This window comes from Salvia hispanica, chromosome 6, assembly GCF_023119035.1.
Source record: "Salvia hispanica cultivar TCC Black 2014 chromosome 6, UniMelb_Shisp_WGS_1.0, whole genome shotgun sequence".
Taxonomy (NCBI): domain Eukaryota; kingdom Viridiplantae; phylum Streptophyta; class Magnoliopsida; order Lamiales; family Lamiaceae; genus Salvia; species Salvia hispanica.
The window spans coordinates 33,150,999-33,216,044 of NC_062970.1; the positions used below are offsets into that span (position 1 = coordinate 33,150,999).

General features: G+C 35.4%; 9 protein-coding genes across 11 annotated transcripts; 5 read left to right on the top strand and 4 right to left on the bottom strand.

Moving 5' to 3' along the window:
• The first annotated feature begins 5,600 nt into the window (after positions 1-5,600).
• On the top strand, positions 5,601-7,168 carry LOC125195170. Its single transcript, XM_048093357.1, has 3 exons — positions 5,601-5,674; positions 6,376-6,906; positions 7,028-7,168. The coding sequence occupies exons 2-3, from the start codon at positions 6,376-6,378 to the stop codon at positions 7,166-7,168; spliced, it is 672 nt and encodes a 223-aa protein (XP_047949314.1). The 5' UTR covers positions 5,601-5,674.
• Positions 7,169-14,286: 7,118 nt separating this feature from the next.
• On the top strand, positions 14,287-19,953 carry LOC125196153 (DEAD-box ATP-dependent RNA helicase 32). Its single transcript, XM_048094547.1, has 8 exons — positions 14,287-14,738; positions 15,726-16,001; positions 16,648-16,971; positions 17,345-17,536; positions 17,662-17,817; positions 18,061-18,527; positions 18,817-18,980; positions 19,333-19,953. The coding sequence occupies exons 1-8, from the start codon at positions 14,370-14,372 to the stop codon at positions 19,686-19,688; spliced, it is 2,304 nt and encodes a 767-aa protein (XP_047950504.1). The 5' UTR covers positions 14,287-14,369; the 3' UTR covers positions 19,689-19,953.
• A 617-nt stretch (positions 19,954-20,570) lies between these two features.
• LOC125194339 (polyadenylate-binding protein RBP45-like) lies at positions 20,571-24,743 on the top strand. The gene is made up of 7 exons (XM_048092508.1): positions 20,571-20,864; positions 21,267-21,738; positions 23,551-23,606; positions 23,681-23,811; positions 23,891-23,987; positions 24,064-24,213; positions 24,407-24,743. The coding sequence occupies exons 1-7, from the start codon at positions 20,637-20,639 to the stop codon at positions 24,407-24,409; spliced, it is 1,137 nt and encodes a 378-aa protein (XP_047948465.1). The 5' UTR covers positions 20,571-20,636; the 3' UTR covers positions 24,410-24,743.
• A 6,169-nt stretch (positions 24,744-30,912) lies between these two features.
• On the bottom strand, positions 30,913-35,789 carry LOC125196350 (microtubule-associated protein TORTIFOLIA1-like). Its single transcript, XM_048094843.1, has 6 exons — positions 35,029-35,789; positions 34,476-34,664; positions 33,342-33,444; positions 32,654-33,228; positions 31,691-32,569; positions 30,913-31,391 (listed from the first exon to the last, which is right to left on the bottom strand). The coding sequence occupies exons 1-6, from the start codon at positions 35,707-35,709 to the stop codon at positions 31,194-31,196; spliced, it is 2,625 nt and encodes an 874-aa protein (XP_047950800.1). The 5' UTR covers positions 35,710-35,789; the 3' UTR covers positions 30,913-31,193.
• Positions 35,790-36,872: 1,083 nt separating this feature from the next.
• LOC125196351 lies at positions 36,873-41,220 on the top strand. Its single transcript, XM_048094844.1, has 9 exons — positions 36,873-36,959; positions 37,297-37,440; positions 37,520-37,632; positions 38,274-38,352; positions 38,437-38,465; positions 39,066-39,159; positions 39,579-39,668; positions 39,797-39,989; positions 40,423-41,220. The coding sequence occupies exons 2-9, from the start codon at positions 37,297-37,299 to the stop codon at positions 40,890-40,892; spliced, it is 1,212 nt and encodes a 403-aa protein (XP_047950801.1). The 5' UTR covers positions 36,873-36,959; the 3' UTR covers positions 40,893-41,220.
• A 522-nt stretch (positions 41,221-41,742) lies between these two features.
• LOC125196352 (FHA domain-containing protein DDL-like) lies at positions 41,743-46,223 on the bottom strand. 3 transcript variants are annotated; one of them, XM_048094846.1, is made up of 11 exons: positions 46,116-46,223; positions 45,018-45,682; positions 44,312-44,340; positions 43,988-44,054; positions 43,715-43,775; positions 43,224-43,316; positions 42,789-42,903; positions 42,659-42,706; positions 42,511-42,556; positions 42,299-42,369; positions 41,743-42,119 (listed from the first exon to the last, which is right to left on the bottom strand). In XM_048094846.1, exons 2-11 carry the CDS (start codon positions 45,651-45,653, stop codon positions 42,080-42,082), a joined length of 1,206 nt encoding a protein of 401 aa, XP_047950803.1. In that variant the 5' UTR covers positions 45,654-45,682; positions 46,116-46,223; the 3' UTR covers positions 41,743-42,079. The 3 variants fall into 3 exon arrangements, with proteins under 3 accessions (XP_047950803.1, XP_047950805.1, XP_047950804.1); XM_048094848.1 differs by lacking the exon at positions 46,116-46,223 and adding an exon at positions 45,903-46,033 and having other exon boundaries at positions 43,715-43,772; XM_048094847.1 differs by lacking the exon at positions 46,116-46,223 and having other exon boundaries at positions 45,018-45,700.
• Positions 46,224-47,288: 1,065 nt separating this feature from the next.
• LOC125196588 (protein translation factor SUI1 homolog 2) lies at positions 47,289-49,460 on the bottom strand. The gene is made up of 5 exons (XM_048095171.1): positions 49,345-49,460; positions 48,205-48,310; positions 47,792-47,997; positions 47,667-47,720; positions 47,289-47,517 (listed from the first exon to the last, which is right to left on the bottom strand). The coding sequence occupies exons 2-5, from the start codon at positions 48,239-48,241 to the stop codon at positions 47,473-47,475; spliced, it is 342 nt and encodes a 113-aa protein (XP_047951128.1). The 5' UTR covers positions 48,242-48,310; positions 49,345-49,460; the 3' UTR covers positions 47,289-47,472.
• A 4,017-nt stretch (positions 49,461-53,477) lies between these two features.
• Positions 53,478-56,444, top strand: LOC125195784 (tryptophan synthase beta chain 1). The gene is made up of 5 exons (XM_048094014.1): positions 53,478-53,881; positions 54,551-54,907; positions 55,389-55,831; positions 55,913-56,007; positions 56,133-56,444. The coding sequence occupies exons 1-5, from the start codon at positions 53,564-53,566 to the stop codon at positions 56,306-56,308; spliced, it is 1,389 nt and encodes a 462-aa protein (XP_047949971.1). The 5' UTR covers positions 53,478-53,563; the 3' UTR covers positions 56,309-56,444.
• A 631-nt stretch (positions 56,445-57,075) lies between these two features.
• LOC125196932 (glucose-6-phosphate/phosphate translocator 1, chloroplastic-like) lies at positions 57,076-60,297 on the bottom strand. The gene is made up of 5 exons (XM_048095598.1): positions 59,538-60,297; positions 59,213-59,438; positions 58,825-59,047; positions 58,162-58,375; positions 57,076-57,419 (listed from the first exon to the last, which is right to left on the bottom strand). Exons 1-5 carry the CDS (start codon positions 60,018-60,020, stop codon positions 57,408-57,410), a joined length of 1,158 nt encoding a protein of 385 aa, XP_047951555.1. The 5' UTR covers positions 60,021-60,297; the 3' UTR covers positions 57,076-57,407.
• Between the last annotated feature and the right edge of the window lie 4,749 nt (positions 60,298-65,046).

The window sequence follows — 65,046 nt, forward strand, 5'->3', positions numbered from 1 at the left end:
CGTGAGATACCACACATGGATACAATTGATGACCAGTACAAGAATTGTGAACACGAGAAGACTAGCAACGTGGCATCTCATTCAGCTAAGCTGAGTTGGAAAGATATTCTGCTAGGACCACCTCCAAGGAAGTTGGACAAAGGAGAGAAAGAAACAACACGTGGCTAGTGGTCCTCAGATTCAATCAACGTCTTACATTGCCATTGAGTGAAGATAATAGTTTGTTACAGATGCTAGCATCTAGATCCTTCTTATGGAAATATATATAGCAATGATAAAACTCTGTAACACTTACCAGTTCATCAATCAAATCGTTCACTCTTTGGCATTCTATTCTTGTTTATGGTCTTCAAAAGCTTTTATCAATGTCTTCTGCTCTTATGCTTTTAGAGGCGACTGGCTTGGTGAATCAGATGAGAGGTGGAGAGTGGAGACTCGAGAGATTTTGGGTTTAGAAGGAGGAGGTGGAGCGGCGGAGAATGGAGATTCATATCATAACTCATATTTATGTGATAACCTAATAACCCTATCATTTTATGGGTCAAAAGTATCATTTTTACTAAAAATGATATTTATACACGATCAAATGATATTTTTTCAGCATGCATAAAATGATACTTTTATTCCATAAAATGATATTCTGTTCCATAAAATGATATTTTTCGTCCATAAAATGAGGGTTATTAGGTTATCACCATAATTATGGGTTATTGTATATATATATATATATATATATATATATATATATATATATATATATATATAGGTGGTGATTTATCAACCTAATTGAGAATTGAGATCCAATCTCAGCCACTCATCCAGAATATTTGTGAAATGTCAACAGCATGTAGTTTATGTCAACAGAGGGGCATAATTGTAATTTTATTAATTAATTAATTTACTTATTTTTAATTTTTTTAATTTTTTTAAATTTTTTTTCATTTTTTTATTATTTTTTATTTTTTTAATTTTTTTTTTCAACTACATATACAATTCATGTCAACTACACATCAAATGTCAACAACTTTATTCAATAAATACTATTTGACATGAATTGTACATGTAGTTGACATTATATTGTGTAGTTAACATGAATTGTATTTGTAGTTGACATGGATTGTACACATAGTTGACATTATATGTGTGTAGTTGACATGAATTGTGTGTGTGGTTGACATGGATTGTACACATAATTGACATTATATGTGTGTAGTTGACATGAATTGTATATGCAGTTGAAAACTAAAAATAAATTTTTTTTAAAAAAAAACTAAAAATTTTTTTAAAAAAAAATAAAAAATTAATAAAAATTAGAAATTAAAAAAAATATTTATTGAATAAAATTTACTATGATATTACCATTCTGCCCTTTCATAATTAATTAATCTAAAGATATTTTCCATGTAGAAAAATATGGACCACTCATTTAATAAAAATGAGTGGCTGATATTGCATCTCATTTCTCAATTAGCATAAAAAATCTCAATTGATCACAATCCTATATATATACAATATTAAAATATAATTTGGTTTTTCGATTTTTCGGTTTTTTTTTTCGTCCGAACCGAACCGAACCGAACCGAAAAACTGAAATTTTCAAAATTCTAAAACCGAACCGAATCGAAAAACCGAACAAACCGAACCGAATTTTAAATTTTCGGTTTGGATATTCGGTTTTCGAGTTTTTTGACTGAAACCATAACAAAAAGCATTTATATTTGGATATGAATATGTAAATAAAAATTGATTCTCTCTAAATTTATTTTAATAAATTATAGATTTAACTATTAACATCATATAAATTTTATTATGTCATAGTAGGGTCATCTTCTATTGCTTTTAGCATCATAATCCAAAATCAAGACCAAATCTATACCCATAGATTTTAAAATGAGTGGATGAGATTAAATCTTACGAATCTCAATAAATAGTATACAAAATATCAACAAAAGGGTAATATCGTCATTATGTTATCATATGATAATTTTTGTGAGTGTTTTTTTATATCAACATAGTGTATTACATATATCAACAATATGACATAAGAATATCAACACTAGTACAAGAAAATATCAACACATATTTATTGAGATTTTTACATGGTTTTATTGAGATTTTATATGCATTATATTGAAATTTTTTGATGTATTTGTTGACAAAATTATAGTTATCAACATTTACGAAAACTAAAATAAAAAATATCAAATTTCATCATCCGAACGTCGTCGGAACATATGCAATTGAGATCTCTCGTCGGAATCCTTATAAAATTATCTTTAATTTGATATATTTTTTGCAAAAAAATAATTTAAATCGAGAGAGTTACGTAAATTTAAAGTTTTAAGATGATTTTAATGAGAGAGAATTGACATTAATACCCCTTATTTTTATTGAATAATTTTCTTAATTAAAAATATAATTCATGTGGCATTATTTCAACCACTAGATCTCCAAATCTAATGGCTAAGATTTGGTCTTAATTTGGGATTGCTAATTAGTTAGCAATTGATCACTTCCTGTCATAGTATTCTGTCAAAAATATAGTATAATAATTCTCATAATTTAACGATAATTTATTTATAAAAATAGTACTTCTAGGTTTAATTTATCATCTACTATATATTAAATAATAATAAAAATATATACGATATATAATCATTGGGAATTACTTATAACAATAACATTAAAAATACAGATATAGTAAATTATGCAGTTTAAATACTAAATAATACTATAAATAATTATTAATATAAATTTTAAACTACTTTTATTAATTTAAATTTTAAAAAATCAATATTCTCCCTTCGTCTATCTATACAGAGTATATTTGACTAAGTACGAGTTTTAAGAAATATAGTAAAATGTGGTTGAGGTTAATGAAAGGTGAGTGTATCTTGTGCTTTTTTTGTAGGTGTGGAATTTAATTAACACGTTCTCATAAAATTGGGTCTGATTCATTGTACTCTTGAGTCTTGACCGACTAAAACCTAAAATAAATTGAAAGAAATTATAAGAAAATGTACCAAGTGTTTTGGAGCTGGTTCTGTATATACCTTGATAATTAAACTTTATTTTATGTTAGTTTGTATTCTACATAGTATTTTTCTTCAATTCCAAAAAAAGAGACAGTAGTACTGTATTTAGCTTCAAACGTTCTATACATTAGAAAATGTGGTACATTTGGCATGTAAGAGCTTGTCTGGTAGCTCTCATTTTTCCTGAAACACCCCTTCCCCCACGCCTAAACCGTCGTTTGGTAGCTCAAATACGAATCTGCCGACCCAGAATACAGCAATCGGGTTTCACAACTGCATATACTATTATCATCAGAATTGTGTCAACACTATCAGAGAGAGGAGTGGTATTAGTTTTTCACGATTTTGCCGATTACAAGGGAAGGAAGGTATTTGTTCCAAATTGCCCTTTGTAGCCGTTGAAAAATTGCATCTTGTGAACCGACGGAGGTTAAATTTGGTCGCCACTGTGTGTAAAACTCTAATGTCGCCGGCGAGGGTAACTGTTCAATCCCGACTTTCGTCCTCTTTTCACTTCCGGTTCCTTCGCACTACCTTCATCCGGGTATGTCAAATTCTCGATTTTTTGGTTCGATCTGGTAGCTTTGACTATGAATTTGGTGTTGATGTATGAAATTGGGTCCGATTTGAACAATTCTCTCGTTGTAGCTTTACATTCCGCACATCCGAATTGCATTGTTTGCAAGCTCAATATGTTGTGGAATGCTTTGAATATTCGAATTGTGTGTGGTTGTGATGTTGCATTCATTCTGGATTTGTGCAAATTGGGTCAGATTTGAGCAGAATTTTGGATTTGTGCAAATTTCGTGATTGATTTGGGCGAATTGGAGAAATTTTTTTTGTGAATTTTTGCATTTTTGAATTGGTTGCCTTGCTAACTTGATTACCGGGTAAGTTCCGATTCGAATGTTTGATTCTTGTTTGTAGTGCCGATTTGCAGCATTTTAAGGGTTCGATTTGCGGCGTTTTATGGATTCTTGTTCGATTCTTGTTTGTTGATTTGCTTTATGAACTTCAATTTGGTCGCCGCCGGCCGTGATTGATTGACTTGGTTCCGATTGGAGGAAAAAATGTTGTGCATATGTAGCATTAATTTTTGCATTTGGAATTGGTTGCCTTGCTTACTTGATTTCGAATGGTTTGACAAATTCGGATTGGTCATGAGATTGTGCATATGAATTGTTTGAGAAATTCTATCCTGTTTGTCGTCGACGGAAAATATGCAGTGACTAATTTTTGATCTCTGGTTCTCTGAAACTTACGTTTGTGTAGGATTCAATTTTCAATTGTGAATGGAGTAATGCTATCCGTAATGTTCAGGTCACAGTTTGCACACACACTCCCTTCCCTCGTTGCATCAAGATACTCCCTTTGTGTTCGAGCTCTCATTCTCTAGCAACTGAAGCCGGGTTCGAGTAGGATTTTCAGTCCTATTTTGGAAATATGAATCTGCCTCAGAAAAATGTTGAAGGTGTTGAGTTTTGGATCTCTGGTTCAAAGAAAACTTTACGCAGCATTCCGTAGGGAGATTGTTGCTAGCAAGATAGTGCATTCTTAGCAATGAGGTAACCTTCCCTTTACTATTTTTGGAGCTTTTCAATAATGTCTCATGTAGAGATGTTATTTGCAGGTTGGAGAAAATAGTTTGGAGCTTCACTTGGAAGAGAAACGCAACTTCATTTGGGTTGATCGCCGCTATTCTACTTTCTGGCGATGGAGAGGGTAGATTAGTCACAATTGATTTTGTTTCCTACACACAATGTTTGAACCAAACAATACATAAAAGCCCAATCAGGCTACATGGGCTCAACCAAACATTGAATAACTCTATCAACCAAATTAGGAAAGCCCATTATCTATGGAAGCATGTTAACATTTGTTTCGGCTACCAGACGCGCCCTAATAGTATTGGTAGGAAATAATTGAAACCCAAAAAGACATAAACAAAATGGGTGGTATTAACATGAAATTAAGTTGAGCCAAACGTGATGGTCCATACTTTTGTGGGAGATTTTCAAACAATAGCTTGCAAAGCTGTATGATTATTTTTAGACTATAGTTTATCTTCCATTTAAACTTCTCAAAAAAACTCAACTTCATTGTTAGTCCATGAAACCCAATAAAGCTTAACTTGTCTCAACGTGGAGCCAAGTAGGAGATGCTCAGACGCATAAACACTCACACCTACCTAGCTTGTCGCTTGAAACAAGTAAGGTTGAGCTAACGGTGGAGAATTAGTCATTGGATGTGTGTTTTATATGTATTCTATTAATGCGTGTTTGGATTGTCTTATAACTTCAGTTAGTGTATGTTAAATGGTGTTATCGGATGTTTGGTTTGGCATTTATAGTTTTCGACAGGCCCAAGTAAAAGAGGGAGGCCCGCCTTAAATGCTCCGAAAGCGCCATTTAGCGCAACTTCCAAATTTGCTCCGATATACATATCTGAGTTGCTCATTTAACAAAATATTCCATATGCAATTACTTAAATAACCCTCTTGTTTGTCCCTACATAATTGAATGGACAAAGGCAACAAAGTAGAATCTGCTTCAACACCAATTTTCCGAACGCTCTACAGATAGTGGTTCATCAATTTCATCTCCAGATCCTTCAAGAGTCGACATAAATTTTAAGGGAAGGTCGATCAGGTTAATTTAGTTTTTCAATTCGAAGTTAAATCCCTCATTTTTTTGGTCCCAATAATTTGAGATCGAAAAATCCACATTTGTTGAGAGTGGGTAATGGATATGGTTCTAGGTTTTGGGGTTAATTGTTGATTTTCGACCCTCCGTATGAGTTTTGAGGATTGTGGAACAAATTCAAGATGGGATTTTAACTTGTGGAAACCTTAATATTTTGGATTTACATTAGTGTTGAATTTGAGGCATTTTTTTGCAATTTTTTTAGAAATATGAGCAGATCAATTTGAAATCTTAATTCATGAAATTGGTAGTTGTGGGTAATTGGAATTTGGTTTTGGCTTTGATTTGTAATTGCAATTATATCAATTTTAATTGGTAGAAAAATAGTACTCTGCTGGTACATGAACATTGAAAACAAAAGTATGATAAAAAGGTTATTGACGAAGTCAGATTAGATAAGTAATTTCAGCTTCGATTGCATTTCAGAATATAAAATTTGTTCTCTCACCGATTATTCGGCATCAATGGTCTTGGTGTTTGATTGTAAATGCGGCTGTTGAATTTTGGCCGAAGTGATAATACTTGCACCGTTCAGTCAACAATCTCCTACTTTGTAACTTGCTTACTAAACATGATTTGAGAATTTGTTGGTCCAATTAATAGATAATTTTCTCATTCTTGTGTTATCTTGTCTGTAGATGGCTCGAAATGTAAAGAAGGAGAATACAGTGGTGCAAATGTTGGAGGAGATTACACGCAATTATTTAGTTGCCCGGTATTGTATACTATATTTGTTTTTCGCTAAACTTGAGAAGGGTAAAAAGAGAAAGAGATTACAAATTGTCTTACCTTACAGCCTCACGGGGAGGGTACCCTCACAAGTTAGTCACATGAATAGGTTGGTCGGTGTTACCGACACAGATTGCGTAATAAATCTTAGGATGGATAGAAATGCATTTGGTAGGCTTTGTTCCTTGTTCCGGCAGTTAGGAACCCTTCGTGATAGGAGGTTTGTTTATATTGAAGAACAAGTGGCTATTTTTCTCAGTATACTAGCCCATCATAAAAAGAACTGTATCACGAGATTCAACTTCTTGCGGTCAAGTGAAACTATTTCAACATATGTTCACGCTGTACTTCGAGCCATCATAAAAATGCACACATTGTTCTTGGTCAAACCAGAGCCAACAAAAGATGATTGCGTTGATTGGAGGTGGAGACATTTTAAGGTATTATTCGATGTAGTATGTGACTAATTTTATTAATTTCCCTATAGACATAAGACTATATTAATTATCTCACTACCAGTTGGATTTTGTTTTACGTCCCCACTTTCTTATTTTTGTGTAGGGTTGTCTTGGAGCGTTAGATGGAACTTACATAAATGTGTTTGATAAGGCTCGTTTCATGCATCGGTTTAAGGTTAAAATTCTGTGCATTTGGGGCCCATTCTTTGATTGTGACATTTTCTTCTTCACCAAGCTAAACTAACCACCTTCGTCCTCGTGGGATTGATCCTTTACTTCCCTGTGCTAAGTTGTAGTATAGTGAGCCCTTTTTCTTTCCCAAAACATCCTCAAATGCAGTTTCGTAGCACCTTCGTCCTCGTGGGATTGATCCTTTACTTCCCTGTGCTAAGTTGTAGTATAGTGGGTTGAGGTTTTTGAAGGAATAGAATGCACCCAACGACCCCTTTCGATAGTTTCACGATCTTCTAGCCTTTGAAGTCTAGTCGAATCCTCTGGACCTGTTAGATCGAGTGACACATCACACAAACCGCACGCACTGCACTCTAGAGTACTGTCAGTGTTGGTTCCTAACTCAGATAAACCGCGCTTTTGGAACCGAAAAGGACAAATAACAACAAACACACTAGCAGCCTGCGATCGACATGTGCGCTTTACCTATGTCCTAACTGGCTGGGCTGCTGGCGACGCTCGTGTCCTGAGGGATGCAGTCAATCGCCCATACGGTATGAAGGTCCCAATAGGTATGAACTTCGCCGAGTTTGTATGGCTTCTTTTTCTGAATCAATACCTATTATACAAATCTTTACCGTATATTTTTTTTTCAAGGAAATTATTACCTTTGTCACAATGGTTATGCAAACAGCCAAGGCTTTTTGACTCCCTATAGAGGTGTAAAATACCACCTCAAAGAATGGGGCCAAATGCTGAAATGCCACAAAATGCTATTGAGCTTTACAATATGTGTCATACTAAGGCACGAAACATCATTGAACGAGCTTTCGCGGAGTTAAAGATGCGATGGGCCATACTACGCAGTGCATCATTCTACCCCATCAAGACCCAAGTACAACAGATCAGCGCTTGTTTCTTGTTGCACAACTACATTAGAAGCGATATGCCTGTGGATCCTCTCGAAGATCTCAGATACTTGGAATGATGGACATGGCCCGGAAGGTGATTCAAATGAGGGCCCGTTTGTTGATTATGTTGATGCAACAACAGGTTGGACCATGTTCCGAGATCAATTAGCAAACTCATTGTGGAATCAGGTATTGAGCTTAACTATGATTTCTGAACATTTATTAGAAACTTATATATGATGGTATGGTTAATTGTTGACACACAAGGCTGTTTTCTTTTGTTTTTTTATGCAGCACGTGTCGGGAGGTTCATAAATTTATCAAGCTATGCGTTATGTGGAATCCATTCGACAAAGGCACAGCCAATGATTGTAGATGATCTTCAGTCTGTTATTTGAATCGTTCTTTATCTTTATTTATGACTCCTTATGGCTCCATTATGACTACTTAATGACTCTTGCAATGGTTATGCCTATTATTACTATTGCAGCTCAACTCTTGTATGTTTTTTTATCTCTGTATCTCCCCTGTCACTATGTTTTGTTTTCTGTATGTGAAGTTTTGGAAATCACAATGAGTACATACATATACGCGTATATTAATATACATTTGTGTACATATACCGAGATATGTACTCTTTTATGAGAATTTTAGTAAAGTTTAATTTCACATATACCGAGATTTAATGGCATTTAGCCATACATATATTGTATATTGCAGCACTATAAACTATCCAAGCATATTTTATTTTACTGTTTTTTATATGATTTTGCTAACTAAATAAAATTCATGACCTAATTTTAATCCGTAGTGATGAGATATATCATTCTAAACGTAATTATACTGATGAATAATTTAATTATCTCCTTAGATAACCACTTAAAATTTCTAAGCTAATCAATATTATTTATTAAATATGCAGTAAGGATTAAATAAGTCAACATACAAAATAATGCAAGATATATTTCAAGTAGCTGATAAGTTATTTAAAGTAGGACATACATATTTTAATTTAATGACATGAACAACTACCTCGAGAAAGTGATGTTAAAAGTTTTTGTCGGCCAAGGAAGCAGATCGAACCTACACACAATCCCAACAGAAAGCTCATTTTCACGGGCAAATGTCTCCCAGCCAATACTAATCCAAACATTTTCAGCTTCGATTGTCACAAACATTGTCCAAGGATAATCATCAACCCAAAATGTGAATTCTTCAATACTATCCTTGTCATCAATGTGTGTCTTCCACCATATGGTTGGTAATATCTACAAAATTGACATCGTACAATTGTTAAAAAATACACATACGAAAAATAGTTGCTGCAATGAACGAGAAATTTACCAAACCACGCTCAAAGTTAGATGCTATCAACACACAAGTGAATGCATCTTGATCACTATAATCGCTCTCCGTATCTGACTTGTAGGATACCCGGTTCCAACTCAACCCCTCTTTAGGATCACTGTCACCGCTCTCTGTATCTAACGAGTAATTTCGGCTGTTTCCGATCAACCCCACTGCAGGCCCTAATTGGGACGCATAAGTAGTAAATGTTAACTCAACAAATAAAATGTATCATTAACTACGAGATTCAATTAACTATACCAATTATGTCACTATCCGGCATGCATCCATTCTCTTGAACCTAAGAATTTTGAAATGAGGGCCTCCGTGATGGCTGACGAATAGGGTGTCCCCTATCTCGACGGGGTGTGTGTGACAGAAATTACACCAATTGTCTTCAATGTAAGCTTCTTGTCCGATTTTGGTTATCCTAACTGTCGATGTTATGCCATTCGACAATTGTAGATTACACAACGTAGGAATATCAGCTCCGTACATATCAAACCACGGTCGGGGAAACCTCTGCATTGAATAATCAACTTTAATGTTCGAAGCTTGAAATTTGTAATTTATACAGATACAAGGTTCTCACCAAATGAAAGTAGCCATCACTGTGACAAATTATCTAGGAAACTGAGGGTTTCATATGTCTACTTGTTTGTTAAACGAGATTACGACTATGTTAGAGATTTACAAACGCTCAACACAAGATAAAGAGATGTTTAATGATAAAATACTTACATTGGATACTCGTTCACGGGAAGTGTAGTCATAATTTCATAGCGCTAAGACACCGACGAGCGAGGGGATGCTATTTTTCCTCTAATTTCACAAGCTCTAAGTATCCTATATAGACTCCCCTACGAAAGATTATATTCCAAGCTCATGAAGTGTTAGAGGTAGTCTTCCATGTTTCCAATATTCACGTGAGTAGTGAATCTTGTAAAAGAGCACCAAGACAACAACTAAAGTTGCTACACTTCAATTCATTTTGACCATATTATCAAGGTTGCTACCATTTGATTCTCACGTGCAAAATTAAAGACAAGAAATGAGGATGATGTGATGAATATATGACTAGACTATGTACCACAATATTCTATCATGCCCCACTACTTAACCTTGGATATTTTCAAAGATATGAACACTCGACACATCTCTTCTTGAAACAAAATGGTAGACAACATTCCAAGTCAAGCTGTGTTCTTCTACAAGTCAATGTGGACCGCTGAAACTGATTCTCTCACGCTGTCTCTCATCACCAAATCAAAGAACGTAGGTAAGTGGGATGGTTAAGTCATGCCCTACAATCTCCTCGAGTAAATAACCGCTGCTCTCACGGCTGACACGGTGATCGTCTTCACATGCCGCGATGTGTATGAGCGCTTTCGATGCTTCGAGCATCATTACCGTGCCTTCAAGATTGTAGTTCGCACGCCTGGCATCTCATGGAACGTGAACACCAACGTCATCTCGGGGAGGGGGGCGGCTTGGGAAAATGTATTGAAGGTAAAACAGTGTTGAAGTTTCGGGGAAAAATTATAACAAGTCTAACCTTCACAATTTGATCCCATTGATTGTCATTACAATCAATTTTGTAGTCGCCCTTATTGTTAAACCCAACTCCACTTCTATTCAAAATAAGAGCCAACGACCCATACAACTTTTCCCATGCCGATATTTTAGAGTAGATGTGGGGAGTGCCCTTAATATCGGTTTTGGGAAACCGACTTTGCATTGCTTCTTCAAGCTTCCCAAGATATCCACCTCGAAACCCATTGTCGGACTTCCAGCCACGGGCAACAATGTCCTTCAATGCAATAACAAGCGCCTCCTCCTCTCATTCAGTCCAACTTCTCCTCGTGCGGTCACCTTTCCTCTTCTGAGTTCGTCCCAAGTGAGCATTGATCTCTACATAACAGAAACATATGACTTTGTTTCACATTTTCATGTGAAATCATTGCTCCAGCACATACAAATATATATGGGAGGTTTAATTGAAGCTTAACCATCAGCAACTAATAGAAATATATATGAGAGGTTAATTTGAAGTGAATACAGTAAAGAAGGCTACTACAAATATATACGAGCATGTCAATTTCATAAAACAGTAAAGAAGACAATCAATTCCATAAAACAGGTGTATCTAATACTTAAAAAAATGAGCATCTAATACAAATATATTGGAATTGGTCAGTTTCATAAAACATGAGCATCTAATACTAAAAAAAAAGGAGCATCTATAACAAACATATTGGACAAATCGAATTCAAGCTAAACGAACAACGCAAGAATGAGTACATACTTTGTTGGCTCACAGGATCCTCCAAACTGAATTTGGTTCCCCTAGTTTCCTCTGACATTGCCTTCAAATAGAAACACAAAAAGATGAAATAAATATCAAAACTCCAAACATAAGGAATAGATCAAATTAATGATGTGTTTGGATAATTAGAAGCTGATAAAATGTGAAACAAACCCTAGATGCTGGTTGTAATTAATTTGGAAGACATATCTATAGAATGAAAAAAAAGTAATACGCAAAGGAGTTCGAAATTTTTACAGCAAAGGAGCTCGAAATGTTTGGATGCAGTAAGTCGGAGGCTACTTACCAGCGTCGGAGAGTTTGCCATTCAACTTGTTTTTTTTTCCACAACCACTGAAATCGGAAGAGAATACAAGAAGGAGGCGCAAGCTTATGAACTGCGAGAATGAAAATGCGATTTAAATGTGCTACGGTTTCCTGAGGACAAAATTGGGAATACAAAAATTTATTAAGGGTAGAAATGAGAAGTTGTATTAAACTCATGGTGCATTAATGCCAAACCAAACAATACATATGGTAATTGACTTTCCTTAATAGTCGAACCAAACAGCCGATTAAAAAAAGCCCAAGTCTGAAAAGGGAATTACAAATGTGGGGTTTCTCTTTTCTAGAGAAATGGTAAATGATGAACCAAACACACCCTTAGGTCTAGCCTATTCTTAGTTGTTTGTCCATTTTTTGCAATATCTAATATTTTGTCACACATATTGTCCTTCATATCATAATTACACCTTCAAACTATACTTACTAGTATATCTTGCTCATACCGTTCCTCCATCCCTTCTCCAATATTTTTTATATTTAAATGGCAATTTTTTTTTTTATTTTATGGGTCGGCCTATTATAATAATGGCCTAGGACCATATGATGTGTGCATTTTGGGATGCCTTAGTTTAGAAAGAATAAAAAACAAATAGTACAATAATATGTTAAAAATTAAAACAAAGTGGAAAAATGAAAAACGAAGACAACCCACTAGTTTTAAATGATTTACTTATTATTTTCGATTTCGAATTATTTATCATTTAATCAAAAATCACAAATTTTATATGAAAATAGTAATTTTTGTGTAATCCTATTTTAGTGGTGTTATAATCAAATTATGCAATGGTCGTCATCGATGGATAACGCAACCTGAGAACCACGGTTTATTTGATACATAAACGACCTACAAATTGGGAATTGACAAATCAATGCCCCTCTTAACACATTGAATAATCTCACCTCATAGTTGGTCTTTCTCCAGATGCCATTATTCAAGTCTGACTCCGTTGACGACTCAATTGACAAGGACTAGGAGGGAACATGGACGACATTTTGAAGCATGACAAAAATTAGCACATAAGCTTCATGTATGGTTCTTTAGGGTTTCAATTGTTAATAAGGTGTTTGAATCGATGCAACTTCCATTTTAATAAGAACTAGTATCACGCATGTGCTATGCACAAATTAATTTATTTTTAAAACATTAGTTTTCAATTTTAAATAAATTAAACAAATTAGAATCAATAGCAACAATTTTAGTTATATGAGAATAAAAAATCTATACAAATCAACATTGAAGCATAATAAATTTAAAACAAATCACATAATTTAATGTTTAAAACAATAAATCATGGAGTAGGAAGATAAAAATCTATCACAATAAAGAATTATATACAATGAATAATTACTCATCATTTTTATAATTAGAATTGTAAGTTCTATAGGTTAATACAGTTAAAGTTTATTCACTTTCTACAATAAAATTAAAAGATCTAAAAACTTTACATGTTTCAAATTCATGAAATGAGTATTCAATTTAAATATCGATAGAGTTTGAAAAGACCTCGCTGTCTAATGGCAGTGGACGATGAGAGGAGGTAGCCGAATCTTCCCTTGTATGTTCATTAATACCATCACTCGACTCATCTGATCTACGTGATTTACTCCTCAGGCCAACGTGATCCACATCCTCGACTTTTTCTTGAGAATCGGAGTTCTTGGATCCCTCGTCTCTGGAAGAAGAAAAGAATGTCAGCTGGATGAGTTAAATCAACATCAATGTTATACCATAGGTTATAGGTATATATACAATAACCACTAATGATAGGTGTGCTAACAATAAGTGCATAAATCTAACCGTTATTGCCTCTATAATTCAGCACCATGTTTCATCCCACTAACTCACGTATGTATATGAGAAACATGGAAAACTAATCTCCACTAATAAGAAAAAATATGGGAAACCAACTAAGTAGGATTATATATTTATTAGAATTAATTTTTGAATTTTATAATAATTGCATATATATCCCTCAACATAAAATAATTATTCAAAACCTCCTAAAACTCTCATTTTATGTATCGTATAGATGTATAGATAGCAAACCACGCTTTAATAGTAGTAGCACATTAAATTCTAGGTTCAAGGGCAAATTTACAGGCCATAAAAAAAAGAATTTTTTTGCACAAACCACACGGGTAATCGTCGTCACCGTAAAACCAAACATGCCCTAAAATAAACAAAAAAATGTCATTCTATAAGAAAAAGGAAAATGAAAAATCATTCGTGAATCACCATAGAGCAAACAAACCTATTATATTACAAAAGTTCACACACATACACACAAAAAAAAACATACAAACCTATTACAAAGGCATAAACCCCTAAACGGCTAAAACCCTACTCCCAATTGATCGCCTGAACAATGAGAGCACCCAAATCCAGGAAATTCAAGCTCCAGAAACGCCTCACCGAGGTCCAAGAAATCGAGCTACTCGAATCATGGATTGATTCCTGCAAACCCGACGCCGGCTCTAACCCTCTCTCCCTTTCTCCGCCATCGAAGAAATCGCCTATCGGCAGGCTTCCAGACGGCTCCTTTTCTCCCTATGCCGGCGCCGACAAGTTTTTCCAACTACCGCTATCCAAGAGGACCAAGGATGGTTTGGCCGCCTCTGATTACACAAAAATGACCGACATTCAGAGGGCTTCTCTGCCTCATTCCCTATGCGGCAGAGATATCTTGGGAGCTGCTAAAACCGGCTCTGGGAAGACTTTAGCGTTCGTTATCCCGGTGAGTTATTCATCCATATCTTTACATGATGCATTAAATTTGTTCTCTTTGTTAAGAATTTGAGGTCACATATAATTATTTCCAGGAGTTCGTTCCTGACCATCTCCAACCATACACCAAACTCAAACCCATTTTTGGTGTTTTTTGTGAAACAACACCATATTTTGCAAAAGTTTTGTGAGACAAAATCCCAAAAATGGTGTAAATCTTAAATTTGGTGTAAATGGTTGGAGTAAAATTATTTTTTGGTGTGACATATACTCAAAATTGAGTTTGAGTTTGGTGTAAATTATTGGAGATAATACCAATGAAACCTCAACGTTACTCAATCAAATATCTGCATCTCAGACTTTTGCTACTCAATCGATTAATATTGTTATAGAGCTACTGCACAGACTTGTGTTTCGTGTTCTACTATTAAGAATATTGCTAATGATTTCGGTGGTGATTATCAGACCCTATAAAAAGGATGAGGTTAAAATGGACGTATTGATTAAAATAGTTATAGGTCACACAAATAATGTTATTAAAACATACTCCACTATTAATTTTCTGGTGTGGTAAGGGGCCTTTCCAAGTATAAACACATTCAGCTTGTTGATTAATGTCTAATTGTACTTAAAATCTTGAATTGATAAGATCGATCTTAATCGAGGAGCAAAGAAGGAAAACAGTATATTTGAAGAGCACTCAGGATCAATCACGGCTAACAATAGGCATTGCGTGCTAGGAAATTCAACATTCCTAACTATTTATACATGCCTCATTTATGTACCGTGAGATTCCTTCTTTAAGGCAACTACCAGTCTACCATCACTTTAGGATATATTAGCTACAAAATGTGAAGAGCTTCCTTGTTTTTTTTGTGGCATTATTTAGAATATGCATTGATCTGCTATTTTCCTTTGTGTTAATATGATAATATTGAATTTACGAAGCCTATACGTTAATATGATCGCTAAAATGTGTTGTGGTTTTGATCATCAGGTTTTAGAGAAGTTGTATCGAGCTAGATGGGGTCCAGAGGATGGGGTAGGATGCATCATCATGTCTCCTACAAGAGAATTAGCTGGACAGCTTTTTGAAGTTCTAAAAAAAGTAGGAGTGCACCATGGATTTAGTGCTGGCCTTTTGATTGGTGGTCGTAAAGATGTTGTCGAAGAAAAAGAGCGTGTTAACGGGTTGAACATTTTGGTCTGTACTCCTGGCAGACTTCTCCAACACATGGATGAAACTCCAAATTTTGAATGTTCACAACTCCAGGTCTTTCTTTTGACAAATTTGCTTGTTATATTTGCTTTGTTCACCCAATATGGTTTTATATTGTGTTATACTGACAGGGTGAACTCTTTTTCAAAATTATTGCGATGAAAAGTCTTTAGCTTTGGGCTTGCCTCGATAACTGTTTTGCTATGGGGAAAGTAAAAGTGAATGAACATTTAAAATTGTTTGCCTTTCTCAACTCTAGGTGTGCTTATGCATCTAAGTTTTGTTTCATCAAGTTTTTGTCATAGTTGCCTACTTGTGGTGTGCATTTTTCATTTATTTTCACCCTGCTGGATGGTCTTATTAGGTACTGTAACATTTTTTGCTGCAATTTTTTCCTCATTCGCATTGAAGCTTGTGCAATGCAGATGCTTCATGTTCTTATATTTCTGTTATGACTTTGACTCTAAACATATCCTACAGTATCACTTGTATTTAGCTGGGTCATGGAGAGAATGATGTGATGACTAACAAATACTCTCGTTATTATGATTGTCTAAGTGAGCCTTTATCGTGGTTATGTTAGCTGCCTGCTAGGATAAGTTTTGGGTATCTGATTGCTGGGTCCATTTATTTTCCCTTTTAAGTCAAGTGTGGAACAGATGTCAGCAGTTTCTGACCTAGTTTCCTGGTCTGCAAACAGGTTTTAGTTCTTGATGAGGCTGATCGTATTCTTGATGTGGGATTCAAGAAAGAATTAAATGCTATAATATCTCAACTACCAAAACAAAGACAAACCTTCCTTTTCTCAGCAACTCAAACAAAGTCTGTTCAAGATCTTGCAAGACTCAGTCTGAAAGACCCAGAATATCTTAGCGTGCATGAGGAGTCTACTACTGCTACTCCTAATCGTTTGGACCAGACTGCTATGATTGTTCCCCTTGAACAAAAGCTTGACATGCTTTGGAGTTTTATAAGGACACACCTTAATTCACGAATTCTGGTATTTCTTTCGAGTTGCAAGCAGGTAATTTTTCAATTAGTTCTCAATAATTAGAGAGTTGGTAAATTTAATTGTGTCACTAAATTTTCAATACCAAGAAACTTGATTTTATGTTCATTTTATACTCATTTACTTCATTTTACTGGGGAGGTGCATTGAGTTTATATGCATCATCTCTATCCTCATGTCACCCTGGATTTATGGATACATAGTTGATATAAATATACACTCTGCCATTTACATATGTACTCCATATCTCAGTTGATTATAGTTACTAAACTTATCTGCATTTATAATAAGCTATCTAGCTGTCCTCTGGACCTTCATTCTTTTGTTGTCTATTAACCTTTTTGGTTCTGCCAAAATGTGATCCTGCTTTTCCTCCCTGTCTCAACAGGTAAAATTTGTGCATGAAGCTTTCAAGAAACTCCGACCAGGAATTCCGTTGAAATGTCTTCATGGAAGGATGAAGCAGGACGGACGTATGGGAATATATGCATCATTCTGTGAACAGCACTCCGTTTTGTTTTGCACTGATGTTGCATCTAGAGGGCTTGATTTCAACAAGGCTGTTGACTGGGTTGTTCAGGTCGGACCCTGCTACGTCCCCCAAAATTAAATTCCAGTGTTTCTATAAGAATTCATGTTTTTAAATTTTCAGAAATAGAGTGCACGAGCTCTGAACCATAGATTTGATTAAATGTGCACTTCCAGGTAGATTGCCCAGAAGACGTTGCTTCTTACATACACAGGGTCGGGAGAACTGCTCGTTACCTTTCAGGTGGGAGATCTGTGTTATTCCTCGCACCCTCAGAGACAAAGATGCTTGACAAATTGCAAGAAAAAAAGATTCCTATTCGAATCATTAAGGTATGCCTTGTTTTCCGATGTTCTCCAGTTTTAATTGCATGAATAATCCGCTGGTCCATTTATTGGCGAAGCTTTTATTTTTTTCATGTATAAGTTGGGTTCACTCGCATGAATAATCCGCTGGTCCATTTATAGGCGAAGCTTTTGTTTCATGTACAAGTTGGGTTAAGTGAACCAATTAGTGTTCCCATTTTTCATAGTAACTCATATAAATGAGTAAATTGTTTGCATCATTCCTTGCAGGCAAATACAAAAAGATTGGAATCTGTTTCTGGTTCATTGGCAGCTTTGTTGGTCAAGTATCCTAATCTACAGAGTCTGGCCCAGAGAGCCTTCATTACTTATTTGAAGTCCATCCATAAACAGCGCGATAAGGACATTTTTGATGTCACTAAACTTCCAATTGATGAATATTCTGCATCAATAGGTCTTCCCCTGACTCCCAGAGTTCGGTTTCTGAAACAAAAAGTTAAGGGCAAAAAAGTTTCTGAAGATCTTGCCCTGGTGCCAGAAAGCCAGTCTGATGTGAATCCTTCTGAACTCTTAAGAGGAACTGTGAATGCAGTAAAGCCTGAGAAAGCAGAGATTGGGTTAGAAGAGAGTTTTCTTTTGGAAAAGAAAGCACAGCTTGAATTGAAAGATAGTATTCTGTTGGAAAAGAAAGCACAGCTTTTTGGAGAAGAAAATGAAACTGATATTAGAGATGATCTGTAAGTTATCATCATGATTATATGTTCACATGTTTGAATTTCATTACTTTTACTTCGGTGTAAAGAAAATAAGAGGTGATTTTCTGGTCGTGGGTGGAGAAAGTCAATGTATACTTGCCTGCCTTTTCGTATTACACTATTCACTTGAGAAATATTACACTTAAAGGTTTAAATCAAATATGGTGGACTGCATGTTCTTTATAGTTTTTCTAGTATTACCTGTTATAACCTTCTGCGGTTATCTTCATTTCTTATGTTTGAGTTTTTTGTCTCTGGTGGTTAACTATAGGAATGCTACAAGGGTCTTGAAGAAAAAGAAGTTGAAGATCAATATGCACAGGCCTGTGGGTACTAGAGTTGTATTTGATGATGAAGGAAACACCTTGCCGCCTCTTGCAACATTAGCAGACTCCAATGCTGGATCAGATTCCGTCAAGCTGGACAAGGACAAAGGTAGATCTAATGCTTCCATGTGTTTTTGTTACCTTGCAATATGCTATTTCGAAAAGCAAAAAGTTGTATTCGTATTTGGCTTTCCAGTTTCATAATCCTGCGCTATATGTTGGAGTTGCTATATGTGGGGGTTCCTATGTATTTAAGACTTGGTTGTTATATTTAGTTTTGGGCTCAGAATGATACCTTGCCTCATGCTCCTCCAAGGTGCCGAATATTTTTTCTCGGTTTGTGCAGAGATTTGAGCGCAGTTTGAATGCACTAGGAAAAGTAAATGAAAATAATTGATTAATGTATTGACTCAGAAATTTATTCCATTCCTCTAATGGTCCCTGTCCACCCCAACTTGCAGTAAGTCAGCGATATGCAGAGTTGAGAGAAATGATGAAAGTGGTAGATAAGGAAGATAAGGCCATAGAGCACAAGCGTCGGAAGGAAAAGCGTATCAAGCAAAAGATGAAATTGAAAAGGGGTAGAGAAGAGGATGACGATGACGATGACGATGATGATGAAGTTAGTGAGGATGATCTATCTGGTTCGGGCAGAGAAGCAAGTATGAGCCGACCAAATAAAAAAGGCAAGAAATATTTCAACAGTGATAGTGATAATGAAGATGGTGAGAGGGGCAAAGGCGAGAACAACACAGCTCCAATTACAGTGGCGGAGCAAGAAGAACTGGCTCTTAAGCTGCTCAGCTCAATGCAATAACAGACATGAGGGCCTTTTGATTTTAAAGCGATTGTTGTATGCTGGGAGAGGGTTTTAAATGTTCTTGTCTAAAGAGTAATGCTCAAGGCAACAAAAAGTGGTCTGCAGGTTTATTTTTGTAGAAGGGTGCTTCCTTATTATTAAGGTTACATCATTAATTTACGTATTGATTTATAGTTGTACACTAGAGAATATATACCAACAATTTATAGGCAGGAGACGGCATTGTTAATTGTTAACTATTGAATATTTTTTTTCTGGTTGAGATGGGATCTTCTGAAAGCTTTATCATTAGTTGTCGAGAAAATTACATAAAAGGTTTTTAAACTATGCCCCTCTCTGACTACTTCACGAGGGACCATTTGAGGAGATGCTGGAATTCTTGGGAATGTGATGGAGCATGAATCCTCTAAATATGATTAGAAAATATGAAAAAGTGGATCTGGATAAGTTTTTGGTAATTTTGTTTTATTTAGGGTTAGATTACTATATGACACTATTATAGAATTGGAAGAGCGACCAATATAACGAGTTAGAGGGTTTCTAATTTTGGATGCATAATGATATTTTATAAATATTTTAGAGGAGGCAGTTGGTTGTGCAATGCCAACTCATTCGATTTCGGATTGTTAAATATTGAGTTACAATTTGAGTCTCAAACATGTATTTTTGAATTTCCAATTTCAAATAAGCAAGCCAGAAATGTGGAAATTTAGATAATTACTGCAATTAATACTAGTAGTCGTAATTAGCTGACATATGTGGGAAAATAAAATTATATTTTGAAGTCGCGTTAACGTGCAAGCGACTTCAGTTAAAGTGGGCATTGAGCCAGCGATTGAAACACGAAACCCTATCGTATTTATTTGTCCGTTTTGTACACACAGACCTCCTTTCAAACCCCCCAATTTTGCCGTGGTTTGAATTAGGGTTTAGCTCCAGCCGAGAATGATGCAGCAGCCAGGAGGAATGGCGCCACCACCTATGGGGATGGATCAGCAACAGCCCCATCAGCAGCAGTGGATGACCATGCCACCGCAGCCGCCTCACTTCTGGCCTCAGCAGCAACAGCACTACGGTGGCGCCGCCGACGAGGTTCGATCTCTATGGATTGGAGACCTTCAGTTCTGGATGGACGAGAACTATCTCACATCCTGCTTCTACAACTCCGGCGAGGTAATCTTCAACTTATTTTGTGCTTCTATGTATATCTGGTTGCACGTTTTTTTTTTTTTTTGGTAGATACTTTTTCTATGGAAGCTATGTCTTGAACTTCTTTTGAGATTCTATTGATATGCGATGTTGGTTCTTGATTTAGGGTTTCCCTCCCCAATTTAATATTGTTGTCTGGATTTTGGAGTAGTTTAGTTTTTATGCTGAGAAAAATAGACTGTAATGATTTGCCAAGGTTGTGTAAGTGTAATGGATTAGCAAATGCATTTGGAGTGAATTATTTTTTCTGTTTGACCCCCTTTTATGTATGTGTGTGTGGTTGCACATAATTTTCTTGCGAATCATGTTTGTCAGTCATGTCTGTTTTTTAACTCCTTGTAATCTTATAATTTTCTGCCTTTTCAGCTGGTATCTGCTAAGGTGATTCGCAACAAGCAAACTGGCCAATCTGAGGGGTATGGCTTCCTGGAGTTCAGGAGTCATGGTTCTGCTGAAAGTATATTGCAACAATATAATGGTGCATTGATGCCTAATGCTGAACAGAGCTTCCGACTGAACTGGGCTAGTCTTGGTGCGGGGGATAAGCGCACAGATGACTCTCCTGAGTACACAATTTTCGTCGGAGATTTGGCTGGGGACGTTACAGATTATGTCCTGCAGGAAACGTTTAAGGTTGTCTACCAATCTGTTAAGGGTGCAAAAGTTGTTATAGATAGGGTCACTGGACGCTCGAAGGGCTATGGGTTTGTTAAGTTTGGGGATGAGAGAGAGCAACAGCGTGCTATGAGTGAAATGAACGGTGTTCTCTGTTCAACTAGGCCCATGCGGATTGGGCCTGCGGCTAACAAAAAACCTATGAATGCACCAACTCAGAACGGTGAGCAAATAATATTTTTTACATCATTGATACTATTTTATTGTCAAATGGGTTTAACAATGTTTGCTACATATCCTATATAATCATACAATTCTACAGGTTGTTTGTGTGACTCTAGATATACGAATTCATCAGTTTGCTCTTGTGAAGTTCTATTATGGTGTTTTAGATTTGAAAGGTGTTGTAGTTATGAAATCGAAGATACGCGAGCATTTCCTTCTAGTACTTTAATAGCCTTGGAATAATATAATTATATAAAGCACAGATAGACTTATTTAAAACTCATGTTGTCTCGAAGCAGGGAAGAGAGAGGCTCTCATTAAGGGGGCCTGAGACTGGTTTCAGCTGAAATGATTCCCTATAATCCGTGGCATCTGTTTAGGTCAGTTGAATTTGTTTATGTCATAAGCTTCCTTCATTCCTTTGTGGCATTTCGTTTGCTACAGATTTCTTTACTTTCACAAGTTTTCCCTTTTAAGTTAACAGTCAATTGGGTACCATTTCTTGCACAGAACTTACCTTCTGATACAATACCTCTTTCTCTGTCAACAAAGTAGACGTCTTCCTTTCTTTTATTTTTTTAGTGTCCATTTTCTGGAGCTAGTTTCTTAACTCAGCTGAAGCTCCTTTTGTAGTTTAACGAGAAAGAAAATGCATCGATATAAACCATATTTATTGGCTATCTACTCTTGGTAGCTAACCATGATTAGATGTAGTGCTAGTAAGTCCAATAATAAGGTCGTCTTCCTTCAACATACCATCAGAAGTTGTTTGTTCAACTGCTGCATTACTGTGAGATGACTTGAGATTATGATATAGTGGTATTTGAAGCAAGTATTAAGACACTCCCAATTTATCTTTTCTGAACTGGCTTCAGCTGTAATTGTGCAGTCACAGAGCTGTGTTCTTCTGTGTGCATTTGTTTTGATTGTTGAAGTTTTACTAGTTTATTGTTCTTTATCTGGATATGTGTTGATGACTCTAGCTTAAGGAGTCTTTCGAGTTTTGAGATTATGGAAATTTTATGCGATGCCTGACTGTCCTTAACATTTGCTTCTTGACTTGTAAGTTGGTATTAACTCATTTGATAGTATATTTGTACCCTTTGATTTTTGTGAATCTGGCAGCCTGATAGTCCTGATTGTTGGAAGAATACAAATTCTGAGATGGTTTTTTTTATCGTTGATAGTAAAGTTGTAGGTTGTCTGACTATGGAGGAGTTATGAAATTTGTGTACAGTACGGTGCTAACCTTGGACTCGATAGCCAAATGTTTTAACATTTTAAAAACAAACAAAAAGTATATGGTTGAGATGCTTTATATGCATGCCTTTTAAGGTAGAGATTTTACCTTGTAGAAAGTTCGTGATGACAGCAATTGGAACCCGATTGGTTCATTATGTTATTGTTTACTAATTGTTTCTGCTTGCTTGTTGGGTAATTGTGTTCTTCTGTTGGCATTCTAATAGGACTGCAGGAGCTAAGTAGAATTTTGAAATGTGTAGTATATTTTTCTCATAATATGGGTTAGGTTTTTGGTAAGTGGAAATAGTTGAACCTTTAGGTATGCTTAAGATGCTTAAAGCAAAAAGGATGTATGCATTATTATTCTGGTATGAGAATGTGCTTAGCAAATAGTACTAATATATAGTGAGAAACAGAAGAATCAAATTCAGAAAAAATATCCTGCCAACAATCTGACATCTTCTCCGTCTATTTTGTGCTTCCTTGATTCGTCTCTCAATAATGACAGCAATGATTTTATATACTATCATTTTATGGCATCAATTAATACAATTATACATGGTTGCAGCTTCATATCAAAATCCTCAAGGAACTCAGGGCGAAAGTGACCCCAATAATACAACAGTACGTTACATTCCCCCTGTTTATGCTATGTTTTTCTAATGGTATGCAACTTACTTGTAACCTAAAAAATGTAGATATTTGTTGGCGGTCTAGATTCCAACGTGACGGACGACCATTTGAGACAAGTATTCTCACAGTATGGTGATGTGGTACATGTGAAAATACCAGTTGGAAAACGTTGTGGATTTGTTCAGTTTTCTGATAGGTATCATGATACTTACTGCATTTATAACTTTGATGGCCCAACTTACTACTAATCCGCTTCTTATAAATATTTGTCCTAGGTCCTGTGCTGAGCAAGCTATAGCAAACTTAAATGGTACTCTGCTAGGAGGGCAGAACATCCGTCTTTCGTGGGGACGCAGTCCTTCGAACAAGCAGGTTGAGCGTCTAAAAATGCTGACTTAACTGCATCTTTATTTGAATTTGGTTTCTGATTTCACTGTTAATTTTCCAGACTCAGCAAGATCAAAACCAGTGGGGAGGGGGTGCTTACTATGGGTACACGCAGGGGCATGAGGTGCAAGGTGGATTTGCTCCACCACAAGACCCAAACATGTATTATGGAGGCTATCCTGGATATGCAAACTATCAACAGCCGCAACAGGTACTGATTCCTTGCGTGTTGTGATGCTAGTACCAAATTTTCCCACTTTCAGTATCTACTTTATTTGGCAGACTTATTGCCCGTCATGTTTTCCTTCATCTCCTGAAATGTGTTCTGTTTACGGGAACTTTATAGATTTGATTGTTATTGAAGATGTATGGTATGTGGCTGAATGCGTTTTTCATTGTGGCAGTGATATGCTGGAGAGCAGTTGGAGCTTGTGCCTTGCTGAGTGGCTTGTTATGTGATATTGCCAAGTTGGATTCTTATCTAATAATATTTGGTGCTATTTTCTTTCTGTTTTGTTAACCCTTTCCCCCCCACTGATTTGGAGGTTTTCTTAGTAAACTACATGTATAATTGTAGTTCTTGATCATGTTTGGAATGAATCGGTTGCATATCAATCGCTTGCCTTAGTTTTGAGCTGTGCTGTTTCTGCTAAACTGCTGACATGAGCATGCTGCGGCAAATTCTTGTAATGCTATTGGTTTAAGTGATTATTATTCAGTTATTGAGATTACCTGGTTTTAGTTTTGGGTGCTAATATTGTCTTGTTTATAAGCTGTGTCTATAGGATTTAATGTTCGGAAATATTTTATTACAGCATGGAATATTTAATGTGTATAAGTTAAACATACATGCGCATGAATAAATATATGAATTAACGTGGCAGAGACGACTTGAGATAGTGGTTTCAATACAAAACTAAACGATTTTGCCAGATCAGGTCGATGTGTGATGCTTTAATTTTTATACTGATTTTCGTTTAGGCTACAAAACTTTTTGATACCAAAGTGGTGTCTTAAATTTGAAAATAAAATTGATTCATCATAGAATTAGTATTCCAAATCTATCGATATATAAAGGGAGAGTTTTTGGAAAACTTTTATAAATGCCAATTTTAGCCTTTTTGGCGGGAAAGTGATAAAAATGGAGGGTGGCAGTCATCCAGCTGTACTGCAATACGCTGCCCATGCACTATACCTTAGGCCTGCAAATATAGCTAGATCTATATAAGGTGAGTATTTGAAAAAACAAATGGCTAAGGGAAATTAAAATGAACTATAGCCCGTCCAAAACAATCTTATCAGGTAGAAAAAAGGAATATTAGGCAAAAACTTGCAACAATTAAAATGATTTATTATAATTTAGTTTAAATTAGAATCAATAATGAGAGCAGGCATGCCATTTAAAAAAGAGAGAGAAAAAGTGTAGATCTAATGAAATCAGTACTACTCCTCCTTAAAAGTAGTGTTGAAGCAGATGAGGCTTTCCGAATAAATTTCAATACAATCAATACAAGGCGGGCGAAAGAAAAAACGAAGATGGAGGAGGGTGGGGCGTGAGCGATAGATGAGGCGTCAGAGAGGTGGATGAGGTGGTAACGGGGAGAGAAGAGGATGCGGTGAGCGCGGCAGCAGAGAGGTGAGAAGAGGCGGCGTGAAATTGAGGAAATTATTGAATACAAAATTAAATCAATTTTTTAGGAAGAAGCGGCAGACATGTACGAGTATTGTATAGGTTGAAACTTGAAGGCGTCCAACAATGGGTGCAGACCCAAGAAATAGATCAGGCCCACATAGGACCCACTATTTTATTTCTTTCTTCTACATTCAAAATTGTTAACCGTGATTTACCTATTTATTTTATTTTATTTTATTTATCCATTCTATTTAATCGTTTTATTTTATTTATCCAGCTTATATCAACTAAGTTTATTTATACAGCTTATACAGATAGGTGTCTACATAGTTGTATAAAATATATTTATATGTGTACAAAATAACTGTGTACTTGTGTTTTTAACTGATCTCCTTATATGAATGAAGCATTATTCATTATTGAATGTGACGTAACATATACGTAGTATAGTCGAGTATATACAGTATTGAATTATTTTTGTTTAATTAAAATATAAATTAATAATATATTTTGTAATATACTCCTGTTTATCCAAATGTTTCTGTTTTGATATGAGTTTTAGTCTTAAAGAATCAAACGTATATGGATGTTTATATGAGTTTTAGTATTAGAGAATCAAATGTATATGGATGTTGATTGAAAGCCGGTCAAAATGGATATCGATAATTGGATATTCGATGTCCAAATTTGAAATATTGGGTAATTGGATATCCGACATATGATTTTTTGGGTTTTAGAGACGGGTTGGTGTATAGGATTTTTGGATTATCGGGTTTGGGAATATCCAAATATCCAAATATCCAAATTTGAAATATCGGGTAATTGGATTATCGGGTTTGGGAATATCGGGTTTGAGTGATGTGTATAAGAGAGAGAAGTAGAGATGTAAAGAGATAATAGAGTAATTAAGAGAGAAATTTTTTTTAGTAAAAAGTGAAATGACTCACTAATAGTGAGACATCCAAAAAATGAATATGTCTCACTTATCTGGGACGGAAGGAGTATTTCCTACAAATACATGCATAGTGTATTAAATTGAAGGTTTCCAAAAATAAAATTATAAAATAGAAAATAAAATATTTTTGAAAAATTTAAATTAATTTTACTTATTTTAATTTAAATAATTACTCCCTTAATCTTATTTAAATTAAAATGGAAATTTTTCTACGCAAACTATACATTGATTCAAATTAACATGTTGAATGAGGAAAGCACGCACCAAATGCAAACTTTATGCATCGGGAAACTTAGAAAGATTTATCTTTGATTAGTTCTAATTAATAATACTTCTTCGTTCCATTAAATATGAAACTTTTGCTTTTTTTTCAATACGAGATTTTATATAGTGTTGTTTTATGAGTTTCAATACGAGGTTTTATGTAGTGTTTTTTTTTAATTTTTGAAAACGTTTCATTAATGGGACAATAAAAAAAAAATTTATTTTTAATGGGACATATAGAGTTTTATTGGCCATAGAAAAAAAATTTATAAATCATTAGCATAAAAGTGCGCTATAACAATGTTTCTTTAATTGCGTTTGTTTAATGACAAGTTTTTTAATATCATAATATGTCGTTTCATAAGAATATTTAAAAATAATAACTGTGATCAAGAAAAAATAATTACTTCCTTCGTTCGCTATCAGGAGTCCTATTTGAATTCGACTCAACTTTAACAAATATAAAGAAAAGTGGGTGGAAAAAAATAGTGGAATGTACTTATTGTTTTATAATAAAACGAGAGGAGAACAAGTTAGTGAAAAGTGGGGTCAACCTACTATTTATGGTAAAAGTGAACCGAGACTCTTGATGGCAAACGAATATAGTACTTCATTTGATTTTTTCATGAATACATAGTGTTCTTCAACTCATATTGGTGTAAGTGGTGTTTGGAAATTTTTGCAACCATGTGGTAGACAGTTTAGAAATTTCTCAATATTCTTATCGGCAGCCAATTCAAAACTAATTTTTGGCTGTGTTTTTAGTTAGGTTTTGAAGAGTCAACCTACTATTTATGGTTAAAGTGAACTGAGACTATCCTTTGGACATCCATCTCGAACTCTATCTCCTTCCATCCCTCTCTTTTGACTTAACTCAACACATCTTTCAAACTAAGAAGCTCGACCATGATAAATTTTTTAAAGTTATTGTAAATTTTCTATTTTTATAGTTTGATATTGTTCTAATTTTATTAGTTTATTGAAAATATGTAATTAGTACGTGAAAATTATATGACCCGTGCATGGCACGGGTGATGATACTAGTGTATGAAATACTACTCCCATTTTTTATTAAAAAATAATAATAATAATTCCTAAGATATTATTAAATTAGAGTGAACTAGAAACTTGGTATCCGGTAAATGCAGGGTGCTATTTGTGTCACTTTTTGAAAATAATTTACACAAACTACCTAGGAGTAATATTTTAATTTATTTGATGATACTATTAACTTTTTGTTAATATTTGTTCCTCAATTTTATTCTTTTCATTCTCAAAGGCAAATGTAACTATTTTTATTTTCTTATTTCTCGATTTTCTTATTTTATACTCTCTCTTATTTATTTCATTTATATCTGTTATTTAGTAGCCTCGTGTGATGCTAATAGTCAATGTATGTTTATGCATTGAACAATGTTTTTTTGTTTAAAATGATACTTAAAATAATAAATTAATACTATCTTCTAGTTAATTTTTTCTACTCATTATTATCCATAAATATCAATCATCCTCATACTTTAATCACACCTTTTGATATTAACAATGTATTAGCAAGATTTTTCTCCATTTTTTATTGATAAACTGTAATGATGACTTATTAAAATGGGTTTACATTATTTTATAATATAAATTGATTACTGTTGTATATTAACAAATCCCTGTAGAAAAGAATGATGGTAGCTCGCACCCTGATCATTCCGCAACAAAATTCTCCACAGATAATCCCCTCAAAGGCTCAACTCGTCACCGTGGAATCTTTTCCTTGATCTCCCAGAATAAAAATCCAATCTTGTTGAGGATCCAGCTCTAAAAATGCATGATTTTGGGTTAAGAAAGTAAGTTTGTTTGTTGATGTCTTAATTTTGATACGTGTAAAGGTTTATTGTTTGGTGAGTTAGTTGCATTTTCTTAAGTGAGATAATAGGGATTGTTTTATGCTAATTGGTTAAGACTGTGTTTTCTACCTTTTCTTTTGGAGAGAGGACGGGAAGCTAGAGATTTTATGAATTGAAAGACTCACTTGCTCTTGTATGACTTATCAGGATTAATTTGGTTTGCTGCTGTTTAATCAACTTCATTGTTCTCATTATTTACTTATAGATCCCTTTGATGTAGTACTAACATTTTTAATCTAATTGGAATGGGAATGAACTTGTATCTTGATTAAAGAATTACTACTATATAAGACGAAAGAACGTAGGATTATGCTACGGCTTCCAAACATGGTTTGCTGGTTGGGGTGTTTGGCAGAAAACAGATAGCCCGTTGAACCGAAAATATGCTTCAAGTTGATCAAGAGATGATTTTGCATTACAAGTTTTAGATTTGATGTTCATGCATTATATGCAGCTGTTAATTTTCAAATGGAATTGGATTTCTAAGAAAGATGGAAGAATATTTTGTATGGATGAGCCTGGGAATCATGAACACTACACTATGATCATCTCTGTTCTATTGTTTGTATTGAAGGCTGTAGGTTTCTCCATAAGATGCTGAGTTTACAAATTGGTTCCAATACGTTGAATTCCTTCAATTGTTAACTTCAACTTCATAGAAAAGTCGCTCATAATTTTGACGAATATTATGACATGCCACTTTTTGTACCATTTTTCTGCTTTGATTGCTTTTTTCAGTTAGAATGTATAGTATCAAAGATGATCCTCACCGGTTTTGCCATTTATGCTTTAATTACCATTTGTTATCTTCAGACTCGCCAAATAGTGTCACCTGGCATGCACCATTGTGCTGTGAATTCTATCAGTGGCAACATTTAAAAAATATTCTACATTGAAACTCTTGTTGAAATGAACTCCACATAGCTGCAATTGCGCTTTTTTTGCCATATCAAATCGAAACATTAAATGTATTGAGTTTATTGATTTATAATAGCTATTTTTCGCTTACTAATCTTGACTGAAAAGGTTTGTTTGTTATTGTACATATAGTGAGGGGTGTTATATGAACACCTGATGCTAATGTTAGTTTTGTTCGTTAGATGAGAATTATACCAATATATGGAATTACTCATGCTTTTTGTCTATTAATGCTAGAATAATAATACGATATTTAAAGAAACATGTGACTTTGTGAAAATCTACGCATGGTTAAGTCTCTCATTTATATACCTTCCCTCTATCTCTAAATCCTGCCACCCTACCTTATGCGTCTAGAATGCAATCAATGGAAAAAGAAAAAAAGAACTCTGGATGCTGGTTTCCTTTTAATGCTAGGAATTTGAACCATTGTTTAAATAAAGTCAGGTACGATTTGCTATATTTTCAACCCAGGTAAAGTGTTTCCCTTCTTCATGCTGTAATCTCATGGCTTGAGAAAAAACTGAGTTAGATTAGGTCAAGAAGAAAAAAGGATGGAATTAGGTGATAACTAGTAGTTTCTAGTCATAAATCAAGCTTTTGTGCCAGCAGTTGAATACTCTTTCAATCTCTTAAACATCTTGGATGAGGATGATAGTGTTGACGAGTGCAATAAAATCACAGATTCACTGTGACCAGTGACCATGTATTAAGTCTAGCATGCGCATACAGAAGTGTATTGGTGAAACACGGATGCAGGATAAAAATCTCGTAATGTTTGGATGTTGTGTGATATGTGCAACATTGCCATGGCTGCATTTTACCTGTACAAGATTGCGACTGGCGGAAATCAACTTATGACATGTGATTTGATAGTTCATTTACAATTTTACATAGATTAGCCGCATGTTGTGCTACTTCAAATTCTTATCTAGCATGTCAAGTGCATTGTAGCATAATTTTATCTGAATAAGTAGGAGTATTTCTTTAGGTAATTCTGTGATAGTTGGGAACGACGGACATCTTTATTTATAGATGGATGCATTGTGTTGGTAGCCACATAGTTCCATCCAATTTATATTGTTGGGTCGTCTGAGTTTTTTTCCATGTTCCTTTATTTTATCAGGTGTCCAGTTTACTCTAAATATTGAATGATCATAATGAAACAGATAATGAGTAAACCCAACTCCAACATTATGTTATAGATGATCAGTGCCCTGCAAATCAAGTAATATACGAGAATAATGAATAAATCATACACTTCATTGAATGTCTCACTAAAGAAAATACTATAGCAAAAGATCTTCAAATATTTCAAAGTAACATACACAATTCACAACCTGCTGATCTAAATTACTAACACAATGCACATGCAGAGAATGTAAAATTTCTACTCCACCAATCACTTCTTTCTCATTTGTATTGAGTACTTAAATCATTCGAGGATCACACCAATGCATGTTCTGATAGACAGTATTGGACCTTCAAAAGCAAATATCAAGCCAAAAATTATTGGTGAGGAGAAGTTATTTCCCGAAATGTTGCAGATCGATATCCCAGGCAGTTGCCAACTGAAGCAACAGTTGGTCCGGAGCTGATCTTTCCCAGTCATCAGGTAGCTCTATTGTCGAAGAAGCTTCGTGTAAATTCAGCAAAATCTCCCTTTTCACCTCCATTGGAGTGCCCAGAACATCAGGGCCGTTCTCCATAACGATATCTGCCAACTGGCAACACAACAATAAATCATGTCAAGAGGCAGAATCCCAGGGATGGGCTACACTACATGGAACAACCACGCGTTAAATCAGAAGCATCTCAAGCAATTGGTCTGGAGCTGATATTTCAACATTAAGTTGAATATATACATAAGACCCGTCAAAGTTACAGTAATGCACAATGACATATAATTAATCAGATAATATATATTTCACCACAGAGAAGATTTACTTGCATGATGTCAAACAGAATTATGTACTATTATAATTGACCAGATAAAAGAATACCAAGCAAAAGGCGGGCTTACCTGTTGAACCCAATATAAACAGATGTCGTACAAGTTTGGCTCTATGATCAACTGTGAAATAGCATTCAGAACTTCACTTGCTACTTCATTTGATAGTTGATCTATAACGGGTCCAGATCTATCCATGAGCTTTACTAGCAAGACATCATCCCCAGTGGACAAAACTTCAGCGAAAGCAGCATCCACATCACCGGCATGAAGTGCATCCATTGCGTTGCTCCAAGAAGTCCAAACCGGGTCACGGTCTTGTACAGCTCCATCGTCTCCTAATGCTTCAGCAGTCATCTCAGGGATAGCAACTCGAGCACCCCGACTGACTCCATTATCTTCGCCAGCAACTCGTATAGCTTCCAAGGTTGCTTCATCCTTGGAAGCTTGCCAGACACTCCTTGCAGATGGTCCTTCACCAAACCTAACAGGTGCAGCTCCCTTCTCCCAGGCTCTTCTGTTACCACCTTGATCAGCCTCATTTTCTGATTTTCCAGATCTAATATCCATAGGACCACCAGCTCTCCTTGAGCCCATATGTCCATTTTTACCATATGAATGAAAGTCCCAAGCATCTGATGCATCGGATCGCCAGGAGGGGCCCCTAGATTTCATTCCCAAGGCACCACCATCAAATGCATTAAACCTCTCCCCAAAGTGAAAGCGTCCATCGCTTCCTCTTCCTGACTTGCCACCAGAATAGTCAGGGAAGCCGTTGTACTTGCTGAGAGACCTGTTTGAAGATCCTTCATATCCACCCATGCTACTGCTACCCCTCCTACCTGATGATGATATTGATAAATCCCGTGCCATGTCTTCTACAACTCTCTCAAGCCCCCGCACTCGGTTTTCTAGAGTAACCATGCTGTCATGTGACCCGCCCATAAAATCCTAGAACGAAATGGAAACAAAAAGAAATAAGACAAATGCATAAATGTGCATCATTGAATGAGGTCTTTAGAAATAGAAGAACACCTGCAACATATTCATGAGATGACCTTGTTGCCTCTCCAGCAGTAATAACTGTCTTTGAATAGCCAGCCAATTTCCTTTGTTGTTCATAAATCCCTCAGATTGACCTGCAGATCTGGAAAGTTCTGAATAAGCACTGGAGGATTCAATCTGATTATAGTCCCGCTGATCACCAACAGCTCCTCCCTCAGTGATTTCATAGTTTCCTTTGAAGGGTGCATCACCAGCTTGGTAGTTATGCCTAGTCCTCCCCTCTTGATCTGAGCTTGATTCTGGCTCTTCCTCATTTTTTGAATTTGAAGGGTTGGTGCATCTACGAGGAAGAATCACTTCAACCGGCAAATCATCTGAATCTCTTGTTTCTAGTTTTTGGAAGAACTCAGGGTTCAGTTCCTTCTCAGTTAAAGCCTTCTTCTTCAATATTCCAACAGCCTTGTCCAGAATGTTGTTTCCCTTGCCTTTTTGATTCGGATCAGCTGGAGACGATCCAGAGGATGCGTCCTTCAGCGATTTTGCATTTTCTCTTTCACCAAAATCTTTTTTATCCAATTGATCAGCATTTTCTGATGCTTCATCATCTGACAAGAAGATCATTGGAACATATACCTTGTGAGTAAAAGAAACAGAAATTGCTACCCCACAGTCGCATAAAGAATTTAACCTATAATCAGACCAATCTATTAATGCCTACCATTAGATGAAGCTTTTGTTTCATCAGAAGACCCATCTCCTTTTCCAGCAATTTTCTTCCATAGCTGTAAGGCCTCGTTCATACTCTCTCTAACAGGTTTTATCTGGGAAATTCAGTATCAGTTTTAGTTGAATGGATTACCATACAATCAACTTTTTGTTATTTGACAAAGTCCAGTAATTGAATCATAAAATTGCCATTTTGGTCTTCCAAAAAGTAACTGTCATTTTTGTGCAAACCAGAAACTATCTATGAACAGAGAATATAGCGAACTCGCACTTTTACATATTCATTAATCTGATTACGATGCTGGGTAGCTAAAACTAACAGCAACAAAACGGGGTATTTGGCATTCAATTACTGAGATTTGGACTTGAAATGACTGAGACATGGATTTCATGAGTCCAAGACCATTAATTGCATAAAAAATCTATGAGCACAATTCACACTTAAAAACGATTGATAAATAAGAATCAAGACCACAAAGAACCGACAATCTTAAAGCACCAAAAATCTCAAATAAATGGAAAATGAAACATACTAGTTCAGTCCAATAATGGGCCAGAATTATTTCCTCTTAAAAATATGTTGAATGGAGAGATTTCTATTCCACTCATTGTGAATCTTAAGCCCTGGGTGAATGCATCGGGCTCAGAGAGAACAATGAACATCTTTTGTCCATTACTGCACGCACCAGGATAGCAGTATATTGCATACGCATCCTATAGAATATGTAAAAAGAGTAGGAACTACGGACCTGCTTTCATTAAAAAGGATATGTTCATAAAAAGATGAACTTTATATCAGGCGTCATATCTCAACAAGTAATAAACATGTATAAAGTTACAAATACTTAATTTACCCGCCCACCCAAAGGGCAAAGACTACTGCCGTGGGAGAGTAATTATAAGTGTTCCATCATTATTTATTCAGCAGTCAACTGCAGAGATCATTCAGGCAATTAATGGAAGCAGTTAAACATGTTACTAGTATTTGCACCAGAAATGCAGATACTGCATGAACAGACATGATGGTATACTTTGCAGCCAGAACTCAAATTAGTGTATTGTGCACTGAATACCCCTATAATCTCAGAGGCATGCCAATGATTTTGAACACAACAGTAATATGTACCTTGTCAAACCGACAAGCCTCAAGTGCATTCAATGTTGAAGCAGCTCCTTCTGCTACTACATTTTTGTTCGAAGACAAGACACTTAATGTCTCGGCCGCAGCTTTCCTAGTCGCCCAATCCGAACTGTTAAGACATCCTTGAATACTTTGAAGCAATGATTCCAAATTTTGAGGGGTGATTGCTCCTACCTGCAACAGAAAGGATAATACGTAGATCTTTATAGCATCACACACTAGCTTTAAAAGTAAGAAGGGTTCAAAGCTAGCACAAAATTGTCTCATCATTCCTGATTCGCTAAATTGCAATATAAACAACGATCCTTAGCACATATAAGTAATGGTTAGTTCCTAAAGTGTTCCCTCAACCAAGCACAAATCAAGTTAGCTGTACAAACTGATAGCACGGTGAACTGAAACCCCATTCATCCAATAACAATCTCACAGACCAAATGTACATGAACTAAAAGTCAACCCATGCATCACAGCTAATGTAAATCAGCAATCCTCAATTCAAATCTAACTAGTAGCACCAACATTGTAAAAGGGGGCGAACCTGTGACAAGCTCGACACAACCTGCAACAGCGACGCCTTGGCCAGGAAATTAGGGCTATTCAAATACTTACACACCCTAACGCAGAGCTTCTGAAAAGTACCCAAAGGCGGATCAGATGCGCAGTCAAGCATCTTAGCCAGACACAATGCAGCCCCACCCTGCGCCGCCTTGTTGTTCTCACTCATCACCTCAAACAACGGCTTCATGAAGAGCGAGACGACGCCGTCCCCTCCGGTGCCGCCCTTCAAGTAGAGGGCCGAGAGCGCGCCGATGGCGTCGCGGCAGGCGTCCCTGACCTGCGAATCGGAGTCCTTGAGGCGCTTGACAATGTGAGCGATGATCTTGGTGAGGTGAGTGGCGGCGGCGTCGGTGTGGGCGGCGCAGAGCACGGCGAGGAGGCGGACGCCCTCCTTCTTGGAGGGCGGCTTGGGGTCGTTGACGGCGTCGTAGAGGCAGTTGAGGAGCATGGAGAGGCCGTCGTTGGAGAGGGAGTGGATGATCTTCTCGAGGTCCTCGACGGCGATCTGGTGAGTGTCGCGGTCGGCGAGCTTGGAGAGGGAAGTGAGAATGCGCTGCTTGAGCTCCACCATTGCGAGGTGCGAGGAGAGAGAGGAGGAGGGGGATCTGGAGGGGGTTTGGTTGGGGGGTTTGGAGGGTTTGGCAGATCTCTGAGAGCTCATTTTGGTGGAAATTTGAAAATGGAATTAAGGTGAGATGTATGAAGAAGAGAAGTGGGGTTTTAGTTTCCTGAGATTGAAAGCAAAATGAGAGATCTGTGGCTCGGTTGAAATGGGCCACCACCAACACCAACACCAACACCAGATGCTCTGCTCTGCAACAGATTAATTTCCATTTCATTAATTATTTCCGATTTCATAAATTATTTCCGATTATGCATCTCACAAATTATTCGACAAACAATTTAAATTTCAATTCGTTTCCAACTTCAAACTCAAAACTGGATATACTGATCGTTTTGCCAAACAATCGGCGTTTTTTGTTTGCAAACGCGGGCTTCATATTTATATATGTACACATAATATTTTTTCAAATTTGTTTGATAAATAAGAGTAGTAGTAAATGAATTTAAATATTTTAAATTTGTCATGAAAAAATAAGTAGACATTTGAAATATTATAATAATCGAATATTAAAAATAATATCTTTAAAATAAATGTTGATGTTCCTAAATATGGAATATTTGAAAAGGGAAAAAATACCTACATTACATAAAAACATATACTCCTATTTACATTATTAGAATTTTCTGCAAATGAAAATATTATAGGAGTATATGACGGCAGTTCATAAGAACCGATTTTTGTACAGTAAAATAAATAAAATCGTACACTTAATTGTTTTGGAATGAAACAATTAATTAAGAATGAAATGTACAACACTATTATGTGTTTGCTTCAGAACAAATGCGTAAACATCTACAACTCCTAACAAAGTGAAAATAAATTAGTAATTATTGGAATTATAATGATTTAGCTATCCAATCACCTCCTTTCCTTTACTATGGATAAAAACATGCACAATATGTATATTTGATCACAAGCATGAGAATCTAAGTAATCATCACATATTTATTGGAAATAAATATGTAAGTAGCCTCAATTGATTACAAACCGAAAGGGTGCATATAATAATAGTATAATATGTGTGGTCGACATAATTGTGGTAATTAATTAAGGCATGAAATAAAGCCTAAAATTAAGAAGCTAAGCAAAAGTCCATTTAAAAAATGAAGCCCAACAAAAGTTATGGTAGTAACACAAAAAGCCCAACTCGATCACATAATTTAAGCCCAAACACTAAAACCCAAGCTTAAAACTTGTAATCCTTCTTTACCAATCTCAATTCTCTCTCCGATTCCTGCCCAGCTTTCCGAGCGCCATAACCGTCCGCCGCCGCACGGCGAGTCAGAGTATGTGTTAGCTACTCCCAACCTGTTCAAATTCTATTACCGCTTCAAGCTTTTTGTATGCCTACTACCATAAGATGCTAATCGCCACACGTATTTGCTTAAACCAAGTGAATACTCATGATATTTGTTTTGAGAGAGCTCATAATAAGATTTAATCTTTTATAGAGAAAAGGGGAATGTGACTATCCTCTTATAATAGCTTAACTTAAGGCCTACTACTAACCATTATTTTGAAGCTCTAACCTTTTAGCAGTTTAGGTTTTTTGTTAATGTGAAAATAGTGCATAAACGTAATTTATGGATTGAGATGCCAATTCATTGCTGCAATTGGATACAGATGGACTCAGACATCAAAACAGTTGAGCAAAGATTGAAGTCTTTCACCAGTCAGCTTCACACAGAATGTGGAATTCTTGAGAGACTCGTGTATAAACACAAGAATCAGCATCGAAGATCCTCATATTTTCAATACATTCTTAAGGTTTGTAATCTTGGTTATGCTCAGTTTCTCCATCAGGTATATAGCTAAATGTTATGATAGCTTGTTGTTTGCATAATAGGTAAGAAGGGATCTGCAGCTTTTGAAATCACTTAACCTGGATGAGGTATTGGAATCCTCTTTTCTGGTGATAAATGGAGACAGGCCAAAACAAAAGGTTCAGCTTTTGGAAGGGTATTGCCCCTCATCTTACTCTCTTCTTTTGTTCCACCTTCCTTTTTTTAATCAATCTAACTGAATTTACTCATCTGGGTATCGTCAAATTTTGAATCTTCATCTTTCAATTGATGTGGAACCCTCTTACTATGAAATCTGAAGCTAGACTTTTTTGGTACAACAAAATGAAGCTAATATTGAACCATTTTGAGGTATATGTGTACTGAAAGACTACATATGCTTGATTGGACAATGGACAATGAAAATTTTTGGTTATTATAATATTCAGGTCCTGTCACAAAGATGTGAACTTGGATTAGTTTGTAAGTGATCTATCTGGCGTTTCTTGTTATTTGTCACTTGTTACTTCTCCTACATCCATGTATGGCTTGGTATTCAGAGTCATAAATTTCATATTAAACGTAGGTAGGCCAAGAAGTGGCCTTTTGCCAAAGTCATGCTTACTGAATTTGTTATGTGTTCTAAGATTCAACTAAATATGGCCAGTGACTCCATCTTGCTGGTTTGGGGCCGAGAAATTGTATTATAATTGGTAGTTTATGTCAAATTTGTAAAGAGAAGTTCCTGCATAATTTCTCTTGTATGTAATGCTATGGTATTTTTGTTTTCTTGTTAATGTTGTTGCCTACTTTCTGTAGTTTGAAGAGAAGAAAAACTAACAGTGGAAAATATAATTTCCTGGAAAGGCTTTTGGGAGTTACCCGTCTATTGTCACAGGTGGTTTCCTTTCCTTCTCAATTTTGAGATAACATGATGAAGCCAGCATTTCTCATTTCTGGCTTCTTTGTCATGCTTTTGCAGATTGTTGAGCCTTTGTTGAAGGCGGCTATGTATCCTTATAGTTCTCAACTGTTGATTGTGTTTGTGTGTGTGCACATATTTTTTCTTGTGTATAGGATAATGTCTGAACATGTCATGCATAAAACGTATTCATGTCTTCTTGTATGTCATACTATGCTATTTTTAAAAAAAATATATTAGTACTGTTCAATGTTAGTTATACTTTATATAAGAATGTTTTTAGAGGTACTATAACATCTGCATTTGCACTTCTCACCCACAGATTATTAGCAGAACTTCTACATTTGTCGTGCAAAATTTTTTTACCAAATTTATTGTGTTCTCAATTCTGCCATTTCCAATTTTTGGTTATTGTCTTCCTGTATTTTTTAGTAGTGTATAATTCTTTCATTGTGGCTTCCATCAAATTGTGATGCAGTCTGTTCTGTCTGCCCTTTATTTTTCATTTTTTTCAACTTTCGTTAGTTTATCCCTATGATCAAATCTACACAAGTTAAGTTCCCTATGATTCTTGTTTCACCCCATCTGTTCTTAATGTCTTTTTTTGGCACAAAGTGGACATTGGAACCACCTAATATAGAATTTTATCCTTACAAATTTGTTTTTGTGAATATCTTAACTATGCAAAGAGAGATATCCATGCTTCTTGCTCGGTCATTTTTCATGAAGTTTTCACTGGTGGTTTTGGCTGTGCTTGCACGTGTTCGCGTACTGGTTCAACAAGTAAGCAACATTTTCTGCAAACAGCTCATGCTGAATTTGCTACTACAATAATTAAATTCCTGTCTCTGATCTATGACTATCAGAGATTTGTTGTGTACATGACCAGATGACCTAAATGTGGATTCTCTTTCTTCATAAACTTTTTTGAAACCATCTCTCTTTTTCTTTGGATGAGAAGGTGCTTTGGTTGAGGAGTGCAATGGCTGTAATTCTAGTTTAGGCTTGAATTTGTCCAGGTTTTTGTTCAGTCATTTGGGTTATTCAGTCGCCAATAGGAAGTGGCATGCTTCCTATCATGAAGCCACTCCTTAGATTGCCCTAACTTCATAAGGAGTCTGACATTAGTGAACATAGCTATAACCCAAGTCTAAGCAAGTAACTGATGCGTTTTCATTTATTTATAATTTCCTTATTTGCAGATGCTTCTTGATGCTGTTCTTCTATACAACACTGTTTCTTCTCTTTCTCAAAAGGAACAAAGTATTAAACTAAAACAAGAAGGATTTGAGGTCAGTGCACTCTTGTTAGTGTTTGAAGCAATGTATAAGCTACTGCAGCGTTTATGTTGGTTCTTGTCAAAAAAATTTCCCCCTATACTTATCTGCGTTTGCTTCTCTTTCATTTACTTAATAATTAGGTCTTTAGAGAATATTTTCCAAGAAAGGAGGAAGCCAAGATTTTACTAGAGTGCATTTGGCAGAAAGATAAGTTTGTCTTAGTTGAGACGACCCACAAAAGTGAGGCCACTGGTGAAGAGAAGGATGAGCGAGGAGATATCTCATTGAGCACTCAGCAAATACTATATGAGAACATTGAGGTTATACTTGGAGGTAATATCCTAGTCCTTTTCTTTTTTCACCCTATGATGATTTCATTGTAATGATTGAATACATTACTTAAATTGAACTTCTATGATGATTGGGAATGGGATTTATAATCTCATTTATCCTTAATGTTCTTTTTAATTTTTCTTGTATCCAAATCTATTTGGTAATTCATCTGAGTGATACTTGATAATTGAATGTATAACACTTGACCAGAGATGCTTTTCTCGAGACTTTGTTATCATTTTGTTTTAAATGGTTTTGTACATGCTTCAGAAGACCATGTTAAATGCATTGCTTCTAACTTCTCATCCTGGTTTGCTTGGTTATGTTTGTTCTAGTCCTGCTTTAGAGCTATACTTTGTGCACAAATAGCTTTGTCTTTTGCTGAAATAAACTAATATACTACAACCTTTTCTCATGATATCTTTTCGCATAGTTGATGATTCTGGGGCTGCAGCATCTGTACTTCCTGCAACCGATACAAACAATGTTGAAGAAAACTACAGTGGTGCTGCTGGATTGAAAAAAGATGAGAAGAATGTTCCAGAAGCTTCAGATATGGCTCCATCTTCTTCTGCAAATATAGTTTCCTTAGAAGATGTATTCACCAATTCATCAGCTGGATCGTTCTCTGACACAAACAGAAATAAGTCAGCTGGAGATGTTTCATGCTCCAAATCAGAAGTCACTTGCACAGAAACTAGCCTGCCTGCTATTTCAACCACATCGACCCTTTCAAGACGAGTCAAAAAGGAAACAAGTAAGAAGGTTGCTTTTGTAGCTGTTAAACAACCCGCCCCATCAACTACAGATCAATCGAGGTTTCCTCTAAAAGGCACAGAGAGGAACAGTAATGATCTATTTTTCAATCTCCTTACTGGTGGGAACAAGAGTGGTCTGTTGTAAGTAATAGTGACCTTTCAGAGTTGAGATCGGAGCAGCTGACAAGTAACTTGTTCGCAAATTTTGGATATGATCCTCGGAAGTCTTGGATGTCCTCTTGCCGAACCATTTAGCTTTTTTACAACTAAGGATGGATGCTGTGTATGCTGGCCTGGCCTTAAGGATTCCTGTTCTTTTAACACCCTCAGAAAGTCAGAATATTTGTTCAGTGTAGATAAAATCTGATAAATTGTTTTTGGTTCAAATATAGAACTTTATTTAAGATATTATTGATATATCTTTACTGTTATTGATAAAAGATACTGAAAAAAATGCATATTCATTATTTCAATAGGTTAATAGTATTGAAAAGAGCTACTGAAATTGGATATTCCAACACTCAGATTGTGAGATATTGACTCTTTCTGAATCCATCATTGACTTCTGATTCTTTAGTTCTTTTTTTGTTTCAGCTGAAACATCAAGATATTACAAAGTGGTCATTTCATAAACGGTAATTTTACAAGGTTTTATTCCATATATCATTAATAGGATCTAAAGAGAAAATGACACTCTTTATTTTCACAAAACTCCAATAGTGCGCGACATTGAATTTAAGCGAAAAGATTGGTATCGACGCAGATTTGGCATGTGAAAATAGAAGTAGAAACATGATTGATCCAAAACACAACACAATATAGAATGAACGATTGAATGTTTGTTTATACTTGACTCATGACCATATTAAAATCAATTTTTTATTAAAAAAAATTGGTTGTTTTGTCATATTAAACAGAAAAGGAAGCTTTATTGATCATGGTATCCCCATTTAATATCCACTACTGAATGCTTTGTACATCAGCCAAGTAAAGGATTGAAAAACATGAAACTTGAAATTACTTTGTACATCCACTTGAAATTTAGCTAACCCAAACGCTTCAAATGGCAAAAATATGCACATACCAGCCTTAATAAACCAAATCAAAACAACACAGGCAGCATTTGAGTGCAGCATTCCACTTAATTTACGAGTAAAGAGAGCCCTTGCTCATAAAACAAGCTTGGCTTCAGTATATTCAGTCGTTTTATAATATGGCAACATGAGCATACATGGGCAAAGATTGCAGCCGATTGTTTGCTTCATCCTACAGACAACTTGGTATCACAGAATGGCAATTTCCGAATGCTTTTTTGGCAGGGAGGAGATAGCATCACCCAGTAGAATTCTCATGCAGCAGAACATACTCGCGGCTGCAACATCAAAAGTTGGGTAATAGTTGTATTAACAATTGCAATCACAGAAGTAAGAGTTGCTTGATGAAATGTCTTAGTGGATAACAAACAAAAGGAATTTATAGATAGTCGCACAATTAAAATGTAGACAAAATTGTATTGAGTGTAGAAAAGAGCTATTGGAAAAACCAGCTTACCTGCTATTGCCAAATTTGATAGTGTCTTTCTCAAATAGTTCATAATATCGCTGAGGTTCAAGCCGCTCATCCTGAAAAGAGGATAACTGTAAAGTCAGAATATAAAACTACATAGTATAACATTAAATTCGAGTTCAATTCCTACAATGATCGTATCTAATGACACAGAGAGAAGATTATTAATTCAAAAAGTATTCTAAAAAGATGCTCACATTGACAAAAGTCCCATTGGTGCTTCCAAGATCCATCAAGTAAGGCCTAGCAGATAGCAAAGCAGCAGGACCTATTAGTTAGAAAGAAAGAAAACAACAAGCGCAATGCCCTCTTATTGGTGTAAAAAACTGAGATTGCTAGTCACACCTCACTCGTTTTGTCACGCCACCATCTGGGTTTTCCTCTTCCACTTGCCTTCAACCATACGAGCCCATAAAAAGGTAAGTACATACAGCATGCATTATTATATAAGCATATGAGAAAGAGGTAGTCCTACCTATACTGAAGAACAGAATGCTGTTTACTGCAGGATGGATGATCTGTTGGGATGTCTGCAACCCTTCTCTCTCTACCAAAAAGATAGCAACTTTGACGATGTACATAAAGAGGATCTGCATGCCAAAGAAAATATAATATTCAATAGTTCTTTAACATTCAGTCAATTTTAAACCTTTGGCCAGATACAAAATGGCATCCGGGATTGGGAAACTAAAAATCAGGACAATAACATACATGAAAGAAAAACAGCTCAAAACATCATACAGAAAGATGGAAAATTAGGGCGTGTAGTTGGAGGTAGGGGGCTGATAAAGAACCACACATGAAAGCAAATTTTTTTCTTTTTCAATCAGAAAGTGCAGGGATCAGTTTGATGATAAACGTAAACATAGGTTGTTATTATAACATGACATGATATCCAATCAAAGATTACCATTGAGCACTTCACCACCCTTAAAAACATACAACCGCCACCTTACTTCTGGTTTGCGAGCATCAGGTGGCTCATTGAACAGCAGTGTTACACCTGATGAAGCATCAAATGCATCAGCAGAAGCAACAAAGAAAATAATATCATCAAAACAGAAAAAGGTAGAAGAAGGAAGTCATGACAGAGAGATTAGACCTTTAGAAGTAGCACCACCATTTACATGCAGGTAGAATCCACATAACGTCTACTTACTTGGTTACTAACGTTTTCATGTGTTATCAAATCTCTTATCATTTAAATCAACCTTATATCGATTCCATAGAGCATATATAGACTAAAGTAAAATTAAGGGAGCTTAACAACAAAGGAAACGAAAAGGCAGGGAACTGAACTACATATGAAAGAAGAGACATACTAATAAATAAGACATGAAAAAGTTTAAGAACAAAAAGGCTGACAAAAAATCTTGATGATAAAAGGCGATCACATTGTACCTTTTACTCGATTGGTTTCTGCTGCAAGTTTTCCAGACAACTCAAATGAAGGTTTATGCTGCTGCACATGTAAAGAGATAAAAAACAAGATATTAAAAAATAATGCCCATAAACTATGATTGTTCAAAGAGAGTTATATGTTCCACTGTTCCTTTTATTTTATTTAAAAGAAACGGTGTGTGGCTAAAATTTCTGGACATGTGTTTTGAAAAAACTAAATAAGTGTGGAAGAATGGCATCAAAATAGTAATTCAGCAAGGAAAGAAAAGATACCTTTTCCTTTGCTTCCAAGGACTCTTCCACAGCCCTCATCTTAACTAGAGCCTCGCTTTCACCGTTACTGCTTAATAGAAAGATTAAATAGTGTGTCAAGAATTCATATCAGGCACAAGTATACAATGCTTGTACACAATATCCAAATAAATAAATAAACAAGCAAGAAGAGGTAGCACAAAAAGACTAGACCCAAAAAGTTAATCATTCAGATCGGGAACAAGATTTAGTCATTCAAAGTCCTCCTATAAAGCAGCCACTAGCCAGGACAACTAAAATAAAAGTTAATGTGATCATAAACATGGTGTTCAATAAGTAACTTACCGATCTTCATCATCTCTTGAGTTCGTCAGCTGCAAGCATTTAAAAAATCATCAGATGTCCTAAGATCTTCCTCCAGCAAATAAAAAAATAACTAAAACTCAATTTGAGTTTATTGTGAAAAAAAAATAATACTGTGACTAAACTTTTCAAAAATACTAGTATAACAGTATTAGTATTTGTCAACAAATGAATACACAAGACATCCAAAATTGAATCAAACTATTAGCTTTTCAAAAACATCAGGAAGAAAGATTAATCATTGGGGATCAAATCCATTTCATTAAAAATTTAAATTAAGCCTAACAAAAATATACCAATTACTGAATTACATATTTAAATTGTGGAGTTTAAATATATTATGATGGGTATATAGAAAACTTTTCAAAATTAAAACCATCCTATCCATAAAGCTTATATGCATCAGTTCTCCATTAAATTATGTCATTCATGCTAATTGAACAACCCAGTAGAACAAAACAAATTTCAGATGTCTATAATTATGATAGTTCCTAAGATCATCTAAGTGCATAGGGTTAATTTGATCTACATTTCTAGTCATAGGTTTTACAAAGTCTGAATGAGAAGTACACAACAGTAGACTCATTTTTGTGCTTATCATGTCAAAACAAGTTATCTCATCAATTAAAAAAATTATATATTTCCACAAGACAGGAACAAGGTATGGGCAGTGGATATCACCAGACACCTCATTACGTCCTCTGTTGTCAGCGGCAGAAGGAGATCTAGATCTTCGCTGACCCACGCGGCGACGATCAGAAGGTGAATGGGAGCGTTCGTGTCTGGATCTAGAACCATTACCAGCATCATCCCTTCCTGACCTTCTCTCTTTCTTCTGAGTTGGCAAATGCCTGTCCAATTCCTCTTCCTCACGAGCAGCCTTTCCGCTCTTCCTATTATGGTTTTTCTCATATTCCCTCTCGCTCCCTTTTTCAGCATCTCGTTCAGATTTAGCTCTTTTCAGTCTCTTACTACGTGGTGAAAGAGGCGGCGGAGACCTTGATTTCTCCCGATTTGGAGATCTAGTACGGATTGAAGTCTTTTGTTTAGCGTGAACAGGGGAACGAGATGGTGATTTTTTCGGGTTTGGGGGTTTGGTGCGAGTGTGGAGTCTCTCCCTCAAAGGTGAATGAGATGCAGGGGATCTTGATCTAGCACGTTTCGGTGATCTAGTACGACTTGAAAGCCTGTCTGCATTAGAACTCCTGTGCTTGGGAGGGGATATCCCTTTTTCACGAGCAGGAGATCTTTCTCTTCTAGACGGGCTTCTCCTACGAGGAGACCTATCAGTTCTGACAGGAGAGACAGAGTTGCGGCGCCCCATTTAATAGCAACTCCAGCAATGTAGCTTATCTACATATATATAAACCACACTGGTAAGAAACACACAGCATCAAATTGAAAGATTAATCATTTATAACAGAGACATATAATTTCACGAGCACAGAAACAAACAAGTATACGAAGAAACTATGAAATATTTTACATCTAATTTCAGAAGATTTAAGAATGCAGACACTGCAGTAACAAATGCGAACCACAACAAATACCGAAAACACGAGAATGTGGTTACCACTTAGTATAGGGCATATTATCGCGGGTCAATACTCTTAGGATTGAGAATATTATTTCAAAAACCAAAGTATCAACAGAGAATGCCAGAAAAAGCAACACTTTAAGAACTCAAAATACACATACGAAAAACATGATAAAAAATAAAAGTAGCCAACACTCCAAATCATACTTGGAAGAAATGGTAAATGAGAGATTAATAACGAGGAAATACCTAAAAAAATTCACGGTATGAGTTGCTTCACTGAATACAGGGGAGAAATGGTGGAATAGGGCATGAGGATGCACAGAAGAGGGAAAACGGCGTCGTTGCAGCCTTCATTGTTCTACTAGGCTTATCATACCATTGGGCTTTCTTATTGGGCCTACTATAATACGCACTCATTTTTTTACCTAGTAGGAGTAATTTATTACATAGCTTGTTAATTATTAGCTGTGTCATAGGATGACACATAATTTAAATTTAAAATTAACTTTTATGAATGAGATTTGTTGTGAATTGATTGAGTGCCAGATAAAAGAAAGTAGTACTACTATAGTAGTAAATATCATACAAAGATTGCCATATTATTCAATTTGCAAACACGAGAGTGAGAAAAAAATAAGGGCAGACATGAGCAATGCTGCTTTTAGTAAGGTATGTTGATTTTGCATTACAAATTGAATAATCAAATCAAAACTGAGTGAAAATTAATCTTTTCATTGGATGATCAATGATTAATATGCACACCAAGCTATCCATTACGAATGATACATTAAACATCTGATTAAATTAAATCAATTGAACAATTATACTTTAATATTACAATTAATATTTTTTTTTCTCTAAGAATGTAGTACTTCATTTTCAGTTGAAGTCTAATTGGAAGCGTCTACTAATTTAAATATCAAAAGATTCAAAACCGAATTGAATTTTTTTATGTGTATATAGCGACTTGAACAAATATCCAAACACTAAACATATCTTATCCAAACATTAATTCAAAATGGCGTATTCTTTAGTTTTTGGTGACGTAAGTGTAATGAATTATGAACCTACTTGACAGTTTAATCATGAGAATCGGATATGAACTTCAGAATACTCCCTCGGTTTACTCTCGATAAGACAACACAAATAAGGAAAAAAATATATTAAAATATTATTACTGGAGAATAAATTCACTTCACGATAGATATATACTCCATTACATAGCAAAATTAAAAGTATTCTATGGACAAAAAATATTCAAACATAGATGGACAAAGTAAAAATATGGAGTAATTTTTTCTGAACCAATCCTTTATTTAGTTTTAAACGGAAAAACAATAGTCATTCAAAAGGCTTGAACATAACACAACAGAATGAAGGAAGCTGAATCGATGGAAACAGGAAAAGAAATGAAGAATATGCTATTCAAAAAGACAATGCATTTGTTCCTTTAATCCACAAGCAATCGGAAAAGTTAATTCAGCACAAGACATGACACTAATAACGTAACAACGACTATATAAAGAAGTTGAGCATACAACAAAGTTCACTTATAAAACTTCACATATCATAATAGGTCATAAGGATGGATGGACGCTGCAGCTTAGAAACCATGAATCTTGATATAGTCCTTCTTCACAATTCCAGCCTGCAATCCAAACCAATCACTACATTAATACACAATTCAAATATACAAAGATTTTCACAAGTAGTACTTATATGACACAAGATCCAGTTTTACTTCAAGATAACATGCTCACATCACATCTAATCACAAGAGAGATATAAGGTAATAACCTGAACAAGAAAAGTAGAGACGTTCTTTCGCTGATCACCTTGGAGTTGAATAACCTGTACAAAGAAAAAAGGTCAGTTTCGACATGTAATGAAGGTGAAGGTCAAGCGTAAACCTTAGCACAGACCTGGCCTAGTTCTGGATCCTGGACAACAGTTCCATTGCAGCAAAACTCCTTCTTAAGATCCTTCAAGATTTTGTTGTAGCTAAACTCCTTCTTCAATCCCTGCACAGTTGTCAGGCTTTTCCGACCATTCCGCTGTTGTACCCGAATGTGTACGTAATCCTTTGACCCAGTGCTAGAGTTATCAGCATTTGCATCAGTAAAAGGATCTGTGTTAACAATACCGAGTCAGTCAATGGGACGCAAAGGGAAGATTGGCTTCCAATCACTTTGGCTTATCCAAGGTATGCCAATCTTTCAGTCTATTGTCAAACCGTAATTATTACCACAAATCCACCACTGTATAGAAAACCTCTCCATATATGAACTGAAGAAAGACTTGCTCAAAGAATCAAGAATACAAAAGAAAAGTATACCAAAAGTAGTGGGAATCTGGATATCAAGATCAGACATGAAACTTGGTTGATGCAGCAAACTGACACAAAGAACAAGATTTGAGTAGCTGGATTGGAATGATCAGACCTGTATGCAATAAACATAAATTGATGATATAGTTTTATAAGCATGTCAAACCCGAATATAACATAATTTTTTATTGTTCCATTAAGTGATAAAACACAAAAAAAAAACAATACTGATGCATAAATTTTATAACAATATATACTTCACCATATAATGAAAGCACATTTCAGTATATGATATATATTCTTCAGATGCATCTCAGAAAGAAAGCTCTCACTCTCACTCTACCTATAAAGTGATCTGTTTTAGAATTTTTAGTGAAAAAAGTAGCAAGGGCATACAACATGAGACCCAAGAATTATTCTTTCAACAACATCAACATGCTGGCAACCAGACAAGACTTATGCAACAATCAAACCTCAAATACGAAACTACAGATATTACATCCAAGTCCTTTACACATGAACCCAAAAAAACTGGAAGGAATTATGTCAATACCCAAGCAGATCACTAAAGAATTAGCCTTCAGAATTTACTCGAACAAACTATTTTTCATGGGTTTTCACGAACAGAGCAATAACTCAACGGATAATATTCCAATAAAAGATCGACCTAAACCCTGATGCCAGGAAAGGCATAAATCTGATGAAATTCTTAAAATTTAACATATAGATAAATTTCATAATGAAATTCTTGAAAATTAATGGTTTTCTCAATAATAGATAAAGGTTCTTCAATAAAGACGATGGATTAGAACAAATAGTATCAATCTTTATACAATCAATTGCTACCCTAAACCCTAATTCCAAGATAAGCAAAAATTTGATTAAATTCTTGAAATTTACCGGAAAGGAAAACCCTAAATACTATCTGGAATAAAATAATAAAGCAACTGCTGCGATGGTGTTTAATCAACAATCAACAGAAAAATCAAGTGCTGCGGTCGTCTACAGACCGAAAATTTAATCGGATAAATAGGGCGGAAAAAAGAAAAAGAAATAAAAGGCCGCATCTTTAGAATCAATCGAGAATTAGCAATCGACAGATCCAACAAATACTGGAGATAGAGAGTGAAAAATGGGGGCGAAGAATACCTGATCTGATTGAGAAGAGAGAGAAATGAAGTCTGGGTTATTATGAATACGAAAGCTAATCAGTGAAAAATGAAGTCTTATGCGGATTTTATAGCCGACTCAAAGAAATCGTGTTTAAATATCTCCAAATGCTAAAAATCATATCAATATTATATACCAATAAAAAATATTCCCTCTTCCTATATTTTTTTTTTTTTAAGTTTCTTCTTTCCACGCTCTTTCTTATTTTATAAATTGATTAGAAATGAGCCCAAATCTGGCTATAACTTGAAAGGTGAACACGCCCTAAATTGTGTTTTAAAACTCATGTACAACCAAAAATGCATATTCTTACGAGATGAACATAAGATAAAGGATAGTTATGTCTAACCAATTAATTGTGTTGCTATAATAAAACTGAAATCGAATAGAAATTGGTGATATTCATTTTAACAAAATACTATTGTCTCTATCCATTATTAAAAATCTCAGTTTTATATATTAATTTTATAATATAGTCTAAATGTAATGAGTTAATGAAAAAACGGAAGGGATCTCCTACTCCACTTTCCCTACTTCATTCCTAATCCACACACAGCTTAATAAAATAATCATATCATCACTTAACCATCACTTACATATTTTAAGATTATTTTATTAAATTATGAGAGGCGGATTAGGAATGGAGTAGGGAAAATGAAGTAGGAGATCTCTTCCGGTGAAAATAAGATACACTTATTAAAAATGTATAATGTAAATATTCATAATTTAAAGTGTCACTTTTATATTGGATTCAATTAACAGTAACTAAAGCTGGGCTACATCAAATCGAACTCCCACAAAAATGGACTTACTAAAGCTAGGATATATCAAATCAAACTTCAACAAGAGTCTACTTATTAAAGTGGGACTTCTTCACATCAGAGAATGAGGATCATTATACATATAACGATATCAGTCTCTAAAATTATAGAGTGAACTATATAAAATGACCCATGAGCTATGCGTTTCACACATGAATGGTTTGTGGATTAAAAATATCATGAGTAATCCCTGATTAAAGTGTAATTACATTCATGATACTTTTTCACTATTAATCACAACTTTGCACTAAAAATGCCCCTAAAAGCATGAAGACCATTTTCGGACTTTCATATCTAGGTACCGAATATGATATGATATGATATTTAATCCATCTTTATCTCTCTCTCTCTAGTATTGGATATGATATTTTTTCATAGTTTAAGTGCCTGAAATGATACTTTTCACTTCACTTTTTCAATCACTTTATGCCAAATCCTCTTTTATTTTTTTATGTATAATTTTAAATTATAAATCATACTTAATTATAATTATCATTAAAGTTGTATTATTATTATTGTTATTATACTAATAAAGTAAGTATAGTATTATTATTTAATTTATTAATAATCTAATAGTATTATGTATAATAAATATTCCATCCATCCCCAAAGAATATGCACTTTGGATTCAGCGTGAGTTTTAATGCAAAATTTGGAAAATAAGAGAGATGTAGATAGAAAAGTAATTAAAGTATTGTTAGTGTATAATATGTTCCACCTCATTAGAGTGAAAGAAGTTCCCAAAATTGGAAAGTGCATATTTTTATGGACGGACTAAAAAGGAAAGAGTGCATATTCATATGAGAACGGAGGGAGTATTGTTTATTGCTCATAGTATTTTATTATTAGTACAAGACATTCATGCAGAAGTTCAAAATTATAAATTATACTAGTATTCAATTATAATACCAATAAATAATTATAATTATACTATTACAGGGGAGTGATCAATTGCTAATTCATTATTTAATTGTTAACTACAACTAATTTAAAACCATAGAATTTTAAAAAACTTGTGGTCTACAATTTGCCACGTGTAATTTTCGTTTTTATTAATTAAATCGAAAAAGATAAAAAAAACTACCAAATTAGAGTTTTGGATGAAAATGTCAATTTACACTCCCATACTATTACATATATTGAGAAAATCTTAGAAATCATATTTTTAGGATTTATTTTTCTAGACATTATTTTTGTATCAATTTTTTTTCCGCCAAACAAACTTAGGAACACATAAAATTGGTGAAGTAGATACCGAAGAAAACAATTTTAGTCAAAGATGCCCAAAATCAAAATCCTACCTACAAGTTGCTACAACATTGTCGAATTAAACTGATTCAATTAAAAATTACTTGGAAAGTGAAAAATGTGAGAAAGAAAGAGTAAAAAGAGCTATAAAATGTAAAAGTTTGACTAAAATAGACCTAAGGGTTGATGAGTAATATGGACAGAAAAAAAATTAAAAATTGCAAAAATCCTTCCAACGATATAATATTAATTTGGGGCCGTAAAAGATTTTATAGCAAAGTAAGGTAATAAAAATGCAGTCCTCTCCTTAATACTATATGATACTATGATATATTTAATAATAATTTCAAAAATAATGGATACGAGTACTTTTTATATTTTCAATTGAACACATTTAAATTTGTGGTTGATTGGAAGACAATGATTAGTTTGTTGTTATAAGTATGCTAAATTGGGTATTGTGTGAGAAAAAAATTCAGTGATGGTTTCTTCTCAATGCATCATTTCCTTACAATCACGGAGTTTTAATTACAACGAACGTAACAAGCTAGTATTAACAATAATAATAATTGGATCTCCTAATTCATGTTTATAGAAACATAAGCTAGAGTTTGTAGAATAAAATTAATTAAATGCAATATGTACTAGTACCTTCCCGCACTTGATAAAATGAAATTAATCACTTAATATTTTAGTGCTATTAATAATATACTATATATACCTTGAAATAAAATAAAATGAAATTAATTGATGTGGATACAAAAGTTACAATCAATAATATTTTCTCCGTCCCATAAAAATATAGGCAATGAATACGACACGAAAATTAAGATAAACTCAGTAATGTAAGAGAAATGAAGAGAATAGTATGATAAAGTAAGACGGAGGAGGAGAGCAGTAATTAAAACAATTATTACTCCCCCGCCACACTTTAAGAGTCTTGGTCACTTTTGCACACCCGTTTTGTAAAAATCATAATAAATAATTAAAATAGAGAAATGGTAAAGTAAGAGAGAAAATACCATTTCTCCACTTTAACTATTTATTATTACAAAATGGGTGTGCAAAAATGACCGAGACTCCTAAAATGGGACGGAGGGACTAATGATAGTGAGACCTACGTTGTTAAATTGATACTATAACTTTCTAAAAATGAAATGCACATATTTTTGTACTATGACTGATGATAATGGAAAGTACACATTTTTATAGGACTTCATTGTGCAAGGATCACCAATTTAAAGAAAAGTTTCCATGTTTTAAAATAATGAATGTACTTAAATTTACATCATATAATTTCTATATGTAGGCAACTATCATGGATTTATTTGTCAAAATATTATTGACTAGACATACGAAGTCATATTACCATGTGGTGTGTCTTGACCGTTGAACTTTTTTTCTCGTAGTTAAAATACAAGACCGTGCGAAATAGTATGATATTAAGAAATGAAAGATTACAAAGAGTATTGATAGAAATTATATTGTGAACGTGGCCTACATATCCTAAGTCCTAGCATTTATGTCAATTATACATATTTTCCTAGCATTTATGTCAATTATACATATGTTGTTATCAATCCTTTTCAGGATTCCGTTGCAAACTTGTAGCCATTAGTTTTCACATTTGTGATTGTGCGAATATAATTCTCAAAATAAAAATTATTTGACATCCACCAAGCTATAAATGTACATTATAAAGTAGTTTATGTGATCGATAGCATTTTACAGATAGAATTACTCAACAAATTTTTATTTAGCATAAGCGTGAACCGAGTAGCATATTTTTCAAAAAAATACTCCTACAACTTAAGAATCAACGGTTATGTTATTTTTAGTAAAGATACTACTAGTACAAAATAAAAAATTTGAAAATTGTGGATATTATCGAAATAATGACAGATATTGCTTGATTCAAAAGAAGATGAAGTTCATTTAAGACAATTTTCCGTATTTCAAAAATAGAAAAGAAAGTTGGAAAAAAAACAAAAGAAGAAAGCTTGGTACATAAAGCAGTGTGTTTGGTGGCATGGTATATAAATAAGCAATCCATTTCCCCTGTTTGGCAATCGGCGTTATCGACACCACAAATTTCCCATTTAGCTATATCAAGTGGTCACATTTCAAACATGGCCTTCGCTGCTTCTTCATCCCCCGCCGCCTCAGCTCGCTCCAGCGCCCAATCTGACCTCGCATTCCGCATCCCTTCCAATCCGCCCAAATTCGCCAAATTCGCCCCTTCCATTTCCCGCCGCACCCCTCCAATTTCCTGCAAGATGGCGGCGACGGCGGTGGACAAGGAGCTCGACGCGGAGGCGCTGCAGCGGCCTGATGCTTTCGGCCGCTTCGGGAGATTTGGCGGCAAGTATGTCCCCGAGACGCTGATGGCTGCTCTCACGGAGCTCGAGGCCGCCTTCAATTCCCTCGCCACCGACCATGAATTTCAGGTTTTGGCTGGGAATCTTTTCTTCCTTTTTATTAACCATTGAAGATTGAATTTTTTAAGTGTTGTATACTTAGTTAGGTTTTGATTTAACTGCAATGGGGTTTTGGGTGAATTCATATTCATTTGATGTATTTGATTGCATATATAGGGAATGCATGCTAATGTAAATGATTTCCCCGTGCCATTTTGCATATATAGAATCTCAGTTCTCTTGCTGCTGCATAGCTTCTCATTTCTCACTCATTCAAGAAGATCTTGAATCAATTAAAGTATTAGGCGTCCCAATAAAGAAATCACCAGACTTAGTATGGGAGAGAAAGAGAGAATGACTGAGGTGGTTCAGGAAGAAAAATGGAACTCTTTAGGTACTCCCTATATTATAGTTGATGGTGGGGGTCAGGCTGTGCAGGCCCCGTGCTAGTCACAGAGTGGAGTGGAGCTGGTCTTTGTGAATCAATTATGTTTTGCCAATCCTAGGAAATTCCTTTTTTATGTGATGAAATTTTTGTTAAATGTATGAGCATAGTAGTCGTGGTGTAGTGGTGAATATGATAAGTAGTAGTATATCTTTTGAGTAGCTTCCTTATGACACAGGCAATTACTGGTGACCCTCCGCTGTGTGTTATTTTTCTGGTTCTTTGTTATTGAATGATTGTTGGACTGATTGCAGAAAGAGCTTGATGGGATATTGAAAGACTATGTTGGAAGAGAAAGCCCTCTTTATTTTGCTGAACGACTCACAGAGCACTACAAGCGCCATGATGGAACAGGGCCTCACGTGTATCTTAAAAGGGAAGACCTAAATCATACCGGTGCCCACAAAATTAACAATGCTGTTGCCCAGGCTTTGCTTGCTAAGCGTCTCGGAAAGAAGCGCATCATTGCTGAAACTGGAGCTGGTCAGCATGGTGTTGCTACTGCTACTGTTTGTGCTCGATTTGGCTTGGAATGCATCATCTACATGGGTGCTCAAGATATGGAGAGACAGGCCCTTAATGTCTTCAGAATGCGACTTCTTGGTGCTGAGGTCTGTTTCTCCGAGATCTTTTACTAGTTCTTGAATATTATTATCCTATCAACGTTATTAGGCTTTTTTGGGATATGTATGTGTCGTTCACCCTCATGTAGGTTTTACCTGCAAAGGTGGACTTTGATTGGGTCTGGAAGGCCATTGCCAAGATCATGTTCATTTACAAGTACATTATGTTCAAATCTTGTGGATAGCTTGAAATTGTTTACTTTTTAATCATCGATACCCTAGGATACTTTCAAGGATAATGAGAAGTTGATATTTACATTGATTTGGTGCTTGCAACATGTCAAATTACTGATTAACCTCTAAAGACATGCTGATCTTAGAGTTCCTATCAATCTGCCTATCTTATTATACGAGAATTTGACCGTTTGTTCCATTGAAGACCTCCACATATGTGTGATTCATCTATGGTCATGTAAGTTGATTATTTGCATCAGCTCATAATTTGAAGTTTCTTAATTTCACGACGTAGGTTAGAGCAGTTCATTCTGGGACTGCAACTCTGAAGGATGCCACATCCGAAGCTATACGAGATTGGGTGACCAACGTGGAAACTACTCATTACATCTTGGGATCTGTGGCCGGGCCACATCCATATCCCATGATGGTGAGGGAGTTCCATAAGGTGATTGGCCAAGAAACCAGGAAGCAGGCCTTGGAAAAATGGGGTGGCAAACCTGATGTGATTGTTGCTTGTATTGGCGGGGGTTCAAATGCAATGGGAATCTTTCACGAATTTGTTGAGGATAAGGACGTCAGGCTGATTGGCGTGGAGGCAGCTGGCTTTGGCTTAGACAGCGGCAAGCATGCCGCCACTTTGACTAAAGGAGAGATCGGGGTCCTGCACGGAGCCATGAGTTACTTGTTGCAAGATGAAGATGGACAGATAATCGAGCCACATTCTATCAGTGCTGGGTAGAAGCCTCCTTTATTGCATTGTCAGAAAGATGGAATATCGGTGTTAACATTTTGACTAACATTGCTTTATATATATAGGCTGGACTACCCTGGGGTTGGACCGGAGCACAGCTTCCTCAAAGATCTGGGACGGGCCGAGTATCATAGCATCACTGATGAGGAGGCATTAGAAGGTAACATATTGTCATGATAATTGTCACATTTATTTGTCCTCACAACGTCCTCTTAGAGGAGTCTTTGCCTTCATCTCCTACGTCCCCTAATCATTTAGCCGGCTTTTATTGCTCTGTATATGCAGCGTTTAAGAGATTGTCGAGGCTAGAGGGCATTATCCCGGCACTGGAGACGTCTCATGCACTAGCGTATCTGGAGAAGCTATGCCCGACGCTGCCGGATGGAACTAAAGTCGTGCTCAACTGCAGTGGGAGAGGAGATAAGGATGTCAATACAGCCATCAACTATTTAAAGCTTTGAGCCAACTGCAATTCTCAAATCAGCTTCTCTTTAAAGACTACATGTTTTTCAGATGAAACTTTGTTTATAGAGATATGATTGCTGCCGTATCAAAATTATCATGTTACCTCAAATAATAAATATAACTCTCTGCTTATTCTCTCTCACTTTCCATTAAATTGTTCAGTATATTAAAATTGAAGTGCCTCGTTTCATGATGATAAAATATTTAAAAACAATTGTTCTCCGCCTTGATCCAACAACCTTTAGATTTTATCACTAGACTAAGTATTGATTTTTCATTTAGACCTAACAAATTTATATTGAAAGCAATAAAAGCTTTTTCTTAAGTGCAAAATCAATTGTCATACATCGAACTCACAAGCAATGTAAAATTGACAAATTTATCTATATGTGAAATTCACTTCTCTAATGTGAACTATTATATTCCATAAAATATAACCTTTACTAATTCAATAATCAGAATTAAGCATGTATCATTATAAAATTATAATTCTATTTAATTTTAGAAAATATGTTTAAAAATTGTTTTGGGCTCTGGAAACATATTTTTATCTTTAAGTGACTCAAGCCTTCGTTGTTGATTTAATTTAGAGTCTTAAGTTGGAGTCGTGTACGACTTAACTTGAGCCATCAATCATGATTGAATATATTGCATAACACATGCATGTAGCAATTCAACTGCATGTTTGATAGAATTTCTCATATTGCCAGGGAGAGTAAAACCACAATTTAAATACTTATATCCCAAAAGAGACAAAAAGTCAGATAGATAATGTATTTTTCTTATTTATCCTCAACCACAAATGCCAGAATTTCATTCATCCATACACCTTCTGCTAACATGATAAGCCTAACAAATAGACAGTTTGATGAATTCACACAATTGCTTATTACAAACTATCTTCTCAACCTCATCAAGTATGGCAAAACAAGACCCTAATCAAATCTATATCAATTCCTCATTATTACTATCTACAAGTAAAGCCGCTGCTCCACTTGGTTCACGAACGTGGTCGGTTTCCTCAAGAAACTCGATCCACTCTCGAGCACGCCATGTCTTACTCGTTTAAGTTACAGATTTCGAGCCTCCCAATCTTCACTTCTTCGCCTGCAGAGTATAAGCTTGTTAAATCTATGCATCCATGGAATTTCTTCACTACTAGGCCACTACCAATTTTTGGGGTGAATAATCATCTAGTTTACCAACAGTTACAAAATCGTGGCTGACAAACTTCAGAATCAAAGTAATACAAAACAGGTGCCCAACTTTGATGAGGCCGTGATAATGAAGATGTATCACTGTTAAACAGAGCATACGACAACATTGGTTGGTCATAACAGGTTCGTGTTTTGATGTACTATTTCCTCGATTATATAGATCCTCGACATTGGGAACTTCACAATGTTCACATCACATTTCAAGATGCTAAGTAGATCAAAGTTTAGATATTGACCAGTATTTTCTCACAAAAAGGGGGATAATTCTGCAATGCCCTGATTACTGCACTAAGCACAACAAAGGCGATTGCAGCTATTCAGGAAGATACAACTTTCAACGGAAACTATTTTCTATTTACTTCCTATCCCGGTGCTCATTTGATCAGTGCACACCACATACACGATATGACCGTACAAATATGCACATGGCATATACCAATAAAATGATGAATGGAATTATATCATGATATAAGAAAAGACAGAATCAGAACAAGAAGGCAACATAACTAAATATCCCTGTAGTCACTGTCATTTGTGCGGGTCAAACTCTTATCATTATGAAGCAAGCAGATAAACGCCAGAGATACCATATGAAAAATAGCATATAAGGCAAAAAAGGAGGATAAAATTACCTGAGAATACAAGAAAGTGCCAAGAACTGCAATTGCAGCACCAAGAGCATTTACAGGTTGTACAGGTGTCTGGAAAATAATGATCGAGGAGACAATGACCGAAATACGTTTCATTGTATTTCCAATGCTAAACGTCAAAGGAGAAATCTCATCCAGCGACATGTATGACACCTGGTTATAGAGATGGTAAAATACACTCTGAGCCGCCATCCACCTATGTCCAAAATTAACCGCACAAAACATCACCAACATGGAACAATACAAACAAAATTGGCTCAAGAAGAAAACAAAGTTCACTAAAAAACAAGTTATCTTGCTTCCTGAAATTCAACACATAGTATTGAAAACTACGTTCCTACAAATTAGTATAAATCTTTTAAGATATTTTATAAATGAAATAAAATGCGATTACATGTTTAATCGAAAGCACATTCTTTGGGCATAATTTGTGTCGTGATGACTGATAAGACTTTTCAACTACAAACAAATTTACATAAATGTTTGTAAGAACGCATTGGATTTGGAACCATGAATCTTGGCATATCCTTGGAAGACAAAACAAATTAGCTTCATAATCAAGCAGAAGAAAACACTTTATCCCTGTGAGTATATATATACTATATCCAAAGAATTATAATAAAACAAAATAAACATTGTGATTACCAAACGATCTGTGGTCCGATATCAGACAAAGCTTGATTAAAGCCTGCAGCCCACATCTGTGGTCCCTCCACAGCAATTGCAAAGGGGGTGAGAATTACTAGAGAAAGCATTGACAAGCAAGCATAGTAGTTCATTCCGCTGACCGACTTCCCCTTCATCCCCTTCTTGGAGAATATATTCCGAAAAACAAACGCCAAATTCGAGATCATGGCCCCCATGAAACCTGATTTTGACATAGACATAAAAAAAAAGCAAGCAAAACCCCTCAGAATCCACCAACAATCTCAAGTAACCAGAAATCACATGATTCAATGCTACTAATTAAAGACACAACAATTTCTTCACCTAATAAACAATTAAAAAGCAAAAATTGGTTAGTGAAAGTTACCAATCATGTTGAAATTGAGCTCGGTGAGAGCGGACAGACCGCAGCCGCCGATGATCGGAATAAGGGACAGATAAACCGCCGGCGGGAAGGTCTCTCCCAAGATGAATCTCGAAACCAAAACGCTGAAAGCAGGCTCGCCGCTCTTGATTATGTGAGTGAAGGAAACCGCCACCTTGGACATGCTCACAGTCGCCGCAACATGCCCAATTGTGTGCGCAACAGCTACCTAAACATCGGTATCATCGAAACCTTTAACCACAAAACTCCAAAATCCAGATCGCGGAAACCCCTAACAAACTAATTAAACCTAGAAAAAAGAACATACCGGAAAAAGCGATTTCCAAAATTCGAGATCGGTCTTGGGCGTCTCGGCGATCCGCAGCGCCCAGGAGACGAGCATGATAAGGGAGCCCGCAGCCAGCGAGAGCGTCGACGTGAGCCACGGATACGGATACGCATTCAGCACCTTTTTATTGTATATGTTGAACACCACATTCAAGCTCCACCACGTGGCGAAGTAAATTCCGATCTTTATCTTCCTCGCTGATTCAGATCGGGCGTCCGCCACCGGCTCCGATCGGCCAGCCTCATAGGCCGAGCAACCGATTGAAGTAGAAAGCTCCTTTCTTTTTCTCTCTATCGGCGGCGCCCCAATGTGCAGTGGCTTAGAGAGAGAAACAAGAGAAATTCGGGGAAGGCGTAGTGATGGCAACACCGGCAAACATCCTGGAGTGACCAAATTTGTTCGGGAAGTGAGAAGATAGGAGGCATGGCTGAATGAGGCAGGCTGCTTGAGAGAGGAAATCATGGTAGAATTGAGAACAAGGGATTGAAAAAAGGCGGAAATATTGATTGGGGGTTTGAAAGAAGATATTTTGGAGAGGGTGGAAAGTTTGAAGCTTTGGTAGTTGCAAAGGTTAGTGAGAAGAGTTAGGTTATGTATGTGTTAAGACTTAAGTAATCAAACCACCCACAGTTCTAAATAATACAGTAGCTGTAATTATCCCCAAACCTAAAGAGGGAAGGAGAAAGAGAAAGAACGGCAAAAAAAAGTTAAGAACGGAAAAAGCAAAGAAAAGAGAGGCATACATGACTAGATTACACAACTCGTGAGCGACTAGCTAATTAAATTTCAACTTTCCTAATTTACACATGTGGAGTACTAATTTTGTTAAATACACGACCGCAATAGTTATTCAGTATGTTTGACATTACGTGTTTATAAGTAATTCTTTTGACATTAATTTTGACATTTCAATATACATTCTTAATATTGTGTGTTTATATTTTAACGTCACCGTATTAACATTTTTAATACACTGTGTTAATGAGTTAGCAACTTAAAAACTTAGAAATGTCTCTATTAGTTTAAATTCAAAAAAGGTGCTTAAAAAAACAATATCCCTTTACATCTAAACAATTTTTCTTTAATGAATTAAGGTAGAAATGCTAAGAAAAACAGTTTGGTGTATGTATTTCAATTTGTTCAGTCATCCACCTATCTCCCCATGTACATTTTTTATAATCTCATCTATTTATCCTCGCAATTGTATTTCTCTTCCACAGTATGATGACAACATATATTAGTATTTGGTATGTTTCGTTTTATAACCCCGTCTCTTTATGATTTTATTGTCGCAACTGTTTGTCCATCATTCAATGTGGTAACGACCGATGCCTTATGGTAGTGGAGACATACGACAATAGTTGCCTCTTCCTCAATTTTTTCACTCAAGATGTGAGGAGCTCTCTCCACGATCATCATCATACCATGGCCGCTGATGCACCATGGTTGTTGTCTCTTTGGATTTTGAGGCATAGTTGGTGTGTGTTTCTAGGTTCTTATTTGAATTAGCGTGAGTGAGTTTGATGTAGTGATGCTATGTTAAGGAGATCTTTGCCTTTTCCTCTCCCAAAATTTGGAGTTGGATTCAATTTTTTTTGAACATTCATCAATTCACTGTACAGGACTAACTAATTCAATTAGGATTTGTAACACTATTTTTAGTGGAACTGATTGTTTTGGTTAATATTCCCTAAATAAGGACGCAATTTGTAAATTTGGAAGTCCGACCGTTAGTCATCACTCATTACATATACTCCTGTGATTTTGCATCTTGTGATTCTCATGAACATTTTGAAACAAACAAAATGCAACTAGAATAGTACTACATTTAATTTATCATAGTTCACGAGTTTAATAGATCAATTTAAATATTTCTGATAAAATGAAGATATCAATTTGAAATGTTAATCAACCTAAAAAATGAGCAGAACAAATAAAATTGATTAGCTGGCTGTTAATAGTATGTTCTCATCATCATTTTCTTCTATTGCATTTATGGATAGAGCCTAGAGGGTACTTTTGTGGGCATATTCGTTTGTTAATTCACAGACCATTAGTATTTTATAGCTGTAGAAGTGAGAATCTAGAGAATATTACTTCGGATCTTGTAGTGCATGGACTTAGCAGATTATCAAGAACATTAACAATGTGCCTTGTCCTAGCTTACTTCTTAATTAATAATCTATTAATATCCTAAATCTTTATTAGGAGAGCATGATCAATCTTGCTTTTTCCACTAATTTGCTTTGAACAAGTTGTTGAATAAAGTACAAGTAATAAGAAAAGAACCACATGCAGCAGACATAACTAGATCAAGGAGGATCTACGCTTGTATCTTACTTAATCCCATCTTTTTTTCAATAAAAAGTCAAAACCATATAATCGTCATTTAATTTATTTAGTAGTACTAGTATATAGGATAATGAATAAAAGTAATTTAACAGATAAATTAGGGAATATTATAAGTAATTAACTATATAAAATACATTATCATGAACGTTACATTATTGTAGATATATGGAGTATATAAAACTGCATAATTTAAATTAATTATAACCAGCCATTGCGTAGGGAGGGCTAATATGTGTGTGTCTCTCAACAATGAAATTAAAAAATCATTTATACTATAATGCTTAATTTTTATCTTATCGTTACTTTGTAGCTCGGATATTTGAAAATAAAGCTTCAACTCTGCTCCAATGTTCATTTTATATTTTCAAAGAGAATTTCGACTATGGAAACTCGAAAAGCCCATCTCGCTCAATTAAATACGATTATACGAAAATACTACGGTGGTGTTCGGTTTCCAAAATAAAATAATACAAGATACAATCTAGAATTGAGTTGTGAAATTATTTTGGATTAGCTATGACTAATTATCCCATGATTATCTATCTAGCAATGAGTTGTGGGGTTGAATCTCATGAACCAAACACACTACAAATTTAATCCCACGTATAATCTTGCAAACCAAACACTGACTATTATATTTCCAGTGATAATATAATGATAATGAAACTTCTTCTTTTGAGCAATGGACTTTGACCTGTTGGATATAAAGCCACAAACACGCCAAAATTCGGGCAAAAAGTATAATTATCCCAAAATATATTTTTAGCAAAAATTATATTAGAACTTAGTTAAATTCTGATTCATCCACAATTTTTAAAAGTAATTGAAAAACTACGAACTTTGGACTTTTCACAGTTATCCAATAACAACTTTTTTGCGACGTTTAATTTTGGATAAATTGCAGATAAATCATGAATTTTGATCGATTTCTAGTTAATTTGCAATTTTAAAAATTGGCCCTAAAATTTTAAAATATTTTTCACTGGTTTAATTAAGAGGAACTTATATCTAATGTGGCATTAGAAAGGAAGAGACCGTGAATTTTATCATTTTTTTTAAGACACTTAGCAAATAACTCAATCACATCAATTTAAAATAAAATAGTTCATCATCAGAAAATTGAGAAAGTATTTAAATTTATGATTCTTTATACTTATTTTAAAGTTACTAACGGATAAAAATTTGATCAAAATTCACAGCTTAACGACCTATAAGTTGTCATGATCAAACATAATGAATTCAAATTTTTAGAAATTTAGATTATATAATTCAACATAAACTGCGCACTGACGGTATAAAATCTAAAATTCAAAATCAATTTGGTACAACTTCTCATTTAGCACAATATGAAAGTGGCTTTTCATTTGAAAAGAATATTCTATTATTCCATTAGCATTTGAGACTTGCCATTTGACTAATACTACTATATTTAAAATTGAAATATCCTTATAATGCATGGAACATCCCATTTTCCCTAGGAAATATTTAGGAGCAAAATAATGCATGATTGATAATTTTATTTATCAAATAAAAGATTTATAAATTATATTGTAATTGTATGGTTAGACTTTTAAATAACATTAAGGTATGAATAATAAAAAAAAAGTTGACATGGTGCAGAATAAAATTTAAGATTGTTAATTAATCAAGTTGCGTGTTTGTATATTGTAATGTTCCTATATATTATACGTTTATTGAAAGTAAAGAATTGTAGATGGTACAGCGGATTAGAAATTTAAAACTGAATAATATTTGATGAGGAAAATTCAAATTAAAACTCATATAGTCAACTGAATGACGAAGATTCCAATCTAGACTCATATTTATAACGATGAATATCAATTAAATTATAAATATATTAGTGAAATATGATTTTTGAACTGGATCTTGACCTGTTTGGATTAACACAGTCACAATTAAATTGTAGTTACACATTAGTATTAACGAAATAGGGAAATGACCTCAAATGATATGGTCTAAAACTAAAATGCAGATGAATTTCTCAATAAGTCCTATATATCTCGAGGAGAAATAATGTTCAAACATGGTAAAAACTGGAGGCCCCTATAAAACAAATAAAAGGAAAGCAGCTTGACTTCTTGATTAAGAACCTTCTCACGAATAAAGTGATGTCGAACTTCAATGTGCTTCGTACGAGCATGAAAAACTGGATTTGAAGCCAACTTTATAGCACTTTCATTGTCGCACTTGATCTGCACAGGATAGTCGACATTGCTTAGCATATCTCCAATCAATCTCTTCAGCCAAACACATTCTTGTGCAGCCATGGTTGCTGCAACATACTCTGCTTCACTACTTGACAAGGCCACAGTATCTTGTTTCTTCGAACACCATGAAACGACCGCTGAACCAATATCAAAACAGTAGCCCGTAGTTGACCGACGATCATTTGAGTCTCCAGCCCAATCTGCATCAACAAATCCACTCAACAAGAATTTATCACAATTCTTATATAGTAGCCCGTGGCTTATAGTTCCTTTCACATAGCGTAGGATTCTCTTCGCAACATCTAAATGATAACTCCTTGGATTTTGCATAAATTGTGCAACAACACCAACACAGTAAGAGATCTCGGGCTTTGTGATGGTCAAGTAAATCAGACTCCATCAACAATGATGGGGAGGAACTTCTTAAGACCAGATGGAACAGCAATGCCAAAGGTGATTAGCCCTAATATGCAATACAATGCAAAGAATATGGCCAGGGAAAACATGTTGAATTCCGATGGAGTGTTTATGGAGAAGATGTTCCTCACTGCGTCGTCGTTCGTGGTGAGGAGAAGCGTAGCGAGATCGTTGTAGTGCCCTTTAGGGCAGTTGAATTGCTTGAAGTTCCCTTCCCTGCCAGTCGAGGGGCACGAAGAGTCGAGCGGATCACAAGGCCGGCATTGTGCAAGGAACGGGAGCCCGTAGAGGCACACGGACGTGAAAATCGAGACGCTCAACGCGAGGACAAGCTTATGCATCTTTCCCTTCCTGTAAAACAGGCACAAGTGAGAAAAAACCAGAGCGCTTCTTGCCCTAATCAAGAGAGGGAATGGTGATCATACTTATTTATGACATTGTACACTTTGAGAACTTGGTGGAGAGCATAATTGTAAAGGTTTCAAAAGGCC

Bases quoted from the DNA above. Each gene is read 5' to 3' on its own strand.
- LOC125196153 (XM_048094547.1), top strand. From the start codon at position 14,370: ATGAGAGCACCCAAATCCAGGAAATTCAAGCTCCAGAAACGCCTCACC. The intron at 16,002-16,647 runs GTCTTTCTTTTG...GTCTGCAAACAG, and splicing joins TTGAATGTTCACAACTCCAG to GTTTTAGTTCTTGATGAGGC. The intron at 17,818-18,060 runs GTATGCCTTGTT...CATTCCTTGCAG, and splicing joins TTCCTATTCGAATCATTAAG to GCAAATACAAAAAGATTGGA.
- LOC125196350 (XM_048094843.1), bottom strand. From the start codon at position 35,709: ATGAGCTCTCAGAGATCTGCCAAACCCTCCAAACCCCCCAACCAAACC. The intron at 33,229-33,341 runs GTAGGCATTAAT...TCTTCTTGTCAG, and splicing joins AACAAAAGCTTCATCTAATG to ATGATGAAGCATCAGAAAAT. The intron at 32,570-32,653 runs GTGTTCTTCTAT...ATTTCGTTCTAG, and splicing joins ATCTCATGAATATGTTGCAG to GATTTTATGGGCGGGTCACA.
- LOC125196351 (XM_048094844.1), top strand. From the start codon at position 37,297: ATGGACTCAGACATCAAAACAGTTGAGCAAAGATTGAAGTCTTTCACC. The intron at 37,441-37,519 runs GTTTGTAATCTT...TTTGCATAATAG, and splicing joins ATTTTCAATACATTCTTAAG to GTAAGAAGGGATCTGCAGCT. The intron at 38,353-38,436 runs GTGGTTTCCTTT...ATGCTTTTGCAG, and splicing joins TTACCCGTCTATTGTCACAG to ATTGTTGAGCCTTTGTTGAA.
- LOC125196932 (XM_048095598.1), bottom strand. From the start codon at position 60,020: ATGATTTCCTCTCTCAAGCAGCCTGCCTCATTCAGCCATGCCTCCTAT. The intron at 59,439-59,537 runs GTATGTTCTTTT...ACCGATGTTTAG, and splicing joins TTTGGAAATCGCTTTTTCCG to GTAGCTGTTGCGCACACAAT. The intron at 58,376-58,824 runs GTAATCACAATG...TTTTGGACATAG, and splicing joins ATCGGACCACAGATCGTTTG to GTGGATGGCGGCTCAGAGTG.
- LOC125196588 (XM_048095171.1), bottom strand. From the start codon at position 48,241: ATGTCTGATCTTGATATCCAGATTCCCACTACTTTTG. The intron at 47,998-48,204 runs GTATACTTTTCT...TTGTTAACACAG, and splicing joins CCAGATTCCCACTACTTTTG to ATCCTTTTACTGATGCAAAT. The intron at 47,721-47,791 runs GTCTGTGCTAAG...TTCTTTGTACAG, and splicing joins AGGATCCAGAACTAGGCCAG to GTTATTCAACTCCAAGGTGA.
- LOC125195784 (XM_048094014.1), top strand. From the start codon at position 53,564: ATGGCCTTCGCTGCTTCTTCATCCCCCGCCGCCTCAGCTCGCTCCAGC. The intron at 53,882-54,550 runs GTTTTGGCTGGG...GACTGATTGCAG, and splicing joins CCACCGACCATGAATTTCAG to AAAGAGCTTGATGGGATATT. The intron at 54,908-55,388 runs GTCTGTTTCTCC...TTCACGACGTAG, and splicing joins TGCGACTTCTTGGTGCTGAG to GTTAGAGCAGTTCATTCTGG.
- LOC125194339 (XM_048092508.1), top strand. From the start codon at position 20,637: ATGATGCAGCAGCCAGGAGGAATGGCGCCACCACCTATGGGGATGGAT. The intron at 23,812-23,890 runs GTATCATGATAC...TATTTGTCCTAG, and splicing joins TTTGTTCAGTTTTCTGATAG to GTCCTGTGCTGAGCAAGCTA. The intron at 23,988-24,063 runs GTTGAGCGTCTA...TTAATTTTCCAG, and splicing joins GCAGTCCTTCGAACAAGCAG to ACTCAGCAAGATCAAAACCA.
- LOC125196352 (XM_048094846.1), bottom strand. From the start codon at position 45,653: ATGGGGCGCCGCAACTCTGTCTCTCCTGTCAGAACTGATAGGTCTCCT. The intron at 43,776-43,987 runs GTATCTTTTCTT...TTACATGTGCAG, and splicing joins CCTTGGAAGCAAAGGAAAAG to CAGCATAAACCTTCATTTGA. The intron at 42,707-42,788 runs GTAGGACTACCT...GTATGGTTGAAG, and splicing joins CATTCTGTTCTTCAGTATAG to GCAAGTGGAAGAGGAAAACC.
- LOC125195170 (XM_048093357.1), top strand. From the start codon at position 6,376: ATGGCTCGAAATGTAAAGAAGGAGAATACAGTGGTGCAAATGTTGGAG. The intron at 6,907-7,027 runs GTATTATTCGAT...ATTTTTGTGTAG, and splicing joins GGAGGTGGAGACATTTTAAG to GGTTGTCTTGGAGCGTTAGA.